Consider the following 72089-nt stretch of genomic DNA (forward strand, 5'->3'; position numbering starts at 1 on the left):
CTTGAATCGTCAGAGAGTTAAAGTTGTAGGACGAACTGCCACACAGAACGTAGTGAGGCGGGGAGTCCAGAGTCACAGTCCATAGGTGCTCAAGTGGGGCAGAAATGAGTGGAGCTGTATACACTGGCAGTTTTGATAAAGTGCTGGAGGCTACATCTGAGCCAGCTCGACCATTAAGACTGGGACCCAGTCTGAAGGGGACTCCCACACGTTCCTATGTTTTTATCTCAAGAGTCCCATCAGGTTCTCATGACGAAGAGCCAGGAAAGATGCCCTCTGACTGGTGGAGGAAAAGAGTAGCCTCTGTAAAACAGGTCCTGAGCATCCTCTGTCACAAAGGAGAACTCCTCAATGGAACAGACTTCCCCAGAGCATCATCTCAATTGGGGAAGGGCATGTCTGCTGCTCTGACTGCCTGCACACTTCTCATGTGAGGGGGGCAAGGTAAGAAACATCTGTGAAGGTCAAAGCCCAGAGATCCACAGAAATACTGGGATTTCATAAAAAGATGAAAGAATGCTTCTCTCCCTCAACACCGTATCACCACACCAACAGAACTCCACTATCATCAGAGTGACCTGCTGTCACAGTGTCTTTGATTCCTAGCATTTCCTTTTGATTCTTTTCTTAGAAAGGAAAAAAACTGCAAGATGCAGACTATGAAGTAGTTCTTAAGGAGTCCCAGAGTCAACAGGGGAGAAAGAAACAAGGACACATGAGGCACCTGAGTGGTTCAGATGGTTCCTAAGGGTTGACTCTTGATTTTGGCTCAGGTCATGATCTCAGGGTTGTGATATCCAGCCCCGTTCCTGGGGAGTCTGCTTGAGATTCTCTATCTCCCCCCACCCCTTGCACTCTCTCTCTCTCTCTCTAATAAACAAATACATTATAAAAACAAAACAAAGACACTAAAGGAATCTGAAGGCATTAGCATCTATAGTTAGAGTAAACTTGAAACACAGCCCAATTTCTGGTGAAATTCACATAAAAACATACTATAAAGCCTTAAAACTTAGGTCTTATTACATGAGACATCATGTCTGGCCATCAACAGAAAAATTTCCAGATGTGCTGAAAGGCAAAAAGCAAAAGGCCAAACAGAAAAAGAAGAAAGCCCAAAAGACAACCCAAGGACCAGAACAAGACTCAGATATGACACAAGGTTTCGAATGATCTGATGGAATTTAGAATGACTATGATTGCTATGGCAAGAGCTGTAATGGGAAAGGTAGACAATGTGCAACAGCAGATGGGAACTGTAAGTGAAAAGATGGGAACTCTAAGAAATAATTAAAATCAAATGCTAGAATTCAAAGCTCTATTATGGAAATGCAGAATGCTTTGGATGAGTGTTTTAGTAGACTGGGTATAGCAAAGAAAAGACTCAGTGAGTTTGATTTTTCAATAGAAACTTCCCAAACTAAAATACAAAAAGAAAAAAGAATGAATGAAATGGAACAGAACATCCAACATGTGTGGAATAATTTCAAAAAGCGTAATTTGCACAAAAAGTAGAATACCAGAAAGAGAATAAAAAGAGTGACCGAGGAGAAATATTTGAAATAATTATAGCTGAGAATTTTCAAAAATTAATGAGACATAAAACCACAGATCTAGGAAGCTCAGAGAATACCACTTAGCTAACTACCAAAAAATCTATACATAGGCATTTCACATTCAAACTGCAGAAAACCAAAAACAAAGAGAAAGTCTTGAAACAAGTTTGAATGAAAAAAATATATACAAGAACAAAGATAAGAATTACAGTAGACATCTCATCAGAAAACATACAAAGCAAGAAGAGAGTAAAGTGAAATATTTAAAGCATAAAGAGGAGGGGTGCTTGGGTGGTTCAGTTGGTTAAGTATCTCCCTTGGGCTCAGGTCATGATCCCAGAGTCCTGAGATTGAGCTCCACATCAGGCTCCCTGCTTGGTGGGGAGTCTGCTTCCCCCTCTTCCTCCGCCTCTCCTGCCAGCTTTTGTTATCTCTCTTGTGCATATGAGTGCGTGCGTTTTTTCCTCTCTCTCAAATAAACAAATAAAATCTTAAGGAAAAAAAAAAGCAGAGAGGAAAAAACTGACCGAACTAGAATTCTAAATCCCACAAAATTATCCTTCAAAAATGAAAGGGAAATAAAGACTTTCTCAAACAAAAATTGAGGGGATCCATTGCCAGAAAGCATGTCCTACAAGAAATGTTTAAGTTCTTCAAGGAGAAGGAAGCTGATATAGATGTAGAAACTCACATCTGCATGAAGAACGGAAGACTGTTGGAAAAGAAATAAGTGAAAATAGAATAAAATCTTTTATGAAAAGGAGGAATTGGGATACTCTGTTACAAAGTTTCTGCACTATGTATGATAGAATGCTATCTGAAGACTGACTTAGATTAGTTAAAAATGTATATTGCAGGGGCGCCTGGGTGGCTCAGTCATTAAGTGTCTGCCTTCAGCTCAGGTCATGATCCCAGGGTCCTGGGATCGAGCCCTGCATGGGGCTACCTCTTCAGCGGAAAGCCTGCTTCTCCCTCTCCCACTCCCCCTGCTTCTGTACCCTCTCTTGCTGTGTCTCTCTCTGTCAAATAAACAAATAAAAATCTTTAAAAAATTTATATTGCAAACTCTAGAGCCACTACTAAAAATTAGAAGCATAGCTGGTATGCAAAGAAAGGAGGTAAAATGGAATCATATTAAATACTTAATTAAAGGCAAAGGAGGCAGAAAAGGAGAGGGAAAAGAAAGAATAAAGGCAAAAAATAGAAAACAGTTACAAACCTGGTAGATATTAATGTATCAATATTAATTATATTAATATATTTTGTATATATTAATATATTATATATTATATATTATATATAATAATATATCAATATATCAATAATTATTTTAAATGTGAATGATCTAAATATATGAATAAAGAGACAAAGATTGTCAAAATCCATTACAAATCAAAACTCAATTATATGTTGTCTATAAGAAACCCACTTTAAGTGGAAAGACTCAGATTAAAAGTAAAGGGATAGAGAGAGCTATATTATGCTACTATTAATTTTTAAACAGACAGAATAGCTATATAAATTTCAGATAAAATAGACTCTTCAGAGTAAGGAAAAATTTCAGGGATAAAGAAGGGCATTACCTAAAAATAATGGTCCTCTCCAAGAAGACGAACTAATCTTTAACATTTATGTACTTCGCCACAGTGTCAAAATACAAAAATGAATAGAACTTCAAGGAGGAATAGATAAATTCACTATTATAGTTGGAGACTTCAACACTCCCCTGTGAGTAATTGATGGTTCAAGCAGGCAGAAAATCAGTAAGGATGGAGTTTATTCGAATAGCATCAATCAACTGGATCTAATTGACAGTTATAGAATTCTTCATCCAAAACAGCAAAATACACATTCTTTTCATGCTTTCATGAGACATATACCAAGACAGCCCATGAGACACACTTGAATAAATTAAAAAAAAAAAAAAAAAAGACATCAGGGGCTCCTGAATCGCTCAGTTGGTTAAGCATCCAACTTTTGATTTCAGCTCAGGTTATGATTTAATGATCCTGGGATCAAGCCCTGTGGAAGGCTCTGTCCTCAATGAAGGATTTTCTCTCTCCCTCAGTCTCTGCCTTTCTTCTCCCTTTCTCTCTCCAAAATAAAAAATAAATCTTAAAAAAAAATAGAAATCATACAAAGAATGTTCTCAGATCATGATAGCTTTAACAATGAAAATACAGAAAGGGAAATTAGAGAATCAATTCCATTTACTATAGCACCAAGAACCATAAGATACCTGGGAATAAACCTAACCAAAGAGGTAAAGGAACTGTACTCGAGGAACTACAGAACACTCATGAAAGAAACTGAAGAAGACACAAAAAGATGGAAGACCATTCCATGCTCTTTTGGATCGGAAGAATAAACATTGTTAAAATGTCTATACTGCCTAGAGCAATCTATACTTTTAATGCCATTCCGATCAAAATTCCACAGGTATTTTTCAAAGAGCTGGAGCAAATAATCCAAAGATTTGTATGGAATCAGAAGAGACCCCGAATCACTAAGGAAATGTTGAAAAACAAAAATAAAACTGGGGGCATCACGTTACCTGATAGCATTAAACTAAAGACAGACACCAGAAAGAGCTAGAAAATCACGAAAATCACGTGTTTGAAAATCATGAAACACATTCCTAAATAACTCAGAGGTCAAAGATGAAATCTCGAGAGGTACTAAAAATGTTTTGCACTAAATGAAAATGGTAATACAAGTTAATGAGATTTTTGGGATGTAGTGAAAGCAAAGCTTTGAGGGAAATTTATAGTATTAGTGTATATGTTAGAAGAGAAGAAAGATCTAATGTCAATAATCTAAGTTCCCACTTTAGGAAACTAGAAAAAGAAGAGCAATTTAATATGAAAGCAAGCAGGAAAAAATAAAATAAAAATAAAGAGCTGTAACCATTGAAATTGAGAACAGGAAATCAATAGCGGAAATGAATGAAACCATTTGAATGAAATGAATGATAAGCTGGAATTTAGTAAATAATATTGTATCACTACTTTTCAATATTTGTGACAAATTATACCATACTACTGTGAGATGTTAATAAGGGGAAACTAAGGATAGAACTTTTATATCTCTCTGAATTCTCTGTATTATTTTTTCAGTTTTTCTGTAAGTCCAAAATGATCATAATAACGAAGTATATTTAAAAAAAATTAATTATGTAGCTTGAGAAGGTGACTCCATTACTAAGCAAATTGGCAGAGCCTACCTTTAAAAAAAAAAAAAGAAAGAAAAGAAAAGACTGTGAGAACACTAACACCCATATATTTGGGACGGCTCAGGTCAGACCTTACCAGGACTCAAGCAAGGCATATTTTGGGTTTCTTGAGTATGAAATTGTGTAAGATCTCTAAGCAGTAACCTGCCATCCATTTCCTAATAGGGTAGGATATAAATAAGTTTATAGCTTTTAAAAGATCATGTGGAAAAGGGATACAAAAGCAAGGACGAAGAGAAAAGACAGAAAGGTTATCTCTGGAAATAGCATTTAAAAAGTGAAAGTTCAGCATGACCTGAGACTTGCAAAAACTGCTTAGGTTAACAAGAGTGAGCTTTTTTTTTTTTTTTAAGTAGTTTTGAAAGAAAGGGGAAAAGGATCATGGATCACATAAAATAAGCTTTAGAAAAGATGAGGTATTATATTGCTGTATCTCCTAGTTTGGGCTTCTAGGAACAGGGACATACCAATTAAAGGGTTTTAACAAGAAAAAAGGTGTATTTTATTTTCATATCTAATTTGGAGACAGATGGACCAGGGGTTGGTTTCCTCATCTATAAAATTGATACCAACAGTATCTGATTCATGATGGGTTGTTGTGGTGATTATTTTTTAAAAAGATGTTATTTCTTTATTTAGGACAAAGAGAGGAAGAGAATGAGCACAAGTCAGGGGCGGGGGCAGGGGAGGGCATAGGAAGACGGACAAACAGACTCCCTCTGAGCAAGGAGCTCAGTGCGGGGCTCGATCCCAGGACCGTGGGATCACAACCTGAGCCAAAGACAGATGCTTAACTGACTGAACCACCCAGGTGCCCCTGTTGTGGTGATTATTAACCTCACCATTTTAACTACCACTCGGACTTTGAGGGAGGAATGTGTTGGGCATAAATGTGAGAGACAAATGCAAATCTCACTGTGGGGGACTGTGTTTATACCCCTGTATTTTGTCCCGGGATACTGGTAAGGGTTGAGAGCAAGATAGTTTGGGAGGTGATTTTGGAAGGTACCGAAAGTGTCCCCTGGGTCAAGGCAGAGGGCAGACCAGGACTAATTTTCCTGTGTCATCCTCATCTTCCTTATGATTTGGGGTTTATCTTTGAGATGGAGGCGGCCAGTTGTATGCCATGTCTTGGTTGTCTTGGTGTGTCTTGGTTGCCACGTGCTATGGATTTTTATCGTTGCCAATGTTTGCACGAATGTTGAACACAATTTAGCAGTGATTATAGTAGGAGTTCCTCTCCTGGTGCCATTTTCAATGTGACGTTCAGTTTTTAAAGCTCTCACAAGGATGCCTTGCTATAGTTACAAAAAGGCTCCTCATACTCTAACATGTGTCGACCTGCTAAGTTTCTTAATCTTCTAACAAATGTTGGGATAAGTGTCCCGCCCCTGATACCAAATCCAAAGACATGTGAAGAGAGAACTAATAATCCTTAGGAGTTTTAGTAGGTTACAGCTAGGGGGTCTGGAGAAGTGAGGAAGAAGGAAAGAGTTCAGGACACATCATTTCATGATGGGTATCCACCATTTAAAGCTGAGTTACCTCAGATAGGACTGCTTTTCTTAGACAGGAACTAACAACCCATGTAACTTTAGACATCTCGTTTGCATTGCATGCCACTTGCTTTGCAGCATATTTTCATATTCTTAATCCTCATATTTTCTTATTCTAATAGTGTCCCTGTCCTTGTTTCTGGATACATCATTGGTTCAAGAGTGTTGACATCACTCAACGTGTTCAGGCCAGAGATTATTCTCTCTTTACAGGTGGGGAGATGCCTGGAAGGAAGCTCACAAGTCCCCAAGGTTGCAAAGTGAATCGGTGGCCAAGGAGGGACAAGTCCAAATCCACCTGGCTCCAGAGTCAGTGGTTTCTTTCTACCAACATACGTCCTTCCCAAAGTGCTCCTTTAGTTGGGCTTTCAGTATGAGATGCTTATGGGCTTTACCATTCCTCTTAATGGTGAGCAACTTTATAGAATTCTTTGTACAGTTAGCAATTCTAGAGCTAAAAACAGATGTTAAAAGAACTATATAAAGGCTGCCCTAAGAGGGGTCACCTGGGTGGCTCAGTTGGTTAAGTGTCTGTCTTGGGCTCAGGCCCTGATTAGCGTGTTGGGATCGAGCCCCACAACCAGCTCCTTGGAGTCTGCTTCTCTCCCTCTCTCTCTCCCCCTCTCTTCCTTCCTGCAGCTCTTGCTCACTTAAAAAAAAAAAAATCTTTAAAAAAAGAAAAAGGCTGTCCTAAGAGAATGGAGTTTAGGATTTTCATTTACAGAGCTCTCTCAGCCAATATACGTGTTGCGTGTGTAAATGTTTGTGTGTATATTCAGAATCACATGCATACACACAACAGCCACAAAACTCCCTTTGAAAAAAGTACCAATGTTGTTTCTAATGGGCAACATATAGAAATATAGAGCTAATTGCTTATAAAAGAAATAAGAACTCTTAAACATATTATGGGAAAATAAGAGAGGGCACCTCTTGATCCTTGGAACCAATGGCCATGTAATATTCATCACTTCATGTCTCCTGTTATTTGCATAGTAACTTGTTCAATATAGTTACATTAAATACACACCATCACCATCACTGATATGCTAATAAGCTAGGAATCAAGATGAATTCCAGCCTGAGAATTCCTCAAATATAAGGCTTTGAGTTATGCACAAGCCATTTCTATTGTAGTCATGCTTTAAAATTTAGACTCTAGGGATGCCTGGGTGGCTCTGTGGGTTAAGGATCTGCCTTTGGCTCAGGTCACAATCCCAGTGCCCTGGGCTCCAGTCCCCCATCAGGCTCCCTATACAGTGAGGAGCTTGTTTCTCCCTTTCCCGCTGCAACTCCCCCTGCTTGTGCTCTCTCGCTCTCTTCATCTCTGTGTCAAATAAATAAATAAATAAATAAAATCTTTTTAAAAATAAAATAAAATTTAGACTCTTAACATCGCATTAATTTAATGTAAGAAATGCATCCTTCAAGAAGAGCTTCCGTTCTGGCATGAATTTTGTGGAAGAAAATGTCAGGGGCATCATACCCAGAGAGAATTAAAAACAGCATGAAACTAAAACTAAAAATATGTTTTTAGAAAAAAGAATATTCCCTGTGGCATAGATTTTTTTTCCTCCCATAGCCAATTGCTATTCAGAAATTAGGTACTCTTCCATTCTCCTAGCAACCCCCAAGGAATAAGATCATCTTTCCATCAGGGAACAGAACTAGGAAAGATAAAGTCACTCTTTGTGTTCTGGTATTCTATTTTTCTACCTGCCATTCCTAGTTTGGCAACATTTTTTGCCCTTTGAGGTTTTAATTTTCTTCACTGATTACTGCAATTCTCAAAAAAGTGAAAAGACGATGAGTCTGGGCATAAATTCGGGAAAAGTCCCAGTTTTCAAAAAGAAAAGAAATCACAAGACACAATAAATGCTTAGTGGGCTATTCCCATATAGTCTTTAAAAATACCACTTATTGGCGGTGGAAGGCAGCTTTGTTACAAGCTCTTATTAATCAGCGCACATAGTTACTATGCTTTGCAACACTTTTGAGAAGCTGCAATAAAATATTCTAACCATTAAAACCGTATTTTCCCTTTTATACCCTTTGAGCCTGAATTAATACAGAATCTCCATTCTAGCGAGCATTAACTTCAGTCTTTCGGACATTCCTTCTGTTCCAAGAAGACGGAACAATAAAAAGACATAGTTATATTCAAAACAAAATGAAGATCAACGTAGAGTGGGAACCAGCAAGAAGTGAGTGTGTTGAAGACCAGAACCATGCTTCTGGAACTTCATGCTTCTGGAACAGTCCATGGAGAGAACTGGGAGGCTGGCTCGGTGGAGTAATTTGCTCCACCAAAGACTGAGGCCAGAGTTAGCTTACTACGGCAGCAAAGCCAGGTGTGGATCCGCTGCCTCTGAAATGGAATTCAGAATTTCTGCCATGGACGTTGATTGGCAGTAGGGTTTCTGTGACACTGCGGAGCTAAAGAGGGAGGTCATAAACCCATGAGCGGGAGCCGTGGGAAGCCGGACCCCTAGCGGCTCAGTGACTGAACTGCAACAGCTCCCGTGGTACTTCCCGCAAGGGATTGTTCTGCACCAAGGTCCCAGGGAGTGGGTGTGAGCAACCGCCCAACGACCGGCCAGCGTGGGTTGAACACACCAGAAGAGTGAAAACAAAAGCAGAAACGACATCCAAAGAGACCCACAAACCAAATATTCACAATGCATATAGAATTATAATGCCAAGAAAGACAACTGGCAAAATCACGAAGTAACACGATTCAGAAGAATTAAAAATGGGAATATCTCAAAAGACTTTAAAACAAATATTTTAAGGTACTTACAGAGAACATAAATGGAAACATCTTTCTCAAAAAAGTAAATGGGAGCGAAAATATTATGAAACAAAATAGGCATAGACGAACCAAGAATGGATGGATATGAAATATAATGAATTATAAATATTAGGAAAAAAATGTGGTCATAAATATACCTTAAGAAATGAAATAAACTATGGCACCTAATGGAAAAGAAAAATTAGTTAATGGAACTATTCACCTGGAAATAGTGATTACATTGAACAGCCTCCCTGTGCTCTTGTTGGAAGGTATAGAGGAAGAAAATGAGAGGATGGTAGACAAATTATATTTAAAAAGATTAGTAAAGGCTTTTCCAGAATTGAATCCAAACATAAGCTTTTAATGAAAAGGGTAGTTAGTCAAAGTACCAAGGAAGATAGATAAAAATAAATCCAAACGAGACATATTATAGCAAAACTCTCTTAGAAAATTTAAAAGTTATCAGGCAGAAAGAAGATTTCCACATTTTAATGACTGTAGAAGTATTATCAGCCAAGAGAGATGCATAGAGTTGTATCTCAAACGTCCCAAAGGCAAAAAATTATCCACCTAGACTTTTATACTCAGAATACTAAGACTAGAATTTGCCATGCATGTTTTTCAATTAAAAAGAAAAAAATGTATATGGAATATACTTCAGTAAGGAGAAAACTGAACCCAGAGAAAAGGAATTGGGATACAAGAAATAACTGAAATAAGGAAATAGATATAATATTTTAGTGAGAATAGTACTGACTATAAAATAAACCTACACCTCTAAACAACAAGAAAATCAAAAGTTAGGGGGCACCTGGATGGCTCAGTTGGTTAAGTGTCTGCCTTCTGCTCAGGTCAGGGTCCTGGAATCAAGTCTTGCATCAGGTTCCATGCTTGGTGGGGAAACTGCTCCCTCTGCTTGTGCGCTCTCTCTCTCTCTGACAAATGAATAAATAAAATCTTAAAAAAAAATCAAAGTCATAAAAGAAGAGATAGGAAAACCAAGAAAAAGGAAGATGAGCAGGAAAAGAAAATGCAAAGAAAGAAAATAAGGAAGTAGAAATGATTCCAGCTCTATCAGTAACAGTTTTAAAGGTAAACAGATTAAACTCACCTTTTTAAAATGACTGAAATTATAATTGCACCAAAAAATAATAAAATGCATAGGAATGAACTTAACCAAGGAGGTGAAAACTATAAAACTCTGATGAAAGAAATTAAAGATAACAGAAACAAATGGGAAGATACTTCATGCTCCAGGACTGAGAGAACAAATATTGTTAAAATATCCATACCACCCAGAACAATCTACAGCCTTAATGTAATCCTTATCAAAACACCAACAACATTTTTCACAGAACTTGAACAACCCTAAATGTATATGGAACCACAAAGAACCCAAATAGCCAATGAAATCTTGAAAAAGAGAAAAAAACTGGAGGTACCATAATTCCAGATTTCAAGATATACTACAAAGCTGTAGCAAGTACAGTACTGGCACAAAAATAGACAACTAGATCAATGGAACAGACTAGAAAGCCCAGAAATGGACCCACAATTATATGGCCAATGAATCTTAAACAAAGGAGACATGAATATACAATGGGAAAAAGACAGTCTCTTCAACAAATGGTGTTGGGAAACCAGGATAGTTACATGCAAAAGAATAAAACTGGACCACCTTCTTGTAACATACACAAAAATAAAGTCAAAATGGATTAAAGACCGAAATGTGAGACTTGACGAAAGTAAACTATTAAGCCTACATCAAAATAAAAATCTTCTGCCAGTGAAGGAAGCAATAAACAAAACTAAAAGGCAGTCTATGGAATGGGATAAGATATTTGTAAGTGACAGATCCAATAAAAAGTTAGTATCCAAAACACATAAAGATCTGATACAAGTCCACACCAAAAAAGCAATTAATCTAATTAAAAAGAGCAGAAGACGTGAACAGACATTTCACCAAAGAAGCCGTACAGATGGCCACAGCCTCATGAAAAGATGCTAAACCTCACTCCTCCTCAGGAAATACAGATTAAAACCACAATGAGATATCACCTCACACCTGTCAGAATGGCAAAAATCAAAAACACAAGAAAGAAGTTTGGGCAAGGATGTGGAAAAAAAGGAACCCTCATGAGCTGTTGGTGGGAATGCAAATTGGTGCAGGCGCTATGGAAAACAGGATGGAGTTTCTTCAAAAAATTAAAAATAGAATTACCATATGATCCAGTAATTTCCCTACTGGGTATTTACCCAAAGAATATGAAAATACTAATTTGAAAAGATGTACATATACCCCTATGTCAATTGCAGTAGTTACAGTAGCCGAATTATGGAATTAGCCCAGTGTCCATCAATAGATGAATGGATAAAAATGTCATATGAAAGACCATTAAACCATAAAAAAGAAGGAAATCTTGCCATTTGCAACCACACGGATGGGGCTAGAGAGTATAATGTGAAGAAAAATAAGTCAGTCAGAGAAAGACAAATACCATATGATTTCCCTCGTATGTTGAATGTAAGAGATAAAACAGGGGTGCATGGGTGGCTCAGTGGGTTAAGCCTTTGCCTTTGGTTCAGGTCGTGATCTCAGGGTCCTGGGATCGAGGTCCGCATCAGGGTCTCTGCTCGGCGGGGAGCCTGCTTCCCCCTCTCCCTTTGCCTGTCTCTCTGCCTACTTGTGATCTCTCTCTCTCTGTCAAATAAATAAATAAAATCTTTTTTAAAAAAAGAGAGAGAAAACAAACAAATAATAGAAAAAGAAAAGAGACAAGCCAACAAATAAACTCTTAGCTGTAGAGAACAAACTTATGGTTATCAGAGGGGAGATGAGTAGGGGAATGGGTGAAATAGACCAAGAGTGCACTTATCATGACGAGCACTGAGTAATATATAGAATTCTTGAACCACTATATTGTACACCTGAAACTAATATAGCACTGCATGTTAACTATACCGGAATTAAAATTTAAAAAATAATAAAATGACTGAAATTATCAAATTGGATAAGGAAACAAAATCTAGTTGTATTTTCCTTGCAAGAAGCATACTTTAGACACTTAAAATAAAGGGATGTATAGTTCTTCAAGATGTGAACATCAAGGCGAGCTGAAGTGTTCACAAAACTACCTGTACATTTTTTTGTGTTGTTGCAAATTTCTTGAATATGTAATTATTTCAAAATAAAGAATTATATTTAAAAAGAAGGATTGAGGAAAGATATACCAAAAAGAAGAGTAGTGTCACAGAGAACCAGAAGAAAAGGGTGAAGGGTGCCTGACTGGCTAAATTGGTAGAGCATGTGATTCTTGATCTCAGGATTGTAAGTTTGAGCCCCACACTGGGCATAGAAATTACTTTAAAAAAGGGGGGGGGTGATGTAGTAATATCATTACAATACAAATCAAATATAACACAAAAAATTAATAGTGATAAAAAGGATCAATACCTAACACTTAAAGAAAAAAATCACTGAGAAAATATAATATTTGTCAGCTTGACTATACCTTTAACAAAACCTATAATTGTATAAAAGAAAGTGATAGAAGTACCACAGAGGTAGACAAAACCACAACCATAGTGGTAGACTTTAATATATCTCAATCAGAATCCAATAATTACATCAAAAATTAGTAAGGATCAGGAAATTCACTAAATAGACTAGCTTTATCTAATAGACATTTAGAACTCTGCTTCTAACAAATAGACATTATATGTTGTTAGAGTACATTCACAAAAATTATACAGCACATTTCAAAAATTAACCACACTCCGGATCACTAAGAAATTTCAGCAATTGTCAAAGAGTCAGTATGGTACAGACCATGTGCTTTCACCAAAATCCAATTAAATGAGAAGTCAAGAATAAAATCACTTTTAAAAATACCATATGGCCTCAATCCTAAAAACTTACTGTAAAAGAATTCATGAAAGAGGATTATAAAATACTTAAACCTGAATAGTAAAGTGTGGTCTATCAAAACTTGTGGAATTCAAATATCCACATTTAGAGGTAACTTTATAACCTTAAATACCTTCTTTTTCTTTTAAAAGCAAGAAATATTAAAAAGAAATGAATTCAGATGTTATCTCAAGAGCTAGATATACAAATAAGGTAAGTATAGGGACAGAAGTAAAGGCAGGAATAGAAATGAATGAGATATAAAACAAGAAATAATAAAGTCAAAAAAATAGAGCTGTATCAATTTACAAGAAAAAAAATATAAGGAATTTAGAAATCATGAGTAAGCATTCTCAGCAATTTTATACCAATAAATTTTGGAAAATTATTCATCATTTGCAATTATCTAGAAAATATCCATTAAAATTAGCTCAAAAATTAGAAAAATTCAACATTAATAAAGCATCTCAAATTCACTGATATTATCAAAGTTTCCACAGATAGGTGTTAAAGTGGTGTCAAATATGAGTCTCAAAATCAAGGGTCACAATGACCAATGCTGTGATTGTAGGTAGTTATTTGAAACTCAGACATGTCATGCCTGGATAATCCTGTGTAGTTTGTTCCCCAGGAGAGAGGTAGAGCTATTTCACTTAAAGATGGTTAATTATTTTCTAATTTATCCTGGGGAATCCAGTTTGTTATAAATAATATTGGAACAGCACTTTTCATAAATAGTATTTGCAGCATTGATTATCTTTTTAGGGAGAGGCAATCAGCTGCAGAATTTCTGGGCCAAAAGTTTAACATTCTTCATCCCCAGTGGACTTAATGATGGAGAAAAGACACCCGACACACTGGCTGCCCGCACTGCCTTGGGGTACATGGAGTGGGTTGGCTCTCAGGACTGATCCCACCACACTGTACCTCCTTGTTCACTCGGCTACTGCCTGGAGAACAAACTTCTTCAACCAAGCTTTATGTCTAGGGAGACCACATAATTTATTGTCTAAACCTGGACATATACTAAATTACATGTCAGGATGCAAGGTAAAACCTAGGACCATCTTGGGAAAACTAGGGAAGTATTGTCACCCTAAACATGACCCACACTCTCCAAAGCATCTGCCCCATAAATCTAACTTGATTCTTTATCCCCTCATCCTCACCCATATCCGCCCATAGTTTTCACTGGGCTTCCAAGGTCTGCAATCAGGTGTCCCTCATACATTTATTCCCTTTGACAAATGTTTCTTTCACCTCCCAAATTCACCTGAAATCTGGTTCTCCCTGAGACTACTCTTCTTCCTTCAAATTGCTCAGATAGTGGCTATTTTTGCTTTTGTGTATAACCTTGCACCTGATTCAGCGTTTTCCTCTTTGCTTCTCATTGCCATTTCCAAACTGTATCCACCTTTCTTGGAGGTGGGGTGAAGGGTGTTGGGATTTCACTCATACCTTTGAGGCTGAGGCTACCTGACTCGAACACTTCCCCGCTCCTTATCATATGGTGACATCTCTGTCACTCCTCATCATGTCTTGGGCATCAACTCCTGGCTGCTAACCTTTGTATTTGCAGCAGTTCCTGTCACAATAACCCGCATCTTCAACCATCAACATGACTGTTCTATATTTTATGATATCATGTAGTTATTGTCAGTTGTTCTAAATGTGATAAAGTAGTATGGATATGTTTGTTTGGTTTTTTGTTTGTTTGTTTAGAGAATCCTTGTTTTTTACAGAGGCATTCTAATATATTTATAAATAGAAAGCTGTGGTATATATGGGTTTACTTCGAATGATTAAAAAAAATGACCATGAATTTCAATCAACCTAGAAACAAGACCCAGTCTAGCACTTCTCAAACTGAAATTTAAGTATAAATCATCTGGAGGTCTCATTAAGAGTTGATGCCCAAGGGCACCTGGATGGCTCAGTTGTTAAGTGGCTGCCTTCGGCTCGGGTCCTGATCCCAGGGTTCTGGGATCAAGCCCTGTATCAGGCTCCTTGCTCAGCCGGAAGCCTGCTTCTCCCTCTCCCACTCCCCCTGCTTGTGTTCCCTCTCTCACTGTGTCTCTCTCTGCCAAATAAATAAATAAAATCTTTTAAAAAAAGATTTTATTTATTTGTTTGACAGAAAGAGAGATCACAAGTAGGCATTGAGAGAGAGAGAAGGGAACAAGCTGCCTGTCGAGCAGAGAGCCCGATGCGGAACTCAATCCCAGGACCCCGGGATCACGACCTGAGCCGAAGGCAGAGGCTTTAACCCACTGAGCCATCCAGGCGCCCTAAATAAATAAAAAAATTCTTTAAAAAAAATGCGTTGATGCCCAAGAAAGGTGAAAGAAAAATGCACATTAAACTACAATCAAATCTTTACCCAGGAGAAAAACAATCAAAAAAAAAAAAAAAAAAAAAAAAGAAAGAAAGAAAGAAAATAACAAGTGTTGATGAAGCTGTGGAGAAATTGAAACTTTTGCACATGGCTGGTGGGATTGTACTATGGGGCAGCCACTGTAAAGAACACTAAGGAGGCTCCTCAAAAAATTAAAAATATTTTTTACCATAGATCAGGCAATTCCATTTCTGGGTATATAGCCAAAAGAATTGAAATCAAGATCCTTATATTTGTATGTCCATGTTCTTATCAGTATTATTTATAATAGCCAAAAAAGTAGAAGTAACCCATGTGTTCATCAACAGATGAATAGATAAACAAAATGTGGTTTATACATACAATAGAATATTATTTAGCCTTAAAAATGAGGAGCATATGGATGAAACTTGAGGACTTTAAGCTAGGTGAAATAAGCCAGTCAAAAAAAGACAAATACTCCATGATTCCATTTATATGAGGTACCTAGAGTAGTCAAATTCATAGAGACAGAAAGTAGCATTGTGGGTGTATGGGTGGCTCTGTTGGTTAAGCAGCTGCCTTTGGCTCAGGTCATGGTCCCAGAGTCTTGGGCATTGGGCTCCCAGCTTCATGGGGAGTCTGCTTCTCCCTCTGACTTTCTCCCCTCTCACGCTCGCTCGCTCTCTCTCAAATAAATAAATAAAATCTTTAAAAAAAAAAAAAAAAAAGAAAGCAGAATGGTGGTTTCCAGGGGCTGGTGGGTGGGGAAGAAGGGCATGGGGGTTGTTTAATGGATTAAAAAGTTTCAGTTTTGCACAGGGAAAAGAGTTCTGGAGATTAGTTGCTCAACAGTATGAATGTACTAATGTGACTGAGCTGTATGCTTAAAAATAGTTAATGATATAAGTTGTATGTGTATTTTACCACAATTAAAAGTAAGGGATAAAAAATGAAAATATAGGGACGCCTGGGTGGCTCAGTTGGTTAAGCAGCTGCCTTCGGCTCAGGTCATGATCCTAGCGTCCTGGGATCGAGTCCCACATCGGGCTCCTTGCTCAGCGGGAGCCTGCTTCTCCCTCTGCCTCTGCCTGCCATTCTGTCTGCCTGTGCTTGCTCTCTCTCCCTCTCCCTCTCTGACAAATAAATAAAAAATAAATAAAATAAAATAAAATAAAAAGAAAATATAGTATGGTGTAACCACTGTAGAAAACAATTTGACACTGGAGTGCCTGGGTGGCTCAGTGGGTTGGGCCTCTGCCTTCGGCTCAGGTCATGATCTCAGGTTCCTGGGATCAAGCCTCACATTGGGTTCTCTGCTCAGTGGGGAGCCTGCTTCCCCCTCTCTCTCTGCCTGCCTCTCTGCCTACTTGTGATCTCTCTCTGTCAAATAAATAAATAAAATCTTTAAAAAAAAAAAAGAAAATAATCTGGCACTTTTCTATAAAGTAGAACATATGCTTTACATAAGACCCAGAAATTCCACTCCTACAGTTTTACACAAAAGAAATGAAAAGATGTCCTCAAAATTACTTGTACATGAATGGTCAAAGCAACTCCATTATAGCCCCAAACTGGAAAAGGCCCAGGTATCCACCAAGTAAATGGATCAACAGATTCTGATATTCTCACAATGGAATGCTTTTTAGCAATGTAAAGGGACAAACTATTGATACACAAAAATGATGAATTTTTAAAACATTGTGTTGAGTGAAAGAAGCTAGAGCAAAAGAGTACTTATTCTGTTCCCTTTATATGAATTTCTAGACCAGGCAAAACTAATCTAATGGTGGAAGCAGATCAGGCCACAAGAGGGGACCGGAAATAGTCTGCAGAAGGACATGAGGAGACTGCTTAGGGTGATGGAAATGTTTTATACCTTCATTGTGTTGGTGGCCATATCTGCAGTGAGTATGGGAGAATGCAAGTGATACTCTTTCTTTATCAAGTAAGTGAAAGCCAGTTTCCCATATTCTAATAAAGGCCATGAGAGACATTTTCTTATTCTAAATTCTTGGTTTTCTGTAAGAAATTTGTGGGGTGCCTGGGTGGCTCAGTGGGTTAAGCCTCTGCCTTCGGCTCAGGTCATGATCTCAGGGTCCTGGGATCGAGCCCCACATTGGGCTCTCTGCTTGGTGGGGAGCCTGCTTCCCTCTCTCTCTGCCTGTCTCTCTGCCTACTAGTGATCTTTGTCTGTCAAATGAATAAATAAAAATCTTTAAAAAAATAATAATAATATCGATTTGTTTCCTGACCTCTTCAGTCAGATGACTTGAAGAACTCACACTGACTCAATTCGCAAATGCTCAACTTCAGAGTTCATGCGTGGTCTTCTTGGGTGTTGTTTACTGATGCTGACTCTGCATCATGTTGTGATGGTCCAACATGATCCTTGTCTTTTTTGCTTTTTTTCCCTTGACTTCCCAACAGCCTCTCTCCTTGGATCCCTGCCTCTGTCTTCCACCCAACTTCTGAGTCTGGATCAACATAGCTCACCACCAAACCCAAGTCGGTTGAAAATTCCCATTGCTTGGTTTGAAGGTCATCTTTCTGCATCTCAGAACAAAGGTCAATTCATCCCTTCTGGCTCCCCACCATGATGCATGGGGTAGTTATGCCTGACATCCTCTCTCTCCCCCTTCCCATGACTCATCTTTCTACCAGGGACTTTGCTGGAAAAATGAGGCACCAAATGTGACTTCCACAGTCACATATGTTTAATCCTTTACTTCTTTGTGCTTTTATGGTCGCAGCTTTGCCAGCCACCTAGCGCTGAGAAGAGACCCCTTTGTGTTCACTCCTGGTGCCATAGTTGCCTGTGGGGGGCCACTCCACATCTAGTCTACTCGTCATCATGAAGGCTTTCATCCCTTTGTAAAAATATATCTTATTCCATACAAAAGTGCTTCAGAACTCTTACACAAGACACTTCTCCACTTACCATTTGTACCCATTATAACAACTGTACCCATTTGCCTGTCCCCTCAACTGTATGGGAAAAGGAGTTCACTGCACCCAATACCACTCTATCCGTTTAGGTTACTATCACAGAATACCATAGACATAGTGGCTTATAAACAACAGAAATTTATTTCTCCAGTTCTGGATGCTGGAAGTTCAAGGTCAGAAATTTTATTTCTCACAGTTCTAGAGTCAGGGAGTTCAAGAGCAGTGTAGTCCTCTGGGGAGAGCCCTCTCCTGGGTTTCAGACTGCTGACTTGTCATCGAATGAGAGAGTGCGCTGGGGATCCCTTTTATAAGGGTACTAATCCCTTTGTGAGAAATCCACTGTCATGGCCTGTCTACCTCTCAAAAGCCCCATCTTCTAACACCATCACATTGGGGGCAAAGATTTCAACATATGATTTTTGGGTGGACACAAATATTCAGTCCATTGTAAACACTCAGAAAGGAAGGAGAGCCTAGTGGTCAGTAGCATGGGTAGGTGGGGGTGCCTGGGTGGCTCAGTGGGTCAGGCAGCGGGCTCTTGATTTTGGCTCATGTCATGACCTCAGGGTCATGAGCCCCATGATGGGAATCCTCGCTCAGCAGGGAGTCTACTTGAGGATACTCTCTCTCCCTTTGTGCTCCCCCTGGCCCCCACTCCCGTATGCACGCATGCACTCTCTTGATCTAAATCAATCAATCAATCAGTCAATCTTTAAAAAAAAAAAAAAAGAGGGTGGCTTGGGAGCCAGACTGTTGAATTTAAAGCCACACGAACTTCGTTACTTAATTTCTGTGTTTGGTTTCCTTGTCTATAAAACAGGAATAATAATAGTCCCTACTAATGTTGAGTTGTTGCAAGGATTAGGTGACTGGCAGATGTAAAACAAAGAATAGTGCTATTATAGTAGTGTTCAGTATGGGCTCCATACATATGAAATCTGAGCCTGTCAAGAGCTAAAAACAGCTTCTATTGTGAATGTCTTTGTGGATTAATAATGTTGAATAGTCATATGTTCTGGGCCATTTTTTCCTTTTGGGAAATGCTTATTCAAGTCCCTTGCCAGATTGTAATGGTCCATTAATATTTTCTCATTGATATTACAGCTTTCAATGAGCTAAGTTTATTAACTGTTTCTATTGTGTTTTATTATTTGAAAACATCTTTTTAGTCTATTATTTATTTTTAATTTGTTTCTAGCATCTTGTGTTATTTTTTTCTTTTATGCCTAGAAAGTTCTTCCCCATTATTATATCAGTTAATGTTTCTATTTTCTGTATTTCTTCTTTCCTCCAGCCCCCAATCTGAAATCTATTTTGACAACTAGTAATAAAGTGTTTTGAGCTCTTTGCAGGAGAGTACCTGTCTTAGGAGTGCTCCTTACTCAGTTTGGGGGCTGTTGAATAAATAACAGTAATGTTTCTAAAAAGGATAAGTTGAACTACACCTGTAAGTCAAAGGGTTTGTCATCCAAACTCCTTAAAGAGAGAGGATACTACCAGAGAAATACAATTGTCTGAAAAAGATGTACATTTGAAGAGCCACATACAGTGAATGTTTAAAAAGAAGCCTATTTCTTGCCATTGAATACAGTTGTGTTTTTTTTTAAGATTTTATTTATTTATTTGACAGAGATTACAAGTAGGCAGAGAGGCAGGCAGAGAGAGAAGGGACAAGCAGGCTCCACGCTGAGCAGAGAGCCTGATGCGGGGCTCGATCCCAGGACCCTGAGATCATGACCTGAACTGAAGGCAGAGGCTTAACCTACTGAGCCACCTTGGCACCCCCACTGAATAGAGTTTTATGTAGGTTTCTTTCAGGAAATCAACCTCCAGGAATTGTTGCTATTGATACTTTTGCTTCTCTTGCAGTTTGCACAGCTAAGTTGAGTGGAGCAGCTACGCAGTCTCTAATCTCTCTTTCAAGCAGAAGCTTCCTCATTGCCTCTTTCCCTATTGCAGACCAGAGCCTGGAGATGGCCATGTGGCACACCATTTCCTTTAGAATCTTGATGAATGTTGTCTCTAGGCTATTATGAAGATCCAGAATGTTCTCCTGAGCAGGACTCAGACCTGTAGTCCCCTGCTTTGAACCCTCAGCTGCTGTCAGTGGAGTAAAAGCCATTATCCACAAAGTCTGGAAGGAATTCACCTCTACTCAGGATCATTTGACTTGGAGAAGATAGACAGGAGTTCACCAAGATGGTGTTACCTGAAAATCACTTCTGTCCTAGAAATCTGCTTTCTGAAAGCTCTAAAAATTGCAAAAACCAATGAATTTTGTTTTTGTTGTGCTCTACTTTCCTTTAATTGGCTAAAGAGTATTTTTGGCTCAACATGAGCCTAGATATTTGCAACTGTTTAGTGCTGTTTCATCTCGATGTTTCCAGGATTCTTTTGGCCTTTGATAGGAAATCCTGGTTTGTTTGTTTGTTTGTTTAAACGTTCTTTTTTTAATTTGAGAGAGAGAGAGAGAGAGAGAGAGAGAGAGAAGACGAGTGGGGGAGGGGCAGAGGGAAAAGCAGACTCCCCGCTGAGCATGCGGCTGGACACCATGCTCGATCCCAGGACCCTGAGATGACGACCTGAGCCACCTGAGCTGAAGGCAGACGCTTAGCCGACTGAGCCACCCAGATGCTCCTTGGGAACCCTACTCGTAAGCTGCTTTATCCGGACAGGTGTTCATTTTGCCCAAGACTTCTTAGTTTAGGTGAATCTCAGGCAGGAACTCTGGTCTCTTCAAAGATTAATTTTAGAGTAGAATAAGAATGAGAAGCGCTATCTTGCCAGAGCCTTTTTGTCATACAAGAATTCTTTTGGGTTAATATGCACTGTTCGGTGACCTTGAGAGTCATTGGGTGCAGAGTTAGATTACTCAGAGGTTACCGTGGTTTTCAAATTAATGATCAGTGTGTTAAAGCAACACTTTCAAAGGTCTTGTTCTTAGTAATCTTAAAATTAAAAATCTTATTTTTCTACTTATGATTCCAGCAAATTATAACAATCATCCTTCAAGGGGTGTCGGGGGTAGGACAGTGTTCCTCCCACATTCATGTCCACCGAGAACCTCAGAATATGACCTTACTGGAAATAGGATCTTTGCAGATGAGATTTAGGTAAAGATAAAGATGAGATCACACGGACTTAAGAAAGGCCTTAAATATAATGGCAGTGTCCACCTGGGACCAAAAAGGATACACAGAGAAGAAGGCCAGAGAAAGGTAGAGGTAGAGATTACAGTTATGCAGCCACAAACCAAGGAAAACCCAGGGCCACCAGAAGAGCCATGCAAAGAGGGATTCTGTCCTAGAAAGTTCAGAGGGAATGTAGCCCTGCTGACACCTTTATTTCAGGCTCCCACCCTGGGAGATAATACATTTCTGTTGTTTTAAGCCACCTAGCTCATGGTGATATGTTACAGCATCACCACGGGAGGTTTTGGAAGTTTGATCTTTGATTTGATTTATAAATGTAAACTCCTTTAAGCAATTTAAACTCAGTTTAAATAATTAATTACCTTTTAAAAACATCAGTGATCTGACAAATAGTCTTTCCAAGGAATCTAAATTCTTTTAACTCTGATAAATAAAATGTATTAATATAGGATATCTGAATCGTCTTATAATTTCAATGTCATAATCTCAGTAAAAATTTTCTCATTCTTGGGGGACCTGGGTGACTCACTCAGTTAAGCATCTGCCTTCAGATCAGGCCATCATCTCAGGGTCCTGGGATTGAGCCCCTTGATGGAGTCCCTGATCAATGGGGTGCCTGCTTCTCTTTCTCCCTCTGCCTGCTGCTCTCCCTGCTGTGCTCTTTCTCTCTGTCAAGTAAATAAATAAAATATTTTTAAAAATATATTTTTTCTTATTCTTTTCCACTAAAATAATGAGTTCAGATCAATGAGAATGTACATGTTTTAAATTGGAAATGCAAGATTGAACAGTTCCTCTGATAAGCCATATTCTCTTAAGTATGACAAGTTGGAAGTGCCAAGTGCTTTAGGCATTTTTCTTTAGCACAATACCAAAAAAAAAAAAAAGAAGAAGAAGAAGAAGGAGATTTATCCTGTGGCATTGATTCTCTTAAACAATTCTGGACTTAATTCTAAAATTTTCCAGAAAACAACTGGTTGAGGAAACATAACAAGGAGAAATATTGGCCAGGATGCTGATGGGATTTTTTTTTTTTTTCAATCCCAACTGCTAAGCCAAGACTTTCAGTCACTATATCACCATGGTTTCCATATTTAGAGAAGGTGGTTGTCATTTTCTTTGTGTATTAGTCAGGGTTCTCCAAAGAAATGGAATATATATATATGTGTGTGTGTATATATATATATGGCGTTGACTCACATGATAATGGAGGCTGAGAAGTCTCCTGATTTGCCATCTGCAAGCTGAAGACCAAGGAAAGTCAGTGCTGTAATTCGGTTAGAATCTGAAGGTCTGAATACGAGGGGAACGGATCGTGTAAGTCTCAGCCCAAGCGCGGAGAAGATCCGTGCCTCGGCTCAAACAGTAAGACAGAAAAGGGGTAAATTCTCCCTTCCTCTGCATTTTGTCTATTCAGGCCCTGGATGGATTGGCTGATGCCCACCCACACTGGGGAGGGCCATCTGCTTTATGGAGTCCACCCATTCAAATGTTAATCTCGTCTGGAAAAACCTCACAGACCCAGAAAGAATGTTTAACCAAATATCTGGGCACTCCCGCTTCTGTCAAGTTGAGACATAAAATTAACCATCTAATCTAAATTTGGCTGATATCATGACCTCTTTTTTTCATCTACCAATAAAAAACTGCAACCTAGGGGGGGAGGGGTGTGGAGAGGGTGGTTCGATGATGGACATTGGGGAGTGATATGGGAGTGCTGTGACCTGTGCAAGCCTGACGATTCACAAATCTGTACCTCTGGGGCAAATAATATATTATATGTTAATAAAAATAATTAAAAAAAAAAACAACCTGTAACCTAATACCCAGGATACTACTTCACTTGACTGGATTTTGCTGTGTGTGTGTGTGTGTGTGTGTGTGTGTGTGTGTGCGTGTGTGTGTGCGTGTGTGTGCCTGCGCTTCTGCAAGCGTGCTTAACGTATTTAGTATCTTCACAGATGGGTTTAAACACTTTGAATTTGAAAGCATTCTGCATCCTCTTCCTCATTTCCTTATCTTGTAAGCTCACAACTCTCACTAGATACTAAAATGGCACCAACTGGGGTACGGAATCTTGCCTCACAGCCCTGTGGGCTCATGAGATCTCAATCCACATGAAGAACATCCCAGGTATTTGCGATGACTGGCCTTAGAAAATGCTCAGAAGCAACAAACGTTGGAGGGTGCTACAGAACTGGTCTAGAGTGAAGGACGAGTCAGTGGTATTAACCTAAAAGATGTCAGTGATAAGAAGAGGGGATAAAACCCAAGAAAATCCAGTTTGAGAACGCCGTTGTGATCTGATGGGGATGGGAACAGAACTCACGCTACATCTGAAGGCCAATAATGATATGGAATCCACACAAACCTGACGTTTAGGTTTTAAGAAATCCGCTCTGAGATGACAAGCCAGACCCATGATAATAAAACTAGCTTTTCTCAAAATAGAGTCAGTCGGGTCATGAGGCGAATTTGATGCAGCGAATGTACAATTGCATCGTCATGTGCCCAGATGCTTCCTCTCTGCCTCCTCCCCCATCTTTGGGAACAGAGGGAGGGACATCGTTTTCTGGCTTATTCACTCACCTGGCAACTCACCGATTCACACTCTTCTCACACCTCCACCCTGCTCACTCCTGCTCACACAGTTTCCCCCAGTGTGGAGCCAGGACTGCTCTTTTTTGGCTCTGACATCCTCACTGAAGGGGGCTGCCCAGTCCCCACATGGCAGTCACCTTACTCAAGGCCCTGATGAAGACATGCCTTTCCTCCCAGAAAGTTCCTTGTGTTTTCTTTTCAGTTATCACTCTTTCTGTGTCCGTGATGGAATGAGTCTGCCTCTCTGCCCAGTTCGGGGCTCCATTTTGTCCTCCGAGCTCCCCTGCAGAGTGGTGTACGGCACACACCTCCTTCTCCTTAGTAGTGTTCTACAGCGGATCCGATATCTTCCTGGAACTGGTACGGAGAACTGTGACCCTGTTGTCCGGTCTCCTTGGGTCTTCTGTTTCTTATCTAAGCAACTGTGCCCCAAATGTCATTGTCACATTGTCAAGTCTGTGTACGCCAGTCAGTTTGTCTCAGCCAGAACCACCTAAACTCTGGCGATGTGGCTTTAGGAAGATATGTTTATAAAATATGTGATTATCCCAGGATGCTTGGGTGGCTCAGTGGGTTAAGCCTCTGCCTTCAGCTCAGGTCATGATCTCAGGGTCCTGGGACTGATGCCCACATCGGGCTCTCTGCTCAGTAGGGAGCCTGCTTCCCCCCTTCTCTCTATCTGCCTGCTTCTCTGCCTACTTGTGATCTCTCTCTGTCAAATGAATAAATAAAAATCTTTAAAAATAAATAAATAAAAATAAATATGTGATTATCTGATGAACACTAAAGTTAGTGGATGAAAAGTTTAAAGAGAAACTGGGTACCTGCATAGTCCTAAAGTGTCTTCCTCCAAATATTTATTGATTATAATGAAAAGAATAGTAACTTCATGATAGAGACACCTGGCAGATACCAACCTAAGCGATCAAGGTAACATCACCAGCAATAAGATATATTGGTATGCTGTACCATCTAATATGATGCAATGAGAAAGGTGTGTCACCAACTGTGGTATTTCCCCAAAATGCATGACCTCAATCTCATCATGAGAACATATCAGATCAACTCAAATGGAGGGATATTCTATTAGTAATTGACAAGTACTCATCAAGGTCATGAGATGCCTGGGTGGCTCAGTTGGCTAAGAGGCTGCCTTGGGCTCAGGTCATGATCTCAGTGTCCTGGGATCGAGTCCCACATCGGGCTCCTTGCTCAGCAGGGACCCTGCTTCTCCCTCTGCCTGCTGCTTCCCCTGCTTGTGCTTGCTCTCTCTCTCTCTCTCTCTCTCTGACAAATAAATAAAATCTTAAAAAAAAAAATGTCAAGGTCGTGAAAAGCAAGGGAAGACCAAGGAATTGTCACAGATTGAAGGAGACATAATGGTTAAGTACAAGTGGAATCCTGGAATGGATCCCCCAGCAGCAAAAGAGCATGGTAGAAAAACTGATGAAATCCAAATGGGAACTGTAGTTTGGTTAATAGTCTTGTGCCAAAGTTAACTTCCTGGTTTTGATCCATGTCCCACTGTTACTGATGGGAGAGTCTGCGTTGTATGAATGGGAGGTCAGGGTCCCTGGATTCCCCAGGACAAGATTTACAGGAGGATCCTCACTCAAATAAAGACAGCCAGGAAAGTAGCAAGTACCCAGCAGTTCGTTAAAATGGAAGCACACTGTCAAGCTGGGAGAGTGAGCAGATTCTCAGGCTGGAAACTGGCCCTAGGTTGTTTCGGGATTGGTTATCAGTTGGTTATCAGATTGGCATCTCTCTGGGCTGGGAGGACCTTCGACTTACGACTCGGGATCTGGTGGTCTCTAAAGGAAGCTCCTTTGGCTCATTTGGGAAACTCCTCCTCAGGAAGGGGAGTTTTCGACCTTATGAAGTTTGAACTGAAAAATGTCAAGGCAGCCTTTCTCCACGGGGGTGGAGCTCTATAACCACAGTGCAAACGCATTTAATGAGTCTAGGGGTTATCCTGGGGCACAGGTGAGCTAGGAGAGCACCTGCTTTGCACCTGTGGCTCTTGATCTGGTAGGTCTAAGGTCTTGGAAGCCACAAGGTCAAGATGTTGTGCCCCCCCGGGGCTTCTAACATAGTATAACCTATGGATCACCAGCCTTGACTCCAGCTCACTCCTCTATCATTCCCCTTCATGGACTTGGGACTCTGCCTTGGGGCATTTCTTCCAAGGCTCCTGCCTAGTTTCTACATTACACCATCATTATGAGAGCTGTTAACAATAGAGAAAAGTGAGGTAGAGGGTATATGGAAAGTCTCTGTACCATTTGTTTGCCAGTTCTGCTACAGTTCTATAATGAAATCTGTGATTGCAATAGCAAATTAGAAATTAAAAGTAATATAGTCTTGCTGCTGTGTTTGAATGTAAGTAGAAATGTATCACGATTGATTTTATTGAATAGCACAGCAGTTCTCAATAGTGTCCCTCAGAACCACCCCGAGGTCTTGTTTAAACATAGATGACTGGGGCTTCACCGAAGGTTCCGATTCAGTAGATCTTGGCGGGGTGGGGCTGGGGGGGAGATTTGACAAATGCGCACTTAAAAAAATATTTTATTTATTTATTTTAGAGAGAAAGAGGGAGCTCAATTGCACAAGCTGGGGGAGGGACAGAGGGAGAAGCAGACTCCCCATTGAACAGGAAGCCAGACGTGAGGCTCGATCCCAGGACCCTGAGACCACAACCTGAGCCGAAGGCAGAGGCTTAACCCACTGAGCCACCCAGGTGCCCCCAAATGTGCATTTCTAATGAGATTTCTGGTGCTGCTGCTGCTGCTCAGGAAACCACAATTTGGGAATCACCGAAATAGGAATAACTATCTGTATCAAGTGAATAAATATGGGTGTGGCAAAGTCTCAGAATAAGCCATTCCTTCAGACCCTTCCCAAGCAGATGACACACTGCCTGGATGAGGCCATGGGGGTAGCACCTGTATCCACGGTCTCCGCCACAGATAGCCCGGAAGGCAACACAGATAAGCCCTGCAGGGCTTGACCAGCGGGAGCTGCCTGGGACAACAGAGACGCCCTGACAAAGGCTTAATTTCTTTAACAGAGAGCATCACATGAATTTAAGAACTGGAGACAGATATGCATTATTCTAGAACTCAGCTAAAAAAAAAAAAAAGCAGCGTGTATGTTTTATTAAGCAAAATGACTTTCTGTGCTCTGAAGTGATGCAGACAAACTTCTTTTTTTTTTTTTTTAAAGCATTTCTATTTTGATGACAGAGGACATGCTAACTCTGGATTTATACCTCTAGTACAAATCTAGTATAAATTTATACCTCTAGTATAAAAATTATACCTCTAGTATCTCCTCTAGTGGAGATATGGCTCGCATTTTGAACCTTGACAAGAGCAGTTAGCAGTAAGCCAAGGCCTTGGACATTTTATTTTTAAAATTTTTTTTAAGATTTTATTTATTTGAGAGAGAAAGAAAGAGAGGGGGAGAGTGCATGTGCACGGACAAGCTGGGGGGAGGAGCAGAGGGAGAGGCAGAAGCAGACTCTCCTCTGAGTAGGCGGCCCGATGAGATCGATGAGATCGAGACCCAAAGGCAGCAGCTTAACTGACTGAACCACCCATGCGCCCCAGCCTTTGACATTTTAAAATAGCAAATAAACATTCCATTTTTCCTTTCAACTTAAAAAGACAAATCCCGTTACAGAAAACTAGAAAGATACAGAAAGTGTAATACATTCTTTACTCTGTTGCAATCTTGACTTCTTTTTATTTTTTGTGACTTTCTAGGGTTTGGTGCTCCCATACATATTTTAGCTATAAATACAGCTCATGCAGTTTCAAATTATATTCTTCCCCCAAATTATGTTTCTATATAGTCTTTATGTTATCTTTTTTATGGTAATATTTCTATAGAGTCTTCTATTATCCTTTCTTTTTTGCTTCAGCTTTTTTTTTCATTTTATTTTATTTCTTTTTAGTGTTTGAAAATTCATTGTTTATGCACCACACCTAGTACTCCATGCAATATGTGCCCTCCATAATACCCACCACCAGGCTCACCCAACTCCCCACCCCCCACCCCTTTTTAACTAATAATAAATTTCACATAATTGTGTCCTATTTTAATTAGTCATTTCCCTACTTAGAACTTTTCTCTTGCTTTCATCTTTTGAAATCACAAAACACAGCAAAGTGATATTAGTTGTAATCTAACACTGCACATTTCTTTGGAGAGGTAGAATCGGCCATTGCAAATTAACAACACTCAAGTGGGTCCAGTAAGCTTGGTCGATGAGAGCATGGAGCTGAAGATAGAAAGGTGTCAGCTCTAACAAGGAAAGAACGGTCTCTCCCCATGGCAAGACTAGAACTCTTGGTTCACTCAACATGTTACCAGTGCACGTCATTAGGTCCCCCAGGTGGAGGTGTAACCATCCATCATTGCTACAGCAGAAAACTCAAATGTATTGGTTGGCATCTCTGCCAATATGAAATTCATTTTCCTACAGAGGACATTTTTTACAGTAATATCTGAAATGGGCTCATTCGACATCAATCTTGTAGGAGATGTTTTCCCCCAAAACAGAAAGGCCAAGACTTCTGACATTTCATTACAGGGTGATGGTAGAAAGAGATACAGACTGGAGTTTCGACATTCTAAGTCTGGGAGACAATTCCCCTGTTGTTAACTGACTGCTCCTTTTTGAGGACTAAAGCCACAGCATAATAACAACACATCTTTTTGGACCTGCCCATCAACGCAGAACTGTTTAAAGAATCATCTATAATCTCAGGGTCCACTCCTTGAAGTGAATCACTGGTATCATTTTCCTTCAGAGACCCTAGATTGGTTTGAATATTAGAGACCTTAGATTGGTTACATAGTGACTAGCGAGATTATGTGATTACCATTGTAAACTTTCTCCCCTTAAGTTTTGTCATCTTTAAAATGGAGATAATAGCACCTACTTGATAGAATTAATTAAATTAGTTAAGATAAGAAAATGCTTAGAACCAGCCAAGAACTGACAAACACCATATAAGTGTTAGCTCTGACTGCTTCTTTAGGGCTGTTAGCAGGAGGCATATCTTTTTGTGCACCAATATATCTCCAGCACCAAACCACAGTGCCTGGCAAATAGTGGTGCTCAATAAATGTTTGAGAGTAACTTAATAGCAACTGAGTGAATACATGGAGTGACTGACACCAAGGCTCTCCTCTTGCCTTCCTGCCTTGTTTATTTCTGGTTTCCCCAAGACTCTGTAATTTTAGAATTAGGAGCAGCTGGCTGCTTGTGTTCATAACCCAAACACAAAAAGAGCTCAGCACATTCTAGAGGGAGACAGCAATGTCTTGTAACAACCAAAGCTTAGACGATGGAAGTTTATTTCCGCATTAGTCGTTTTCATCTATGAAAAGTGCTTAGAACATTATTTTTGGAGTGTTAGACATTGAAAAGATTGACTGTGAATCCATAATTTTCCCAGTTATGCGCTTCAAAATTTCCTTTACTCTTGCAACCGAAGAATAAAAATAAAACCAGAAATATATCTATATGTGTATAAGAAGCTTCCACATTTGGGAAGTCTCCAGCCAAGAATTCAATTAATTTGCAACCGTAACTTCTGATTCTGTTCTCAGTGTTCCCTTTCTGGTTCTCCTCAGTTGCGAGCATACTTGCAAGTTCCGGAAGGAGAGGTTGGTCCTGTTGAGCTTGTGTCCTGATCAACTGTCCTAGTTCTGCTGGCTGGGATGCAGGCACTAGGTTCCAAAAACCCAGCACATACAACGTGGTGGTGTATATTTTTCCAGAGTAGCAATAGTAGGCTTTGGGTTCCACAGCCAGCCCAAGGAATCCCATTAACCTCACTATCCATGAAGGATAATTCAATTAGAATAGGTAATCCAGCCACCATTTGTAAGGATCTTTATCTGGGACAGTTTTAGACTCTCCATTTAGGGAGCCAGAAACGCATCTTTCTTAAAAGTGAAATTAGGGACTGCACTTATCTCCATCCTCCACTGGCTGTATTTGAAAGTAATGATGCTTCTAGCCTCCTCCTTAGCAGGAAGTGGCTCCTCTTGGGACTGACACTGAGACATTGGGGGGGCGGTGGGGGCAGGAGCAGGGAAAAAGGAATCTTGATGGCAGAAACCATCTGCAGGGTAATCTCTGAACTTATCTGGCTTTTTTGAGGTTCCTGGGGCTTAACCTATACCATGCTGCAAACTCTGCTGTTATGATCCTTATTCCTAGTTAGATCATGAGCTTCTTACTATGCAATGAGTTCCTATAAGATTGATCCTTTTTTATTTTTAAAGATTTTATTTACTTATTTAACAGAGATCACAAGTAAGCAAAGAAGCAGGCGGTGGGGGGGGAAGCAGGCTCCCTGCTGAGCAGAGAGCCCGATCCCAGGACCCTGGGATCATGACCTGAGCCCGAAGGCAGAGGCTTTAACCCACTGAGCCACCCAGGTGCCCCCTAGAAGATTGATCCTTGATAAAGCCTTTCCCATGACAGTCTAACTGATGTGGGAAAGAAAGGCAGAAGAAAATTTATTAAATTTCCTTACTATCTATAGTCCATTGACAAGGCTTGAAACAGGAGGAATGACATTCCTTTCAGGGACTCAGCAGTTGCCTCGATGTTAACCCCTCACTAAGGGCAAAAGGCAATCTTCACTTGCCCTCCAGGACCATGTAAGTCTACTTTAACATATAAAAATTCCTTTGGTAATTTCCTTTATCTCTACTCTTCAAGATATGTGTTGGCAAACCTTCCCCAAGCATGTGACCCACTGATCTACATCTGCAGGGTTTCATGACTGAGGGTTTACTAAATAGTAATAAATGACATTTCACAACAGTAGCTAACCCCCCCAGGTATTCTGGAAACTTAGGCTTCGCTACCTAAGCCTCTCCCAACTTGAAGGTATACAATGGGCCACTCCTCATGACCGCAGTGCAGCTTTTTCTGCCCATGGGTGCTATCCCCATGCTTTAATAAAACCACCTTTTTGCACCAAAGACATCTCAAGAATGGTTTCTTGGCCATCGGCTTTGAACCCTAATATCTTTCCTACATCAGTTCATCCAGGCTAACACAGTGAAACATGGCCAGCATATCTTCCTCTAAGATTTATTGCTTGTCTTTCCTTACAGGATCTGGATGGAAATGGATGCTCTATTTTTATTTAACTGTTTGAAATGACATTCACAACATGCGTCAAAAAAATCTAAGTTCTTGGTTGAGTGACAGGAGAGGTAGGGGTGAAACTACCAAATTACACAGTTCTCCTTGAAACAGAAAAGCAATGGTTAGAAACTGGAGAAAGTTCATTTCAACAATTACACAGCCTCCAGTATGTGACAGACAATGTAGCTATAATGTAGGAAAAATGTTAGGATTCGAGGCCCCAGTGTCTTGGGGAGTAGTGATAAAGGAAGTTTCCAAAGGAATTTTTATATGTTAAAGTAGACTTACAGGGTCCTGGAGGGCAGTTGAAGATTGCCTTTTGCCCTTAGGGAAGTGTTGAAGGCAACTGCTGAGTCCCCAAGAGGAGTGTCATTCTGCCTGTTTCAAGTCTTGTCAAGGAGCTGTAGATAGTAAGGAAATTTAATAATTTTTCTTCTGCCTTTCTTTCCCACATCCTGAACCTTGGTGCCATAAGGGGAGGCACAGCCAAATTGACTGAGAGATTCCCCAGCCTGTGGTTGATTGTACCATAGACCAACCAGTCAGGTGATCCCGACTGGTGTAAATCTGTGGGGTTTCCAGTACCTTAATATCAGGCTATGTACTTTCTCCCATGTTTATCTGACATTCTTTCGTGTCTTTTCAGTTCCTACCCCAACTCTCATCTCTTTTTTGGAGCTATCATGACAGTAACTCAGTTTCTTGAGAACAAAACCCTTTGACCAAGACAATGGCACTAGGTGTTTAAGGACCAGAGAAACCTATCTTCTGTTTTTCAGAGGAAAACCCCACAAGCCTTTATAGGACTGAGGAGGAGAACAAGGTTCTGAGGTCTGTAGGTACATTTATGAAATAAGATATAGTGGGGAGTGCTGGGGGAAAAGTCCCGATTGGTATAAATACTTCAACCATGATGATGTAAAACTACTAACGGTTTAACAATCAATTTACAAAATTCCTGTAAATTTAACAACAGATTCTTGCAAGTCATTAAACACTTGCTCTAGAGAACCACAGATGGAGTAGGGGTTGGGAGAAAAAGAACCTCGAGGGTTTGTTTCCCTTCACTCTCTTGTTTTGATCTGAGAGGTGAGTGGGATCTCAGTTGGAGGAGACTGAGTTACCTGAAAAGCAGGGAGAAGGAGAGAGAACAGCGGGTAACTACCGATGGAGAGAAGCAGCGTCCTGTCAGTTGAGAAATGAGTGGAGTGTTCATTCACAAGTAAAGGTTAGTGGTGTAGGGAGCAGATAGGGAGATGGCTTTCATTTTATTCTTGGTGGGAGTCCCTTGAGAAGTAAATATGGTGCCCCAGTGGCCCTCTACTTAAATATATCTGAAGCGGGAGAGCCCTAAATTCTTGTCTCAAGGAGTAGATGAATCTCGTGGACAAAGGAGAGTGAGTAAAATGATAGAAATGTACTAAATGACTATAATAGAAGTTTATTAAGTGAAGATGACAGAAAAAACTCTCAATAATGAGAAGAGACCTGACAGGATTGCCAAGGAGGGCCTTTAGGGTTGGTCTTTTGTAGAAAGCTTACCAGGGAACTTAAACCCTTTTAACATTTCTATTGATGTCACCATTGAGCAAGGACTAGTGATAACACCTTCAATGGCTTACTTCTTTTGGGGGGGTCTGGTTATTCCTTGCTGGTCACAGGTGATTATCATAAAAAAAGACACCCACCCTACTGGCCTAGGGCAGGTGGTCCCAAAAGTTCCCTTACCTCTGGTTTCCCCACACCTCCACAGTTTGGGGATTTCTGTGAGCCTGATCACCTAGCACCCTATCTCTCCCTACCTAGCCCCGCCTGTCCCTTACACATACCTATCCCCCTCCCTCCGTACATTTTACCTTCTAGAGGCTTCATTGGATTGATAATTTCTACTTGAAATGTGTAAGGAAGCTAGCAGTTAGAATAATTCTAGAGATGCACTGTGTTCTGCAGTTCAGGATGTGCCACCCCAAAAAATGCTGCTTTGCTATATTGATTACTTTGAGCTGAAAGTACTTGAAAAACAGCAAATGCAGGGAGAGGCTTTCTCCAAACACTCTTTAGCTCCTTAAAGACAGGTCCTCCAAAAAGAACTGAATTGTCAGGAATCTTCTTTCTGGGAATTCCATTAACAGGGAAGATTGATTTCTATCACAGGAAAAGACTAGAAGTAGGGACCACACCCACATAAACTTTGTCACAAACTATCTTATCTTCCATCTAGTCCATCTCAGAGCCACTTAATCTTTCCTGAAAATCATTTTCTCTCCTTTCAGTGGCCTACCCACCTCCTGGTAAGACAAGTATAAGTATAAGCTCTCACAAATCATCTTTCTTTGGAATCTTCACTCCCCCCCCCATGATGCCTTCATACACATAATAATGACAGTTAATAAATTTGTAAACTTTATCTCCTATTAACATATTTTTAGTTAATTTCATAGACCCAACTATTGGATTTAGGAGTGTGGAGGGAAAGTTTTTCCTCTCCTACAGTTCTATAGCAATGATTTTCCTTCACTCATGCTTTGTGGGAGTAGAATTCCCTGGATGTGTATAACAAGGGAGTCCTATGGGTAAACGATATAGAAGAATTAAACCTATTGGTTATATACATCTTGATGTCACTCATTTCACTAATTTTCTCATCTTGATGATATTAACCTATGCGGAATAAAGGGTTTTTAAAAGATTTTATTTATTTATTTGAAAGAGAGTGTGACACCATGAGTGGGGGGAGGGGCGGGGGAGAGAGAGAGAGAGGGGATCTCAAACTGACCCCCTGCTGAGTGCAGAGCTTGACTGGGGTGGGGGGTCTGTCTCAGACCATTGAGATCATGACCTGAGCTGAAATCAAGAGTTCAGTGCGTAACTGACTGAGCCACCCAGGTGTCTCTGGAATGAAGTTTTGACCAACAGACTAGGTAGCTTGTTTTTAGAGGGATATGAAGAACACCAGCATACATCAATTATCTTTGTCTTAACTCCCATTTTTAAAAAAAAGCATTTTAAATGAACTTTTAATTTTAGAAGACGTTTAGATTTACAGAAAATTATGAAGGTTGTACAGAGAATTCCCATTTATCTTATACCCATATTCTACTGTTCCCTTGTCAGAGTTGGTGAACCAATGTTAATATAGTATTATTAATTAAAGTCCATACTTTCTTTAGATTTTTTTTAGTTTTTCCCTAATGTCTTTTCTGTTCCAAGATCCTAGCCAGAAAATCACACTCAGTCATCATGTCTCCTGAAACTTCTCAAATTTTCCTGGTTTTTGATGACCTTGACAGCTTTGAGGAGTTATCAGGATTTTGTAGAATGTCCTTCAGTTGAGATTTATCTGCTGTTTTTGTCACAAATTAGACTGGAATTATGGACTTCTGAGGTAAAGACCACAGAGGTGAAGTGCCATTTTCATCATATCATATCCAGGTACATATTATCAACAGAATTTATCACTAGGGATGTCAACTCTGATCACCTGGCAAAGGAAGTATTTGTCAGGTTTCTCCACTGTAAAGTTACCCTTTATTTTGACCTGCATTTTGTGTTCTATGGAGCTCTGAATGCAAGAGATTCCATATGTTTACTGAAATGCTCAACGGTTTAACCTACATATCAAAACTACTTCACTCTGAATATGGCTCTTAAGCCTGGCCAACCATAAAAGTCACATTGATGCTTTAAAAATGTAGTTTGCTGGCTCCCAAACTTTGCAGATTCTGATTCATTTGGGTAGTAGATTCTGATTCATTTGGATATACTTCTAACAAGCCCCGGCTATTCTAATCCAGTGCTCTCCAGACTATATACATTTTGAGAAAACAGACCTAAACTATAAAGGGAAAATAGGAGAAATTCTGGATACACCCAGAAGTTGCCATTTCCACTTGCATGATGTTAGAATAGAGGAAGATTTCTTTCTGAGTTGTCCTTGTTGGCATTATTTTTAGGGCATAACAAGTAGTTAGTATCTAACCCAATGCTTTCCCCCCTGTGAAAGCACTCTCATACCTCTCACTGGATAGGCAGGGCCACTTTCCAATGTGCTGTGATAGCATTTTGTTAAAACCAACATTGCGTGTTAATGTAACTATTTGTGGGCTTACATGACAAAAACAAATGAAGAACTATGTCCTATATTCCAGTGCAAAGGAAAGTATTATTATTTTTAAAACCCTCAATTGACTAGCCACATTTTTATTCTGTAGGGATAGCAGAATTCATGGAAAATGTTATGCTTTTGTTTAGAAAAACTACTTAGTGAGCCTTTTGGTCATAAAACCAGTCTGGAATTGAAGGGGAATGACAAAGGGCACTCAACTGCTCTTTGTGGCCAACTAAAATGGAGAGAATGACTTCACATGGCAACTGCTATGTAGGTTTCCTTTGACCAAGCTCCAGAAGGAGTTGGTTTCAGATCCCTAGAACTTGGAGAAGACAGGGAGAAGTGGGCCGAAGTGACATCATGGAAATGGTGACAGGAAAGAGTGAGCAAGAGACCCCTGGGGCAGGGAATGGGGGATCAACTTTAGAAGCAGTGCTGTCTGATTCTGTCTGTTGCAGAACTGATGAAAGATATCTGAGCATATGAAAATTTTTAAGAGTTTTTTTTTGTTTTTAGCAAAAATAGATTCAAATCGGGTAGCATCCAATCTAGCAGATAGAAAAGATCTCCAAAAAGATCTCATTTTGTACAGCTCCAAAGCTATATAAAATGAGGGACTTTTATAGGCAGAAGGGAGTAAGAACAAGGAAGTTATGCTAAGCAAAAACACCTACATTGGTTATTTTGAGGTTACTTTCCTTTAGAGCATGACAGGAATCTATCAGGTAGATTCCTGTTTGGTTGGTTTAAGATTCCATTTCCGGGAGAGCTGAAACTGAAATTAAGTCAGGTCTTATTTGGTGATGTGAGCCTTAGCATAAGTGACTCCATTTTGGCCCTATTGTCTTTTTTTTTTTTTTTTTTTTTTTTTTTTAGAAACCCTAATCTACAGACACTATAGCCCTTGTCAGTGGGTCACGTTTTGGGGCTGAGGAGCAAGGCAGATTAGAGAGACCTAAAGCAGGATCAGGATGTAGATTTAGAAGGCCAGACTGATAGAAGGGCATGTAGGAACAGGATTGCGATCTGAGACTCCTCAGAATCATGAGTACGTGTGCTGGAATCCCTTCACTTACATGCACAGGTACATAGTATTTGACCTGAGCCTATTTCATAACTGGAAGACTTAGTGACCTTCGGTTATATTAGTAAGAGAGTCCCTAAACATTCTCAAGTCTCCCTGCAGATTTGAAAGAGGAATCTTGAAGGAAACGTTGATAACACATGGTTATCTCCTTACCATTTTTTTTTTTTTATGATTATGTTTTCTTAGTTTTCTGGCATTCTTGTCGTCAGCCCAGGGCTGACTTTTCAAATAAACCCTTGCTTAGGAAGCAGATATCATTTTATCATTTATAACTTTGTCCAACTTTAACTAGTCTAAATACAAAATGGATAGAAGTTTTCTCCCCCCACTACTGCTGACAGCAAAATTCTCTTGCACAAACATATTTTCTTACATAGACAAAAGATATTGAGCAAGCCATGGTGTTTTAAGTACACTATAGTTGAGGGGAATGCATAGAATGGCTGCTGTCTTGTAAGTAAGAAACTAGGAAAAAATTGTAAGACAAATGAAACCAACCTACAAGCTAATAGAAATAAGGTATAAACACGAAAATTAAAAAAAAAAAAAAAAGGAAAGAAAAAAACACTTATTTCCCAAAACTTACTGTTATCTGTTATTTAAAATGAGTGAAGAAGGGTGCCTGGGTGGCTCAGTTGGTTCAGCAACTGCCTTTGGCTCAGGTCATGATCCTGGAGTCCTGGGATTGAGTCCTGCATCGGGCTCCCTGCTCAGTAGGGAGTCTGCTTCTCCCTCTGACCCTTCCCCTTCTCATGCTCTCTCTCTCTCTCTCTCTCTCATTCTCGCAAATAAATAAATAAAATCTCAAAAAAAAAATGAGTGAAGGGCAGGAGACAGAAGTTTGTTTTCAATCCTCTAAGAAATGTTAATGAGGCTTCTCTTGTGTGTGTTGATATATTTCACAGGGGAAAGGACTAATGGACAAGAAAGAACGTCCCAGTAGAATAACTTCTCATAAGCTGGTTGTTCTAGTACTTCTATCTTCTGATAGCTGACAATGGACACTGGTGAGAATTTCACAAGGGTAAAAAGTTTTGTGGCTAGCAATATTTTTTTAAAAAAATCAATGTTTTTATTTTTGTTTTAATGATTACTTCTCCAGGTTGCCTACTAGTTTTCTGTTGCTGCCAAAATAAATGACTAAGAATTTGTAATTTAAGTAATTAAGAATTACTTAAGTGTCTCAAAATGACACAAATTTATTATTCTACAGTTCTGGAGGTTAGAAGTGTGACATGGTCACACTGGGCTAAAATCAAGGTGTGAGCAAGGCTGCCTGTCTTCCTTTCTGGAGGCTGTCAGGGAAAATCCGTTCCCTTGCATTTTTCCAGATTCAAGATGCCACATTCGTGTTTTGGCCCAATCCTCTTTCCCCCCATCTCCAAAGTCATCAGTTTGCATTATTTGATACCCTTCTCTGTAGGTCCCTCTTTCTGTCCCTCTGATCCCAATGGGGAATCGGAATGGGGAAGGAATAATGGACAACAAGGAACATCACAGCAGAATAACTATAATAGTTATTCTAATACCATTTAGCAATAAAAGAAAATAGTATAATAGTATTGAATTTATATACTATAAATAGTATTTATAATAATAAGCTATAATATTGCTTATAATAGAATAATGATGTCAATCCCATGGACATCTTTGGGGGCATTATTCTGCCTGCTGCAGGCTGGCTATAATCATGTTCCAGCTCATCCATTTTCTCACCAGAGTCACTGAAGACATTTTTTTAATGGGAAGTTGTGGAGAAGCTTGTAGCAAATTAGAATTTCATGATTCCTTGCATTTAATGAAAAAAAAGTTAGGATTAAGTAAAGGACTAAGTTAAATTGCAGTCCTGCTCCCAGTGGTTATTCAAATCAGCTCATTTGATAGCCTCGGGGTGTTATTGATGTTGAATTATTTGATTCCTCCCTTGAATCTCTTCCTTGAATTAATCATTTTTATAATGTACCTTACCTACTTCAGCTTGAAATACATACAATGGTCACAGTTTCTTTCTTATGAAAAGGATTTGTTATTGTTGTTTCTTAACCCATTGCTAGAAAATACTTTTTTGAACAATCAGACCGTGGAAGATGTGCTTGTGGTAAGATCTTCCCAGATTTAGAAAACCATGACAACCAGCATCCTCAGGAGAGGGAAGTGTTGGCTTAGAGGCTGGAAATTAGGGACTTGCCTTAGAAAAAGAAAGGGTCATTCAATAATCTAGAGTAATGTTATCGAATAGAAATATAATATGAACACATATGTAATTAAAATAATCTGGCAGCCACGTTAAACAGAATAAAAAGAAACAGGTAAAAAACCAATTTTTATAATATAGGCAAAATATCACTGCAACATGTAATCAACATAACATATTACTGATAAGATATTTTAAATACTTTTTTTTTTGTATTACAAATTCGGGATCCGGGGTGTACTTCACACTTCACACTTACAGTGTCCCTGAATTCACACCTTTCCGTTATTCACAGCTCCAGGTGGCTGTTGGAGTCTACTGCATTGGACAGAGCCAAGGCAGAGTTTTTTAAATTTTTTTTACTTAAGGACATCTTTTAGTTACCTTGTTCAGTCATTCATAGCATTTATTTACGCTTGGTCAAAGAGATTCAAAAGTGTGACCCCTTGGAGCCTATGGTGGTCACCACTGTCCATCTCCACATGGGTACCATGCCCTCCTCCCTTGCCACCATTCGTTAGAGAAGCGAGAAAACTAGCACTCACTTTGGGTTTTCTTTGCAGCGAAGTGTGGTCATTTGACACTGTTCTGGTTGATGAAAGACTGGAGGGATTATGATTAAGGGTCTCTGGGGGCAGATGTCACTGTTCATGCTAGGAGCTCGGAATGTGATGCCTGGAACTGTAGCAGCCCAGAATTTCCAAGATGCAAACTCTGACACCTTAAATAACTGAACCTATACTCACAGCCATGTATGGTCACCATTGTTTCTATTGAAAAATATCCTTATATATTTAAGCTGCTCTTAGTCAATTTCTATTGACTTTCCTTTTTTTTTCATCCCTAGTGATACAAACTGTGTTTTGGATTCTGCTTTGCACAGATTACACTTTTCCTTTGCCCCTGGCTTCCTGCTAGTCCTCAAAATGGGGCGGGGGGCAGTAGAGAGATATTGGAAAGTAGGAGGAAGCAGAAAAGATTCTCCTTTTCCTTTTTTGCTCCAATCAGGATCATCCCCAAATACTTGGGGTGATTTCGACCTCCTGACTGGACCTTGATGTATAAGCTCCCTGCATGTGTGCAGGCAGAATCAGAGTTTGAAAACATGTCAAGTCATATTGACAGTGGTTTCTGGTGTCAGTAAAAATACAATCCTAAATTCCTGCTCTAGCCCACAAGGTCCTGCATCATATGCTCTGTGCTACTTCTCTGGCCTTTCTGGCCACCTCCTCTGGTTCACTGTGTCCCAGCCACCCAGAGCTCCTTAGTCCTCCAAGTCAAACCTACTTGACACGCTCTGCCCTCTCCCAGGTACCCCACCACCACCCTCCGCCCCCCCATTCCTCACTTGATTCAGCTCTCTGCTCAGACCCCACCTCCACAGTGAGGACGTCCCTCAGCACCCATGTGAAGAACACTTCTCTGTCCTATCTGCTCACCCTCCGCTTTCCCCCCAGCACTTCCTCCCCCTGATGTTTTCATCTCAGTAGTTTATTAATTGTTCGTCTCTTCAACTAGAATAAAGCATCAGAGTAGGGGCTTTGGCTCTTCCGTTTGTTGCCTTATCCCTGTTACCTGGAATAGCTCCTCGGATTAGAATCGAAGGAAAAGGATCAGGCGGGGGAGTAGAGGGAGATGATACCGGTTTGGAGGACAATGATTTCTGAGCTGCCTGTTGGGTATTTCCGTGGGCACGCCAAGTGACAGCCAGGGACATATGAGTCTGGGGCTAATTCGTTGAATTAGGCTTGATTAAAGCCATAGGTTTTAAACGAGAACATCCAGGAAGATTTGACAGAAGGAAAGAGAGTCAGGATAAAGTCGTATGAAACGCAAATATCAAAGACAGATATAAGACAGGCTTTGTAAGGAAATTACACATAAACATCAGAACAGGGGAAGTGGTGCCTCAGAAGCCGAGGGAGGAGATACTGTCCGGGGAAAGTGATGAAATGCTTCAGGAAGGTCAAAAGAGATCCCAAAACCATAAAAGATTTTGTTAGTGCTGGGGACAGCTTTTGTGACATGACTGGATAAGAGTTTTTGGAAGACCAGATTGCCATGGGCTGAGGAATAGACAAGAGATGGGGGAGTATAGTTTTCTCTTTTAAGAAGAATTTCTTTGAAAGGAGAAGTGAGATTTTCTAAGTAAAGGAGAGATTGGGCCAAAAGAAAATAGCTTTTTTTTTTTTTTTTTTTTTAAGATGAGAAATTTTTGGACACACAACACAGCACCGGAAATGAGCGACTGTCCCTGGGGGTGGAGGTCAGGGCCATCTCAGAAGGTCTCTGCTCTCTCCACTGGGACCATTTCCAGGCTCAATACTGAGAAAATCTGGGTCCACAGGGGTGTCTCTGCTGAGTCTTTGGCATCAGTAATGACAGGAGAAAGCCTTTTGAGGAAGCGTTCTTTGAGACATTTGTTCAAAGAGCGTTCGGCCCCTCCTGCGGTTCTCCGAGGCAGGGCCCCTTTGCTGCTGAGTGGAGCTCGTCCCCCTCTCCAGTTTTACAGGTCTGGCATCTAAGAAATTTGCAAAGACTCATATATATCTCTTTTCTTATCTTCTCCACAAGCTTCTGGCCACAAATTCACATATTCTGGAACAGACAGCTGGCTCTAAGACCCAGAGTCCCCCAAGATAAATACGTAGGCTGAGTTCTAAACAGTTACCAGTGGAGGGTGATGGAATTTAAAGGAGTGAACTTTGTTTTTATTTTTTTAAATTTTATTTATTTATTTAAAGATTTTATTTACTTATTTGACAGAGAGAGACACAGTGAGAGAGGGAACACAAGCAGGGGGAGTGAGAGAGAGAGAAGCAGGCTACCTGTGGAGCAGGGAGCCCGATGCCTGGCTCGATTCCAGGACAGCAGAATCATGACCTGATCCTAAGGCAGATGCTTAACGACTGAGCCACCCAGGCACATCTGAACTTTGTTTTTAGATGTTGCATACTCTTTTTTTTTTTTTTTTTTTAGGAATTTATTTATTCATTTGACAGAGAGAGAAATCACAAGTAGGCAGAGAGGCAGGCAGAGGGAAAGGGGGAAGCAGGCTCCCCAATGAGCAGGGAGCCTGATGTGGGGCTCGATCCCAGGACCCTGACATCATGACCTGAGCTGAAGGCAGAGGCTTAACCCACTGAGCCACCCAGGCGCCTTAGATGTTGCATACTCTTCAAGTTGAGCCTTCGTAACCATCGTAACCATTTTTTGTGACTATCGATGATATGCATTGATACATAGTACACCGTGAGTACGTAATCATTTCCCCAATCTGTGGTGGTGAGAAAAGTCTCTATTCTATGTCTTGTACACTGGTGATTTGAGGTAGGAGGGCTTGTGAGTGTGGTAAAGATCAGCCCGAGCGGCTGGCCTCCCCTTTTCTCTTTGGGCTCTAGCAACCGCACCCTGTGTGTATTGGCATAAGAACAGAGTGTGAGCCATGATTTTACTCCTTTGTCAGCAATTACGTAAGACAGCTCTACTTTTCCTGAAATGAATCACAATAATAATTCCTTCTGAGGACCTTGCTGGGAATGAAAGCCAACTTAAAGCGAAAAGCAGATCTAATTTTGAAGCAATCCGCAGTGGATGCATTAGTTTCCTAGGGTGGCTGTAACACATCACGACAAACTGTGTGGCTTAAGACGACAGACACGTATTCTCTTACGGTTGTGGAGGCCAGAAGTCCAAAATCAAGGTGTCGGCAATGTTGGTTCTTCAGGAGGCCCTGAAGGAGAATCTGTTGTATGCCTTTCTCCTGGTTTCTGGTGGTGGCCAGTAATCCTTGTCACTCCTTGGCTTGCAACTGGATCCTTCCTCTGTCGGCTTCCATCATCTTCAGGCTGTTCTCTTCATGGGTCTCTGTGTCCCTGTGTCCTCACGGGGGCTTCTTACAAGTCACTGGACATAGCCCCCCCCCCCCAATCCAGGATGACCTCATCTTCACTTGATTTCCATCCACTTGTACCAAAGTTCAGGACTTCGACGTATCTTTTTCTTATTTTTTTTAAAGACTTCAACATATCTTCTTTGGGGACTTAATTCAACCAAAAACAGAAGGCTCTTGAGAAATAAATATTTAGATATGCCTAATGGAAGAGTCAGTACTCAGCATGCAAGGAATGAACTTCCTCTTCCTCTTCCTTCCATAATTTGAGTAACAAATTATAACTTTTGGGTAGTCAAGCTTTGATCAAAGCTGGGATCCCCTCTGGGGAAATGAAAAATCCCGCAGATTTTTTAGTATCGTGAAAGGTTCGGCAGTGGAAAACAAATTAACCCCCTCAGTCGAGTACCAAGAGCACTTTTCCTCTTTTCAAATTGGGCAAGTCTCGCAAGGAAACTGGAAAGCCCAGTGGGAACCACGCTTAGAATTCCACAAACCACTTAAAATTAGTTAAAACTGTAGTCATTTTCAATACACTGTACTTTGGGAGAGTTTCATCTCCTTAATCAGAATAGTCAACTCTCAGAATGCCCTTTTGTGTGGATTGAGGATCGAAAGGCATTCTCCCGATGGTCCCACAGCGTACTTGGATCTTACCAAAATTTGTCTAGCTTGAGATAATTTGGCAGACCCAGGCCTCTTGTATTTGAGTGACTTATGAAGAATAGTGTTCTGAGTATTAAGGTCTTTCAAAATAAACCAAATATCTCTTGCCTTACACTCAGAATGATTTTTCTCTGAGTTAGGCATTACACAAGGTTTCCTTGGGCTTCGTTTTGCTTTATAATTTTTAAAGTTCTTGTATTATTGTGCATCTTTGCTATTATTTTCCTTGAGCTCAAAGATGTCACAGCAGACAGAACTCTTTCCTACACTGACTTTCTGTCACTAGGGACCTGCCTGGTTTGGAGCTTGCTAAGGACTAATAATTTTCATTGTACCAGCTGTCACAAATAATTCAGTCTGCTCAATTCCGATACATTGGCAGAATGGGTGAGCAGTTCCTTGAAAGGAGAATTTTCAACATCGACCTTTACCCCCTTATATCAGTGTTTAGAAATTCCAATTAAATTTCGAGGAGCAGATTAAACTGGTAAGTAATGGAATTAGTGCTTTCTACCTTCCTGTTTCATGCTGGCCTGCATGTAGATAGAAGTTAGGACCCAGTCCCTATATCCTGACAGCCTGGGGTGTGCAGAGCAATGCATGGGAGACTGTGGACCTGACTGAGAATCTAGGCTCTAAGTATCCCTGCTCTCAATTCCCAAGAATAAACCAGTTGCAGGAAAGGCAGAATGTTGAGTGTGTTAGTTTCCTTTTGCTGTTGTAACAAAGTATCACAAATGCACTGAATGAAAACAACACAAATATATCATGTTATAGTTCTAGAGCTGAGAAGTCTGATGTGGGTCTCAGAGTATTGGTGTGGTTGATTCTTTCTGGAGGCTCTTTTTTTTTTTAAGATTTTATTTATTTATTTGACACACAGAGAGAGATCACAAGTAGGCAGAGAGGCAGGCAGACAGAGAGGGGGAAGCAGGCTCCCTGCTGAGCAGAGGACCCGACGAGGTGCTCAATCCCAGGACCCTGAGATCATGACCTGAACCAGAGGCAGAGGCTTAACCCACTGAGCCACCCAGGCTCCCCTTTCTGGAGGCTCTTGAGGAGAATCTGTTTTCTTGCTCTTTCCAGCTTCTGTGTGCATTCCTGCTCTTGACTCCTTCCAGCTGCAAAGCCTGCAATGGCTGGTCATGTCTTTCATGTCTCATTCCTCCAACACAACTTCTGCCTTTTTCTTCTACTTTTAATGACACTTGGGACTACACTGGGCCCACCCAGGAAATCCAGGATAATTTTATTTTAATCCAGCTCTAGGGCAACTTAATTCCCCTCACCACTCAACCTGACATATCCACAGATTCTGGGGATTAAGACATGGATGTCTGGGGGGCGGTGGGGGGGGACCATTCTTCAGCCTCGCCTGGGGGGCAAATAGTTACCAAAGGTCAGTTACATGTCTCCTTCTGATCAAAAAGGTAGGAGGTTTTGTCTGAAACTGTTCTGTTTGGTAAATACACTTTACTAAGCCATCCTGGCACTGGGTGGAGTGAGAGACAATTCAAATCTCAAACCTCAAACCTCAAACTATGCCCAGATTTTGCTTTATTTTCTCCACCATTCCTCTCCACCCAAATGGAAGGGTGGAACTGTAGTACTCTTTTCCTTTAGCTGGTCAATATTTGATTTCAAATAGTGAATCTCAAGATTTTAGGAAGGGCATCAAGCAGCAATCTGATTAATTCTTTGAAATAGTTTTGACCCACGCAGACAGAAGTGGACAATGGAAGAAAAGTTCTTCCGAATGCGTTGCAGGAGAAACATCTTCTATATATGTAGTACTCTTTTATGTATGAAATACCTCTTTTCCTCCGTAGCAATGCCTGCCCAGCGCACACCTGGCTTATCATTGACAGAGCCATGGCCACATTCCCACCTCATAGCAGACCCCCAGGCTGTGGTAAACACCTGTTCAGTGGAGCCCATTTGATTTTCTCATCTGGGAACTTGGAATTGAGACTCAAAAACTCTGTCTATCCAACACAAAAAGTGAGCCTTGATGTAAACTTGGACTTTAGTTAAGAAGAACATATTAGTGAGGCGCTTGGGTGGCTCAGTCAGTTAAGCATCTACCTTCAGCTCAGGTCATGATCCCAGAGTCCTGGATTTGAGCCCCACATTGGGCTGTCTTCTCAGTGGGCAGCCCGCTTCTCCCTCTGCCTGCTGCTCCCCTTCTTCAGGCTCTCTCTTTCTCTGTCAAATAAATAAAGTCTTTTTTTTTTTTTAAAGAATAACTTAAAAAAAAAAAGAACATATTAATATGGGTTCATCAATTGTAGCAAATGTATCACACCAATGCAAGGTGTTAATAAGATGGGAAACTTGGTGTGGGAGGAAAAGAGGTATATGGGAACCCTCTGTACTTACTGCTTAATATCTCTGTAAACCTAACAACACTGCTCTAAAAAAAATAAAATCCATGCATTAAAAAAAAAACAAACAACCCCCCCAAAACAAACAAACAAAAAAACACACTAGCCAACTTCTCTAAGATTCCAGTTAACTTTGGGGCTATGTAACCTAAATGATAGCATGAAGCATGAAATGAAGCATGAAGAGTGTAAGCTACGGAAACACATTATTTGTGGGTAGGAACAGATTCCAGTTTCAGAGGCATAAACAATGTAGAGGTCCTCTTGAGGAACACATACACACGTACACACATGTACACAGACACATGCGCGCACACACACACATGCACACAAAGTACAGTGTGAATAGAATACGTATTTGGAAGAGGCTCTGCAAGTGAGAGATCCCGAAGCTTAAGCTTCATGAGCTTGATGATAAGTCTACCATGGCCTGTGTATGCTGGGGCCAAGAATGCAGGTCTTCAGTGGGAGGATGGAACGGCTGGAACAGAGAGGCAGAGGTAAGCCAAGCCCAGAGATGGAGAGAAAACATTTGAGTTCCTCACTGTCCAGTTCTGTGTTTCATTCTTTTGTGAAGCCCAGCTTTGTTGCGTGTGAGTATGACCAGCAACTTGCCTTCATTAGTTAAAGTTGGTTTGTTGGAACCAAGCAACCGGCAGACACCGTATCCCCTTGTGGGAGGAGCAGCAGAAGGGGTTCCATCTTGTAAGTGGCACAAGGCAGAAAGCACCATCAGGACTTGCCCAAAACACCCAGCAGAGCATGGAGGTCTCGGACAGAGTCTGTTACTCTGATTCGGACCACGGGTTTCTTCACCCTCTCCTGAGAAGTGTTCGCACCTCCTGAGAGAGTCAGTGCCTTGGGATTTCATTACTTATTCCCTGCCCATGTTACTCGTTCAGAGATCCCTTGAAATTCAATTCTGCCACCCCCGGAGACTGAGAACTAATGAACTGAGAAGGAGCAGGGGGGATGTGTCATCAGAAGATGACATTTTTGACAGTGTGTCCAGAGGCCGCTGCTCATTACAGTTGCTTATTGAGACCCTCTCTTGCCTTCCATTGGAGTGATGTGCAATGAGGGTATTTTTGAGTGAAACTTTCCCTCTGAGAAGTTTCCTTCACACTTTGATGTGACAAAGGAAGTGAAAAGCCTTAGTGTGAGTAGTATTCAATTGTAGGTTCCTTAAGCCCTGGAATTAGGATACAATTGGACGATGTGGCTTAAGATATGTTAGCGTACGTCAGAGACTCGTTAGAAAGGAAGCATGCAGTGAGTGTTGGCCAATTATTCTGGTGTTACCCTGGGTGCCATGTTGTTTTATGTTGCAGTGCTATCGCGCTAGTGACTGCTGCTGTGTATTGGCTGTTCCAATCCATGAAGGTCGTTTCATCCCTCTTCAGTGTATGTGTCTTGGCAGCTGCTAACTATAGACTATGAACAGAATTACACAAGTTACATGGTCATTTTCTGTGTTCTCAGTGTACTGTACATGATAGTAAACAGTAAGGAATAAAATGCCCCCCCCCTTTTAAAGATTTTTATTATTTGACAGGGAGAGAGCATAAGTAGGCAGAGAGGCAGGCAGTGGAGGCTTGTGGGGGGGGGAAGCAGGCTCCCCGCTGAGCAGAGAGCCCGATGCGGGGCTCCATCCCAGAACCCTGAGACCATGACCTGAGCCGAAGGTAGAGGCTTAACTCACTGAGCCACCCAGGCCTCTCCCCCTCTTTTTAAAAAGCTATTATAATGCTTTCAGGTCAGGGCTGAGAACCTTCTATACACTACCACAAAAGTCCAAAAGTCCTGAGAAAATGAGGAGTCTGGGTAGCTCAGTCAGTTAAGCATCTGCCTCAGCTCAGGTCATGATCTCAGGGTCCTGGAACAGAGACCATCATCGGGCTCTCTGCTCTGCGTGGAGTCTGCTTCTCTCTCTTCCTCTGCCTGCTGCTCCCCATGCTTCTGATCTTTCTGTCTCTTTCTCAAATAAATAAATAAAATACTAAAAAACAAAAGTCCTGAAAAGAGCCCTGCAAAGGAGGAATGATTTCTTTCCACACTGAGGCAAGGGGAGATTAAAGCGACTGTATGCAGTTGGGAAATTGCCAACCTAGAACTTGAACCCAGGTCTTTCTGACTGCAGGGACCCAGTGACTACTCAACCTTCCATCACGGTATGAACCAAATGCCTTTCTTTGGGGTCCTTGAGCATCTAGACCATGTTTTTCATCTTTGTATTTTTAATATCTATCTCAGTGCCTAACTGCTCAGTAAATGCTTCTTAAGGGGTGTCTGGGTGGCTTCGTTGGTTAAGTGACTGACTCTTGGTTTTGGCTCAGGTCATGATCTCAGGGTTGTGAGATTAAGCCCCGGTGTCAGGCTCTGTGCTCAGCATGGAGTCTCCTTGACATTTTCTTTTTTTTCTGCCTCTGCACGCCTCCCCTCCCACTCAAATAAACAGATACACTAAAAAAAAAAAAAAAAAAAAAAAAAAAAGGAATAAATACTTCTTAAATGAACTGAACAAATGAATTTTAACTCTAGCTTTGACGAGTTGCTCAGAGTGACATAGAATGCATCCCTCTGGGCATTTTGGCGTCCATTCATCTGCTGGAGATGCTTCTGGAAAGTTAATGGATCTCAGCACAGGGCCACAAGTAGCTTTTTGGACTGGCTCCTCCTTGTCAAGGGCCCATCTGTAGAGTCAGTATTTGACCTATTGAGGGGGCAGACTCACGTGACGACATCACCGCCTTTTGTTGAGGGACAGGCATTATGGCCTTGTCAAGAGTGAGTAACTTGCTTTTCAGCCTCCCTGCTTTGGCACAGAGGGATTAGGGTTTGTGGGTGAGTGATCCAGCACTCGGTTAATCCACTGTTCTACATGGCATCAATGTGTTTGAATTTTTGAAATAATGTTTGAGGATTCCTCTCTGCTTCTCCCCCATTTAGCACCTTCTACACGTTGATGACTCCATCTCCTGCTCTCGCTCTTCAATTTCTCCACCACACTCCGCTTCTGCCACCCGATAAATCTTTGGGGGAAGTACGCCTCTCAAGCTTTCTCTGTCAAATATTCTCTGGTAATGAGGATGGTGCTGCATTTCCAGGTCGTTGCTATGGAGAAAGTGTGTCTTCTCCTTGCTCTATTCCATTGGAGCATTTCCTAGGCTCAACTCTGAGGGTGACACTAAATTTATACCCCCTTTCGGGTCTGTCATCTCTCAGTTATATAAGCAAGCTTCAGTATTTTTTTTTTTTTTTTTTTGGTATTCCCCCCTCCTTTAATCAGTTTTCATGTTCCCTTGTTGCTGTCTGGTGTAACAGGTGGCCTCATACCATAAGCAGTTGAGGTAGAAGACCGAATTTCTCTCTTGCATCCATATCACATGTGTTCTGCTGCTTTTTATGCAGGAAGATAACACTCAAATTTTAGATTTGTTCACATAAGTAACACAGAAATGACTAATGTGTGAAGTTCACTAGCTTCTTCCATACTCTTCACACCTAAAGGTTGTCCTCTGCTTCTAACTAGGCCTTTTTTTTTTTTTTTAACAGCATTAACTCCTTGGGCATTGATGGCTTCTAGAGCTTGACTTCTCCTTCACCCCCCACCTAGAGTCCTCTCTTCAGTGGAAATGGTATAGAAACCAATTTGGAAACACAAATAACTGAGGTGGGGAAAACAGTCTCAGAGCATTCAACAGTCCCTCAGTGACACCCAGACAACCTCTTGGGCTTGCAGAATTTAGTTGGAAACCCACTCTGTGACTCGCTACAAAGATGGAAAGACACAGCCCCTTCTTTTGGGAGCTTACAGTTGAGTGGGGAAAATGTTATGTGCTTAATACACAACTAGCTGTCACATAACACAATAGTTGCTCTACTGGTAGTAATGTAGATTATGGGGAAGCAGCACAATATGGCAAATGAGACAGGGAGCATTGGAGACAAGGTCACAATCCTGGTTCTTCAACTCTCTCTGTGATCTTGGGCAAATGAATGAATCTCTCTACATCTCAGTTTCTGATCTGCAAAATGAAAATAGTATTATCTACTTATTTTTTCTAGGGTTCTTGAAAGAATTTGGGATAGAATAAGGTATAAGGTCTGTAAAGTAACTTAGTCACTGCCTTGTTGGAAATGAGAGTATTGATGAAGAGAGTCCTCAGGAAAATGATAACTAATGTTGAGTGATTTCTAGGTAGTAGGCACAGTGCTACACAGACCTGGTTTTATGTGAGTCATCTCAGCATTTTCATTAAACTTGTTTGTGAGATATCTTACAGATAAAGAGACTCAAAAACTCAATGCCTTACTCATTCATATGTATACTCATTCATTCAACAAATTTTTATTGAGTTCTTCTTAGATGCCAGGCACTGGTTTAGTTTTGGAGAACACCACAGCGATCTCTGCCCTCAGAGGAAGCAGACCATAACCACATATTCTTTGGATGGTGGGCCAAACAGAAGTAAATCTCTGAGGTGATGGTCAGGTTTTTTTATCTGGATGGCTCTCCTGGATATCAAGGTCTGGCTTGGCTCAAGGAAACACCCCTTCTCTATCCTCTGAGTGCTGAGATGATTATGTTTTTCTGAAATCTATGACAATGGCACGTATACCATATTGATCAAGACTTGTAATTTGAGGGCTCCTGGGTGGCTCTGTGGGTTGAAGCCTCTGCCTTCAGCTCAGGTCAAGATCTCAGGGTCCTGGGATTGAGTCCAGTGTGGGGCTCTCTGCTCAGCGGGGAGCCTGCTTCCCCCGCTCCCCTGCCTGCCTCTCTGCGTACTTGTGATCTCTGTCAAATAAATAAATAAAATCTTTAAAAAAAAAAGAGAGAATTGTAATTTGAGGGCCCCCCCTTCACATCTGCACAGAGGACTTGCTTGGAGATTCTGTGCTTGTTTAGGTTTCCTAGATTCAGTCCATCCATCTAAACTATTGTCAAGTGTTTCCTTCTCTGGGAAACTGCCTTACCTCCTTCAGGTCTACCCTGCACCCCATATTTCTATTATAGCAATTAACCTCTGATACTGCAATTATTTGTTTATGTAACTCTCTCCTCCATTGTTCTCTGTCTTCTTTGAGGGCAAGGACCCATATCTTTTATTTATTCATCTCCAGAATCCAGTGCACATAGCACTGAGTTGCAGTAAGTTAGCAATGAAGAAACAACCAACAGAACATTTATAGATCTATGTGTATAGATACTGATGCCCCTGCTAGGGGGAAAATTAGCTGAATCTTCCCATATGTTTCATTTCTCAACATTTGTTCGGTCACCTGCTGTCTAGATGCTGTAGGCGGGCAGCTGAAACTCCTGGCTCTCTGTGGCTGGAGATGGTGGCGGTCAAATTGGTATTACTAAGTGGATCTTTGTTTGCACTTATCTATTTATATAACCTGATTATCATATGCTATTAAGAAATGTGCTCACAATATTATCATCTCAAAATTCTTGCTCTGGAGTGTAAGCATCTTTACTTCAATATAGAGGATGAGAGGCAGTGAAACCTGCCTTAAACTAATTGGTCAATCAGTCTCAGTTCTTCAAGAGATTGATTTTTCAGGGATCTACCTATTTAAAAAGACATTTTGAGAGAGGAGGAGAGAGGGGTTGGTGAAGGACAGAGGGAGAGAGAGAATTTCAAGCAGACTCCCCATCATGGGGCTTGATCTCACAACCCTGAGATCATGACCTGAGCCAAAATGAAGAGTCAGGGGCTTAACCAAATGAGCTGCCCAGGGACCCCTCAGTGCTGTACTTACATTCCTTTCTTCAGGTTAGCTTAGGATCCCTCCGATGAGGGACAGCACTGTGATTTAGATCACCCAGCTGAATGGCCCTAGGTAAGTGGATCAGGGATTAGTTACTTGCTCCCTGAGCAGTTTTGGAGAATACCAGACTGTTCACTGTCAGAATCTGTTCTTGGGCGAGGTGGACATAATGTAAAAAGTTAACAGTGGCCTATGCCTTAGTGATGTTATGCATGTTTCCTCCAAGACTCACTTTACATTTTCTTTTTTCTTCTTCTTCTTCTTCTTCTTTTTTCCATTTTACATTTTCTAAATGCATGCATGGATAATCTCTGTTTCAGACTGCAAAGGGCCCAGAAGGGGGTAAACTTCAGAGAGTTCGGAGCTCAGCATTTGGAGTAGCTCTTAATGGACCTAAAAATGCTATTTGGCTAAGAAAACAAGCTACCACAAGTCAGAGCCAGATGGAGATGTGGGAACTAAGGCAGAATAATAAATCTGGCACCTTTTCAAGCAAAACTTTTTTTTTTCATTTTTGTAATAAAGATATTATTTATTTATTTGAGAGAAAGAGAGGGATCATGAGCAGGGGAAGAGGGAGAAGCAGGCTCCCTGCTGAGCAGGGAGCCCCAAATGGGGCTGTTAATCCAGGGAACCTGGGATCATGACCTGAGCCAAAGGCGGACACTTAACTGACTGAGCCACCCAGGCGTCCCTCAAGCAAAAATTCTTTCAAAAATTTCCAACATGAGTAAAGAGAAGAGACCAAGAGCTGTATTGGAGGAAGAAAAGGAGAAGGGATACAGGGACCTACGCTTAGTTTCTTTATTACTCCAGATTTGTGAAGCCCGTACTGCTAAGCACACAGTCGGGTGAACACATCCACTGTCCTTAGAGGGAAGCTCCTGGGTCTTGTCTCATCTCTCAGCACATGGACAGCAGCTCCTCAAACCATACTTCCCCATCACATGGAACATGCTCGAAGCTGGGAACTGATAATACCCTTTATCTCAGTTCCTGTCTGGTAAAGTTTCCAATTCCCCAGTTACATGTTAACGTCCCTTGTAGATTGAGATCCTGGGAGAGGCTTCATGGCCCACTTCTCCATCTTTCTCTGGATAAGAATCTCATTTGTGGGGGTGCCTGGGTGGCTCAGTCAGTTAAGTGACTGCCTTTGGCTCAAGTCATGAACCCTGGGGTCCTGGGATCGAGCCCCATGTCTGGCTTCCTGCTCAGTGGGGAGCCTGCTTCTTCCTCTCTCCCCTGCTGGTGCTCTATCCCTCATTATCTCTCACTCTCTCTCTCTCTCAAATAAATAAATCTAAAAAAAAAAAAAAAAGAATCTCATTTGTGTGACAGATTTTATCCTTTAATTCTCCAAACCTGTGTTTTTCACATTAAGCTTCTATAAGAGTAGTTGGTGCTTATCCTGAATCCACTGCTCTATTCTGTTTTCAGTTAGCATGCGCCCCATCTCTGAAACACAGCAGACAGAACTCTTCCCCTGCTGGCCCCATCTGTATTCGACTGGGCTGTAAGCCTCACATCTTTATCATGCAGTGTAGTGTCTGGGGCTTTGCCCACACTGCTCGGGGAATCCCTGGTCCAGCCATGAGGACATGTGACATCACTCTACCTGGATATATACTTGTCACCTCCTCAGATAGCCGGGGAGCCTTTGCTACCCCTCCTATGGGGTTAGTTTCCCCTGCAGCTGAGCAGGACCCTCATAGCCAGTGAGTTATCTGCTTCTCGAACAGGGAAGCTTCCTGCTGAGGCCTGCTGGAATAGCTCCCACAGCCACCCCAGAACAAAACCACTCAACTCCCACTAGGCCCAAGTTCTCACCACTCTACTTGAGACTCCAGGGACTAACTCCACCAAATCCCACATCTCAGTTACACTCCGCCCAGTTATCCATGACACTCCCCAGATCTCCCCCTAGTCTGCTTTGTTCATTGTGCCATCCCCTTGCCACTAGATACAACTCCTGCAACCTCTTTATGAGGTCCTTGGAAATGCCATCCCAGTGGGCATGTTCTCAATCTCTTCCCACATCCATATTCTTTCCTTTCTCACCTCCCTCACCTCATTCTCATCTACTTCATACCCTTCGTTTCCTCTCCTCAGCATAGACTGTGGCTTCTGAGGAAATTACATTATCCCCACCCCTCCCAAGTACAAGATATTTATTTATTCCCATCCCATACCTCAGGCCAAGAGCTGAGTCAGGGATCCTCTCACTTTCCAGTGCCCACCTCACACCAATACTCCTCTGCCCATTTATAGCACACCAGCCCCTTAGCGGCTACGGCATCTGGCTTTCCTACCACCCAACCTCGCTTAGCTCTCACTTTGGCTGTTTGTTGTTTTCTGCACTCAACACCATCACTTCTCTAGTCCCACTCTTGTAATCATTCTCGGTAATGTCAACTTTCCTCTTCTTCTTCTTCTTTTTTAAGATTTTACTTATTTATTCGACAGAGAGAGATCACAAGTAGGCAGAGAGGCAGGCAGAGAGAGGAGGAAGCAGGGTCCCCGCCGAGGAGAGAGCCCGATGTGGGGCTTGATCCCAGGATCCTGGGATCATGACCTGAGCCGAAGGCAGAGGCTTTAACCCTCTGAGCCACCCAGGGGCCCCCAACTTTCCTCTTCTAAAAACACTTTCATCTATCGTTTCTTAGCCACATGGCTAAGAATGGTCACCATCTGGACCTTGGCTTCAACAGAAACATTACTGTGAGCATTACGAGTTTGAACATCCTATTCTCCGACTACAACTCCCCACCTTTACAGCTCACTTGTTTAAAATATCTCATAAACATTATTCTTTTCTCTCATTAGGACGTAAAAGTTAGCTTTTGCTACATAACCAACTATCTTAAAATTTAGTAGATTAAAACAAGAACCCATTTATTCAGCTCAAGATTCTCTATATTGACAACTTGGGCTGGACTCCGCTGAGAAGTTCTTCAGTCCTCAGCCAGGCTCAGCTGATCTCTTGGCCATGCTTTCTCAAACATCTGTGGCCAGCAGTTGGGGTGCCTAGTGCTGGCGGGTTGGGGATGGTCTCAACTGGGATGGCTGGGACTACTGGGATGACTAAAGTCTCTCTCCTTGTGTTCTCTCCTCCAGAAACAGGCCCGCTTGGGTTTGGTCATGTGCAATTTGAAGAATTCCAAAAGCAAGAACAGAAGAAGCATTTAAGGCTCTTGAGGTTCAGGCTTGGGACTCATTTATACATCCCTTCTGCCATTCTCAGTAGATCAAAGCAAGTTATAACACTAGCACAGGTCTAAAGGGTGAGAAATAAATTCCACCTCTTGATAGAAGGAGATGCAAAGTATTGAGACCAATTTGCTGTATACTATAAGAAGCTTCGATTCACTGCCTCTGTTCTCTCTCTTTAATACTTTCTGGTTTCACTTTCCTCCTTACCCAATTTAGATGTTTTTATTCATCATTATAATCCTTCCTTTGAATCTACACCCAAATGACTTATCCCTCTCTCCATCCAGTACAGCTAATTTAGTAAATCAACAGCCCTAGAAAAACATCCCCCTTTTCCTTGACTGCACATATGCTGGTGAATATTACTGGGAAAAAAAATCATGTAGCTGGGCTAATTTGTGGAAGGAGTTTTGAGTTGTTTTAATATTCACTCTTCTTATTTTCTTAAATAATGTATGGCCCAGAGAGCCTTGACCTTTTGTTTTCTCTCTCTCCCTGTTCTTCTCTTCAGTAATTAAAAAAAAACAAAAACAACAACAACAAAAAAAAACGTGGGAAGCATGAAAGGGATCTGAACTCTTTTGTCCTGGACTGCTTCAACACTGCCACACGAGTTTCTCCAGAGGCTGTGTGTAATTATGTTTGACTGGTTGATAATAAATTTTACAGCTGTCTAGATAAGCTTTAAAAAAAAAAATCTCCAAAATTTGATTTGTGTGAGGCCTGCTTTAGATCCATGATTTTCCTTGGAGTTAACCCAATGATCAATGACCCTCATGGTGTAGGCAAGTTCACCACCATCAACAAGCAAATCATTCTTCTGTGTCCTGTGCCTTCAGTCTGATATTTCTTTCTACTAGAGAGCAAGAACATCTAGTCCCAAAGCCTATAGAAGTTGGAGGTTGCCTAGCAACATCATTTCCAGTACAAGTTTGTGGCTTTCTAAGTGGGGGAAGGGGGAGGGAGGGACTTCTTTTCACTCTCAGCTTCCTGTAAGCCTCTTGTATTCTCTTATTAAGTCAATCTCTGCCTGATTGAAAGCATATAAAATGACATCTGTAAAAACTCTTTTAGACAGTCAAGTGTGAACACAAGATGGGATTATTAGCTCTCATTAAAACCCGTTCTAATCCCTGGCTCCTTACTGTACTATCTTTGCAGCCAGGGTATGAATCACTGGTCGCCAATTTCTGGCATATTCTTTTGCAGCAGACAGAACTGCAAATGTCAGCCCCAGCAAGTGAGTGAAGCGAACCCCCTTCAAATTCTTTTGTTCTTTCTTCTGGAGATGAGTGGCATCTGTTTTGTAGCCTGTTCTTGGCCCCCTGTTCCTCACTACGAAGTTGGTTTTCTGGAATCTGTATTTGTGGATGCCTCTCCATTTCCCAGTGAGTTTGATCTAGCCAGTTTGTTTGTGTTAGTTGTTACGACTCATTCTATCTGTCCGGCCACCTTAACTTTGTCTCCTTATGTTTTATGCTTTTGAAACCTTTGTGGCGGACACTTGCCAAGCCAACGCCGAGAGTTCCATATAGTCACTTGAAAACTGAAAAAAAAACAAAACAAAACATTTAACTGTTGAAAGATTCATCTTCACAGATCTCACAGGGATACATGTCTTGTGATCAGAGCTGCCTTTTCTCCAGGCTATCTTTTTAAGAATATTTATCTTGGAAGCTAGAGATAGTGTCTCCCTCCAGAACAAAGGGAAGGTTTGCTTAGCCAGGGAAGATAAAACAAATAGCTCTCTCTAGAGCAAAGGAGCAAGTTTGCTAAATGCTTACTGCAAAATAGATGGGTTCCTTTTGTTTGGGGTTCTTCTCCTTTAACACACTGCATTGCTTATATAGGCATTTTCTGTCTCTCTTCACCTTGCCCTGTGGGGACTGGGTGTCAGGACACCCGCACGAATGTGAATTCTGGCTATTGCTATTCCTCTAAATGATAGAATCCTTTGTTTCTGACTCAGAGTCTTGTGGCTTTTGCCGGCACCTATGATATTGTGGTAGGGTAACATGTTGGCTGGAAAGTCAGGTAAAATATCAGATACTGCACAGTACTAATCCAGTTCTTAATGGCTTGGTACTCACTAGCTCAGTAGATATGTGTTGAAACATATTTAAGATTAGATACATTTCTTTTAGGGAACGTGTTTTGGAGACCTGAGTTACCACATGAGTTTCTACCAAAGGAGGAGCAAGTCTGGAGTTCTTTTAGTGCAGTTGTGGTCATAACATTTTATTAAAGAAAGATAAAATTGAGGTCTTTGTTTTCAATAAAATTGAGTTAAAATTCCTTAGCTGGCATTGAGTAGCCAAGAAAATACGGACTTGGCTTACCTTTTACTTCCACATCTGCTCAAAGTTCCAGAAAACTCAAATGTCGAAAGTAACTATTCTACTATACTAGATGGTCCTTTTCTAGTATTTCTAGCAATGGATGGCATGTTCATGTATTTGGCATTCAAAAAAACCTCCTAGTTCATTAATCTTCCCTATTATTCATCATCTATATGTAATCATTAGTGTCATAAATATCTCTAGCCTCTTAACTATGTTCCCTATTCTCAACTTTTACTATCAAAACTCCACGCATTCTTCAAAGAATCATTGCAATAACTTCTTCTTCTTTTTTTTTAAGATTTTATTTATTTATTTGAGGGACAGAGATCACAAGTAGGCAGAGAGGCAGGCAGAGAGAGGGGGAAGCAGGATCCCCACCGAGCAGAGAGCCCGATGCGGGGCTTGATCCCAGGACCCTGAGACCATGACTGAGCCGAAGGCAGAATCTTAACCCACTGAGCCACTCAGGTGCCCCCATTGCAATAACTTCTTAATTGTTTTCTCCAATTCCTGGGTCTGTGTTTTAAATCCATCCTCCAACTGGACTCAAGTGATCTATCCCAAATACAAAACTGATGCTGTTTGGGGTGCCTGAGTGGCTCTGCTGGTTGAGTGTCACCTCTTGATCTCAGCTCAGGTCTTGATCTCGGGGTCATGAGTTCAAGCCCCACATTGGACTCGTGCTGGGTGTGGAACTTACTGAAACAAACAAACAAACAAACAAAAAAAAACACAAAAAAGTGGATGTGATTTAAAATGCTTTAGCAGGGGCGCCTGGCTGGCTCAGTGGGTTAAGCCGCTGCCTTCGGCTCAGGTCATGATCTCAGGGTCCTGGGATCGAGCCCCACACCGGGCCTCCTGCTCAGCGGGGGGCCTGTTTCCCCCCCTCTCTCTCTGCCTGCTTGTGATCCCTCCCTGTCAAAAAAATAAAAAAAATCTTAAAAAAAAAAAAAATGCTTTAGCAGGGGCACCTGGGTGGCTCAGTGGGTTAAAGCCTCTGCCTTCAGCTCAGGTTATGATCCCAGGGTCCTAGGATCGAGCCCCCACGTCGGGCTCTCTCCTCGGCGGGGAGCCTGCTTCCTCCTCTCTCTCTCTGCCTGCCTCTCTGCCTATAAATAAATAAAATCTTCGAAAAAAAAAATGCTTTAGCAGGGGTGTCTGGGTGTTTCAGTTGGTTAAGTGACTGCCTTCAGCTCAGGTTATGATCCTGGAGTCCTGGGATTGAGTCCTGCATCTGGCTCGCTGCTCAGCGGGGAGTCTGCTTCTCCCTCTGACCCTCCCCGCTCTCATGCTCTCTCTCATTCTCTTGCTCTCAAATAAATAAATAAAAAATCTTAAAAAAAGAAAATGTTTTCGCAGTCTCTCTTCGTTCAGAGAATGAACTCCATGAACCTCAGGATGGCCTCCATGACCTGGCTTTTACATATCTCTGGACTCATGTTTATTTTCTGTTCTGTGGGAGGCAGTATGGCTTGGGACCAAGACCAAGGGCTCTAGAATCTAAGCGTCTGTACTTGCGTTCTGTTTGTCTCATGGGTGCATTGAGTGCCCCTTTAATTAATGCTTGAGTAACTTTAATTAATATATTCTATAACTTAGAATATATTCCCATCTGTAAAGTGGAAATAAAAAAGCACTTAAAAAGTGAAATAATTGTTATAAAACCCTCAGTAAAGGGTCTGGCACATAATAGATGTTCTATAACGTTACTTACGATAACCCCGGATTGCTTGTTTCCATCACATACCATGTGAGTCTTCAACTCTTTGTCTTGGTCTGTTCTGCTCTCCTTTGCCTAGAATGTCCTCTCCCTCTTCATCCATGGCATAGCAGTTGAGAGCATGGGCACTGGGGTGAGACTGAAGTAGGTTTGGATTCAGGACACTTTGATGTATTAACTGTGTGGCGTTGTAAAGAGCTTAGTGGAATGCTTGAAAAATTACTATTATTATCCCACTTGTCCTTCCATATCTAACTGAGGAGAAATCACCTATTTGCCGGTTATTTATTTATTATTTTAAAGGGGGAGAGAGGGGCAGTGAAAGAGGGAGAGATTTTCCAGTGGACTGCTAAGCCCGGAGCCAGACGCAGGTCTCAACCCCACGACTCTAAAATCATGACCTGAACAGAAATCAAGAATTGGACCCTTAACTAACTGAGCCACCCAGGTACCCCCCCAAACTCACCCTTCTACAGTTGGTTTTGTGAGGCTGGGGTCAGGACTTCAAAACCAGCTTTTCTACTTTGCTGCCAGGCTCCTTGTTAGACTTGACCTATAGGGGGCTATAGAGGGAGATTGCTGTGTGAGAGGAAGAAAAAAGGGACTGTCCCTTCTATGTTTTCTGGGTGCTTCCTTCTGGCTGTCTGTCCCTGTGAGCCAGCCTCTTCACTTTGGCTGTAATTCCTTAGGATTCTCAGCTTACCTTTTTATACAAAATTCAAGGGATCACCAAAATACTTAGGAATCCAGATAAATTATTTCCTAATGCAATATTTTAAAAAATAAATATTAAATGCAAAAAAACCACGATGAAGAAAATATCAAAACTCTATAGACCAGTGCTATGGGGAGGTACATTATAGCCTGAGGCAAAAAGAAAACTGTTCCACTGGCTTTAATAGAAACAAGCTCATCAATAGTATTTTCAAAATTTACTTCTCTGTTTATTTCATTTTCAACTGTAATAATCATTACATTTGGCCATTTCTCCTGTCCAAGGGATGACCTTGAATAATTCTGAATCAGCTTAAGCTAATGTAAAATTATAGAAATGAGCTTTTGGTGTAATTAAATATTTAAATTTAAAAGAAGATTTTATTTATTTATTTGACAGACAGAGACAGCGAGAGAGGGAACACAAACAGGAGGAGTGGGAGAAGCAGAGAGAGGGAGAAGCAGACTTCCTGCTGAGCAGGGAGCCTGACGTGGGGCTCGATCCCAGGATGCTGGGATCATGACCAGAGCCGAAGGCAGACACTTAAGGACTGAGCCACCCAGGCACCCCTAAATATTTAACTTTAAAACAACATTATGAATTTTAATACATCTACTTTTGATTTTTCAATGTATTTTTCAACTACTTTAATGTTCTAGAAGAATTAGTTATTTAAAGAATACATAAAACAGGATACAGGGGTGCACAATTTTTCCTTTTGCCTCAGGTGTCAGTATGGCTCAGCACAGCACTGCCTTTCCACTTACTTACTTCAGAATTTTATATTCGTTAACTACTCTTTATATTAACTTCTCTCTGTTAAGTCGCTAATGTGATTTCTTGCACCTGAATGGACCTTGAATGATGTGACCTCCAAGTGTGAAATGCACTTCTTCCTGTTCTCTTTCCCATTCCTGAGCGCTTTTGCATAGTTGTATCGAGCTCGTTTCCTGTGTCACATGAAATACAGTCCTTCCTCCCCTATGCACATTCATGTCTTCTTGTGCAAATTCAATACATTCTTCAAGATCCATTTCAAAGGCCATGAAGTCTTTCTTCATTCCTCACAAAATGAGTGTTTTCTCCTTCTACCAGACCGTAGAGCCATCTGGACATTCACGCCATCGTATTCTGCCTTTTGTTGTTATTTCTGAACATTTCTTATTTCCCTCCCACTCCACATCTGGGTTTTCAATCTTTGAGGATCCAGGGATGATCTCCTTCTGGTCCTACTCATCCTTGAGCTTTGGGGCACCATGTATCGAGAGAATCTGAGGCACAGAGGGGTCACAAAGCCCTGGGTTTCTGCACAGAAGTGGAAGGCAAGACTATTAGATGTTTAAGTTCTTTTTCTTTACATTCTTAGTGCTCTAAAACTTTCTTCTTTTTTTTTTTTTTTTTTTTTTTTTTTTTTGGTCATTTCTGCCTTGGTGCTCAATTTTGATCCTTAAAAGGGGTGATTAGCTCCTCATCCTTTTTCACCCTCCTGAACGCAGGATGCCATTTAAAAGTCCAGAGCAATCTCTTCCCTGAGTTATAGAGTGATTTCCAGGAAGCAGAAGATCCCTATGGTACATCTATCCATGGGAGCCAAATTGTCCTGCTGTGAATGGCTTTGTGAACAAGACATTTTCCCCACTGCAGAGATGGGGTCCTGGCAGGATCCAGTAATGAAGGGGCCATGGTAATTGGGACCAGCAGGGATATTCTGCTTACTTCTGTAGCAGTAAAAACACCCTCCACAGAATTGAAACATTAAGAACTGTCCATCCCTAGCCTCCTACAGGCCCCAACTTTGTTCTTTTAGAAAAGTTGGAGCCCACTGAGACTGAGGTTATTTTGTCAAAAGTTTGTATATTATATAATATAAAGGCAGTATCTTCAAACTGGAAACCAACTCAGACTACAAAAAGAACTTTCCAAAAACAAATGTACAAGGTCAAGTTTCAGCGTCACAGAAGGGGTAATTTAGGCAAACTTGGCCAGCCACAACAGAAGATGGCATATTAAATTACGGCTGTGGAAAAGGAATTTGCATTCATAGACCTCAGGCAGCCCTGGAACGTCAAGTGTAGCTTGAGCTGAGAGCTTTCCCTGAGAAGCTTGCATCTTTATTAGACCTGCAGCTGACCCACTTTAAAGCTCTTTGTCCCCAAAAGGGTAGAAGGAAGGAACAGTTAACGCAGGTCATAGAGGAGGGTCTCACACATGGATGTATCATGTGCCTACTGATGTGCATTGCTTCCCCAGATCAGGGCATGACTGATTTAATTCTCAACCTACCAGCATTATTTATTGCAGAATGGATAAGAGACCCAAAGTATCACACTGGGTTTCTGGTCCTCCCCTTGGAAAGCTAAGTGGGATTTCTTATAGAGTCGAACACATTTAGTTTCTTTTCTTCATCACGGAGATGCTCTTTGCAGTACCCTAGTGTAAGGGCCTATTCAGCCAGAGCAGCCCCACCCTGGTTGAACTGCCATTTTGCTGTAAAGCTTGAATTGACCTTGCCCCACCCCTCAGGGGAACTTATTTAAAAGCAAGTCTGGGAAACCAGTCCCACGTAACAAAGTCCAAGTACAAGGGTGGGTCAGGCCAGGTGGAGGTATTCAATCAGTGGGGGCGCATACTGTCTCCTAGCTACCAAGCAGTATGGGCCCCCGCCCTTTGGGAGCCTTTTGGCGCCAATTCTGAACTAGATGATAGGCTGGTTCAAATGTCTACTAGGGTAAATTGTAATTCAACTGGTTGCCTAGCATCACTGTGGAGTTTCCTGTGTGTGTTACAATTTCATTGGCCACCTGTGTGTGGCCAGGCCCCACCACATGGCCTTTGCTCTATAAAAGTCTGGAAAGCAGGGAGGGGTCGTCCTCTCTGTAGGGGCGGCCCCGACCGGTCTGTTTGACGGTTGGTCTGATTACTGATGCTTGGTGCGAAATAACGCTTTGCTTGACCTTCGCTTTGTATCAGTCTCGCTCCTTTAATCACGGACCCATTATTGGGGTACCCAATTTTTGGGGGACCCAACACTAGTGTACGTAAAGGAGACCTGGTATATACCTAGAGACAACCAAAGAAGATAAATCCATATCTCCCTAGCTCAATTTCTCTCTTATTTTACTTTTCCATCCATCCATCCACCTGCCCATGTAACAGTTCCTGAGAGCATACAAGGTATTAGCTCTAGACCAGGAGCAGGTAGGTAAGATAGGCAGGAAATAATAATCCCTGCCCCCAAGGAACAGCCTCCTTCTTGGAACTTTCCGGCCTCAGGTCATGACCACACCCCCAGATGTTTGGAAGGCTCTCTTAAAGTGATAGCTCTCAAAAGAGAAGCTTTAGATGTCCTTCACGAACTCAGCCAAAGCTTCAAAAATTTAAACTGGAGAGTTTTCACACAAAAACTATAGGTGCTTTTTAAAATATCATAAACCTTATCTTTATCTTTTTTTTTTTTAAGATTTTATTTTATTTATTTGACAGAGAGAGAGATCACAAGTAGGCAGAGGCAGGCAGAGAGAGAGGCGGGAAGCAGGCTCCCTGCTGAGCAGAGAGCCCCGCACTGGACTCAGTCCCAGGACCCTGAGATCATGACCTGAGCTGAAGGCAGAGGCTTAACCCACTGAGCCACCTAGGTGCCCCAACCTTATCTTTATCTTTAAACCCAAAGCAAAATCAGCTGTTTCAACCAGGGGTAATTATGCCCTGCAGGGGACATCTTCCAATGTGTAGAGACATTTTTTATTGTCATGACTAAGGAGGGAGTGCTAGCTGCCCCCAGTGGGTAGAGGCTAGGGACACTGCTAAGCATGCTACAATGCACGGAACAGTACTTCCAAGGAAAACTTAACTGGTCCCAAATATCTGTAGCGCTGCTTGAGAAACCCTGTTTTCAATTTTTTATTTTTAAGAAAGGTTTATTAGAGAGTGAGCATGAGTGGGGGGGGAGGAGCAAAGAGAGAAAATCCCAAGCAGACTCCACACGCTGAACGCAGAGCCCCAAGCGGGGCTCCCTCTCACAACTCAGAGATCACGACTTGAGCCCAAAGCAAGAGTCCACACTTAACCAACTATGCCACCTAGGCACCCAAAAACCCTGTTTTTAACCAGTACAGCCATGATGATTTTTTTTCCTATTTTAAATCAAGATGGATAACTCTATTTTGAAAAACAATATTATCCTGCTGAGTTCATAATTTACATTTCACGTGAACAGTAAGTCACCATTAGAATTTACATTTACCTTGCCTAGAGAACTTGATCTTTTCAGCAGCCTTTCATGTATCCCATCCAATGCTGGGAAAAAGTGTTCTGGAACCCCAGCATTCTGCCTGACTCCAGCTTGCCAGCAGGCAACCCCTTTTGATCTTTAACTTCTTGTCTCTAATGGCCTCGACAGACGTTCTGTGCTTCTGCCCGTTCACCTCTCTGCTTCTTTCTCCAAAAAGTCCTGGAAGTTTACTTTCTCTACTTGAGAGAGAGAATCTGGAACCAAAAAGTAAGGCTTAGTCAAGGTCCCTCAGCAGGGTTGGCGCATGGGGCTCTCCTGAACTGGGTCATTATTCACTAGCCCCTTTGGCGGGAATGTAAGGCCATCACCTGTAGTCCACCCAAGTGTGTAAAGGTTAAGTACAGTCAGGCAGGTGATTTATACTTGCTTATTTCCTTTAAAACCACTGTGGAGGATGAAAAGAGCTTTCAGCTAGGATGACCAGGAAAGAACGCAAATATTTTTAAAACTCTATTGCATTTTTCTCCAAGTATGAAAATATTATTCGTTTAAAAAGTCTGTGCGCTCTGGGAAGCGTGGGTAAAGAATACAGTTTGGTGAAGTCATTAACTCCTCACAATTTGATCAAACAAAAGAGTCTGGCATTGCATCTATGAGGAATCCTAAGAGTTGAATGATCAATCCAAGTCAAAGAACCTGGGCTACAACAAAAGGGCCAAGATGTCTAATGAGGAATGTAATAGATCAGCTGTCAGTACGTTTCTAAAAAATGGTATGAAAGGACTTAGTTTTGTTTATAGAGATCATAAATTAAAGTGACAATTTTTATAAAAGTAATGGAATTCCCAGCTTAGTTGGCCCAGTCACTTGCTTTCCTTATTCAGGAGGGAAGAAGTTATAATCTACAGTATATATAGATCAAGTGGGGCACCTGGGTGGCTCAGTGGGTTAAAGCCTCTGCCTTTGGCTCAGGTCATGATTCTAGGGTCCTGGGTTTGAGCCCCGCATCAGGCTCTGTTCAGCAGGGAGGCTGCTTCCCTTTCTCTCTCTGCCTGCCTCTCTGCCTACTTGTGATCTCTGTCAAATAAATAAATAAATCTTTAAAAAAAAAAAAAAAGACGCATCCTCCCTCCTTCCTTTCTTCCTTACTTACCTTTCTTTCTTCTGAGTTTTCTTCTTTCCTTTCTTTTTGTGACCACCACTGTCCAGACACTACTTGGTGTCAAAGACATGTGGAGAGTAGTCCGCATTGCCTGACCCGTTCTGTTCAAAACCTGACCCAGGTAATAGGTGCTTTTTTGTTGGCGATCCCACAGAGACGTGGAGCCTGAGCTGGTTAACTATTTTTGCAGTGCCATTTTGTGTTGAGCACAACAAAATATTTGCTTGCAGTTACTGCGGTAAAAGGTGATGTGGAGATGAGTTTAAAATTCAGTAACTTAGTCTTTGGAGATCTTCACTTCATCTCCTCTCTCTACCTTCCCTTGGCATCTAGGACTGATTTATGGTCTCATCTGGAGAACCTGATTCAGAATTAAGTTACATAATCTATGGAAAGATCACCAGGTTTTTTGTTTTTTATTTTTTTTATATAACTTTAAAATGCAAATGAATTTTTAATGGTGAATAAATTTGATTTAGTGGTAAATATATTTCTCTTTCCTGGGTTATAATAATCTGAGTGCCTAATTTCATGACAAAACAACTCAGCAACCAAGGGTGTTTCTTAATTATCCTTTCATCTGAATGTTGCCTGCCCTAAATTTTTTATGCTAAAAAAAGGATATATTTAGTCACTTAAAGATATGCCTTCTAACCATGGCTCCCCTAAAAGCTAAATAACTTAATGATGCATTTTTTTTCTGCAGACAGCAATTCATAATCGCTTCCTGTTAAAAAGCATGACTTTGTGTATTAGAATAGAATTTAACCCAAGGCATGGACAATCAACAGGATATGCACACTGAATCAACAATATGACTCAAAGGAAACAAAGGCCAGAGGATTTCTGTCATATATCATATGTAAACATTATCATTCCGGAAGATAGCTTAGTGGTTCTTCAAAATAATCTGGAATTATGGGGTGCCTGGGTGGCTCAGTCGGTAGGTGTCCAACTCTTGCTTTCGGCTCAGGTTATGATCTGGGGGTTCTGGGATGGAGCCCTGTGTTAGGCCCCGAGCTCAGCAGGGGGTCTGCTCAAAGACTCTCTCCCTCTCCCCATCTTCCCCTGTCTTTCTCTCTAACATAAAGAGATAAATCTTAAAAAAAAAAAATTAAAGTAAAATAATCTGGAATTAGATAATATAGGCCAATTTTTATCTGTTTTTTGTTCAAATAAATCCATAAAACCAAAAGTTCAAAAACCAAAGCAGACAGATGCCTGGGTGGCTCAGTCATTAAGCATCTGCCTTTGGCTCAGGTCGTGATCTCAAGGTCCTGGGATGGAGCCCTGTGTCCAGGCTCCCTGCTGAGCTCCCTCTCCAACTGCCCCCTCCTTGTGTTCCCTCTCTTGCTCTGTCAGATAAATAAATAAAATCTTAAAAAAAAAACACACACAAAAAACAGAGCAGAAACTCTAAAGTCATGTGGCAGCAATAGTCACAGTTGACATTGAATTGGTATAGACAGACACTAAGTTATATGTGTATGTTCATAAATTTTTCTATTAATTAATCAATTACAGGGAGAAGACCCACAGTTCCAACACAGTCTCAGTGGTCCATAAATTAAAAAAAAAATTAAGAACCACGTCTCTGAACATCTGTGTGGTAGCTGACATTTACCATATTGACACTAGAATGTCAACTCCAAACGGGCACGCATCTTGTCTATTTCGTTAACTGTTCTATCCTCAGTACCTGGAACATGGTGAGTGTCCAATAAATATTTGTTACATGAAGAAACGAATCACATAAAAGCATTGTAAGATCTCAGTGTTCTATTAAATACCTAAACAAAGACCAAATTTTATTCAATAAAAATTAAATGTTGTTGATTTCTTCTTTTTTTTTAAGTGGTAATCCAAATCTGATTAAGGTTAATTATGCAGAATATTCAAGAGACTAAAACCCCCAATTTTGCAAATATTTGGCTGATAGTTTCTCCACTTTTCATTTCATCCGTTGGCTCATGTTGTCCCAGAAGATCTTGTCAATTGTTTGCAAGTCTGGACAAGACCAGTGGTTTTGTCTGCCCTTCCTCTTCCCGTTGCCTTCAGAGTGCCTCCTTGTGGCAAAACTTCTGAAATTTCATTCACTTATCCACTTAACTCATTGGTAGCCTAAGTATGTTTCAAGGGTTCAAGGACATTTTTGTTTTTTTTTCCCTAACTTCTGCACTCACCTCTTTTCTTATCCCTGGGGGACTTTTGGTGCCACAATTTTGGGCAATAAAACATGTACTTTTTTTTTTTTTTTAAAGATTTTATTTATTTATTTGACAGAGAGAGATCACAAGTAGGCAGAGAGGCAGGCAGAGAGAGAGGAAGGGAAGCAGGCTCCCTGCTGAGCAGCGAGCCCGATGCGGGACTCGATCCCAGGACCCTGAGATCATGACCTGAGCCGAAGGCAGCGGCCTAACCCACTGAGCCACCCAGGCGTCCCTTTTTTTTTTTTTTAAAGATTCATTTATCTTAGAGAGAGAGAACATGAGGGCAGGTAGAGGGAAGGGACAGAGAGAAAGAGGGAGAGAGAGTCTTAAGCGGACTCTGTGCTCAGCTTGGAGCCTGATTCGGGGCTTGGTCTCGTGACCTGGAGATCATGACCTTATCCAAAACCAAGAGTCAGACGCTTGACTGACTACCCCACCCAGGCATCCCAGCATGTACTTTTAATAATTTGAAGATTGAGAATGCCAAGGGACGTGGTATGTCTGTATAAGAATATTTTAAAATAAAATGCATTTGTTTTCTTAAAAAATACAGTTCTTGATTTTTTTAATTTTAAAAATCAAATAGTAAAAGATAAAATAATACCATTATAGAGATGATAAAAGATTAATAATACAGAAGATTAAAAAGTAAATGTTAAAATACTCCATGCAAATTGTTTAGCCTTATTGCCATGTTGTGGAGATGGTGAACACTAATGACAGTTCAAAATCAGTGTATTGAAGGGGGTGTAGGGAAGAAGTAAGCAAACCAGTCAGAAGCCAATTACAAGACCATGAAAAGTATCCGTTCCTTCCATACGGAGCCAAATTTATTTCCGCCCACAAGACTGCTAATAAACTATTTGGTCTTTCCCAGCCTCTGGGTTATTTGGTGAATTTCATGGTTTTCAATGAACTGGTTCTACCTTAGTTTATGTTTTGTGTCATTTCCATTTAAGGTGATTCAAACTGGTGCACCTTGAGGTTTTCATTGTCAGGAGCTATGGAGTCCCCAAGAAAGTACTTAACTTTCTGTAAATCATGGCAATGGCCACAAGGATTAACTTGATCATCATCCAAAAAAGAGACAAAGTCACATAGACTCGGGACTTTTGTACATCTCTGCTAACATCTTTTAATAGCCGGTACCATATAATACCATGTTTTAACCTTTTACTTTGAAATAATTTTAGACTTACAAAAAGCCTCAAAAATAGTACAGAGCACTCCATATACCCTTCACCCAGCTTCCACTAATGTTAACATCTTCCATACAATCACTGCAGAAATTATCTAAATCATGAATATAGTACTGTTTCAAGTTTAAAATAATGTGTCCTAGCTGATGGTGCCATTATTCTACCTGTCTTTCTCATCTCATTAGTCTTACTTCTCCACTCCAGGAAAGGTAAAACTAAATTCTGGAAAGAGATCCACTCCTAACAGGAAACACTGGGGAGTAGATTCATTCTCTAGCCCTGTGCTTTTTTAAGATGGATTCTTCTTTCTTAATAGTACGGGCTCTGCAAAGCCAGATGTCAGTGTTTTAGCCCAGGATTCAGAATAGTGGCTTGCTGCTTCTGCATTAAGAACTCTCAGAATATTCTTATGAGGGGCTTGTATCAATGACCCAAATCTCCACCTCATGCCCATGCATATTATCTAGTTAAATTAATACCATCCTTTTCAGTTCATACCGTTCTTTTAGAACAATAAACTAAATCTGTATCTTGGAGGTAATAATGCTCAGCCTAGACATTTATTTCAAGGTGATTCCAAATTCTAGCCTCTGGTTTTAGTGATTTTCATAATGCTTCCATATGGTGACTATTTCAAACTTAAGGCCCAGAGGAAATACAAATATTTCTTTATAACAATTTTTAAAAACCAAGAAGGTTCATTTGAAGGGTCATATTTCTAGCGTATGGGTTCTTGTTGGTGTGGCTCCCCAGCCTGGTTTGCTGTGTGTGTGCACATGTGCGCGTGTGCGCATCCTGGGAATGTGAGTGACATAAAGGAGATAATTGGTTTGCGGTCAGTGTCGTGCTTCTCTGCTCTTTCCCAAATCAATGGGAAACCCAAGATTGATTTTGTGTTTTCCATGACAATAGACAAACAAACCCCTCCTGGGATATTCTTCCTTGGAAAGTTCAAGAAAAATCCATTCGAAGTTTCATGTTGACCTGTCCTACTTATAGAAGTTTGTTGGCAGGAAGTGCCTTGGTTTCCTTTTCTTTTCTTCTCTCTCTCTCTCTCTCTCTTTTTTTTTTTTTTGGAAATATACTTGACACATGTTATTCTTGTCTCAGGTGTCCAACTTAGTGATCCAACAATTTCTTAGGTGCTTGATTGACGAGATGAAAGAAAAACCCAAACATGAAAAGCTCAAGGATCAATTTGCTATTCAGATTGGAAACGATTTATTTGCAAAAGTCATTTGTAGCATCTCTAAGATCTCTCTACTTTCCCTACCCTACCACTCCCTCCTCATTCAAAAAAAAAAAATAAATAAATAAAAAGGGAAAGAAACCCTTTGCAGTCTGTTGTCTGCATTGTTTAAAAACCCATTGGAGCCTCACGGTCAGTGAAATGGTTAGAAATCACTGGGTTGTGTCCGGAAGGGGCAACCTGTGCCTCTGGCCCATCTGAATTTAATCTAAAAGGGCTCCACACTGGTAGTTGAGAACAGATAATTACTGCATTAAGTTTTGGAATGTCTGCAACACTTGAGTTGCTTTCTGAAAGGAAAGACAGGATCTAACGAGGCCATTTGTGCCTGCCAAGCTTCAAGACAGGAAACCTTATACTGGTTGTGGGTAAGATCCAGGATTTTATCATGCGAAGATAGAGACTCAGCCCCTGGGAAGCCAGAGTAAATATTCTTCAAGTCTTTGGCTGGTCTACAAGCCCAGAACCTCCATCCTCCTAAAAACATTGCCACCTTTCACCAACATTTTTTTCTTTTATTAGTCATGTTATTTTCTTTCCCTTAAGTTAATCCACTTTTCCATAGGAAAATTAAATAGAGGTATGTGCAGTGAGCCATATATGTTTGCCAGACTTATCTGTAATTTTAGGAAATTTTAAGGAACAGTTTAGAGGATGGTATAGAGCAAAATAACAGGCAGGAGACACTGGATTGGGAAAAGTCTCTGTGGATGTTGTCAGAACGGGGAAGCCAGCACAGGCTACACACACTGAAACAGAAAATCACGTAGTTCTGTGTCTGAAACCACAGCAGCAGGATGCTTTATCATCCATTCCCATCCTCGAAATATTTTCATCTTTTCGCCTCTGGGCATTAAAATGCAACTAATCCACTATCCACAAAACCCATTAGCATAAACAGTAAAAAAAAAAAAAAAAGAATGCTCAGACAACACAGGGCTGGCTTTGCAATTAGTTTAGTAAAATGTAGGTACAATGAGAATGCCCGTGTCAAAGCCGTTTGTGTGATAACAGACTAAACCGTTTCTAGATGTTCATTCTAGGTTCCTTTCTATCTGCCTACTGTGCTTTTCCTTTCTTTAAATGAAACATCTGTGGTGATCCCTTTCTTTTCTTTTCTTTCTTTCTTTTTTCTTTTTCTCTTTTCCTCAAAGCTTTCTGATGTTAGGATTCTGCCTACTGTCTAGGACAGGAAAAAGAAAAACTTCCCTCCAGCTGTCCTTGGCGTGAGAACATTCTAATTGTTTCTCCTCCACAGAAGCACTTGCAGCCTTGAAAATGATCATCAGGCAGATGTGATGGGCTGCCTGGCGCTGGGGCTTTTCGGGCATCCCATCCGCCTAGGTAACGGCTGAGATGCACACCCGGCTGAAGGGCAAAACTGAGAATGTCAGCCCCTCTCAGCAGGGTGGGGACACCCAGGGGTCCTGCCCCCAGCCCCTAAAACCCACGGTGAAACTGCCGCTTTATTTTAGCTAAGATACCACAATTCTTCCTTAAACCTTCTTCTGGAAAGAAACAGGGAGAAATACCACCATGTTATGTATCTCCCTCATCACCTGATTGCTCCTGAGGTTTTGCCTGTTAGAGAACAAGATCATTAAAACCAGAGGATTTTTAAATTTTTTTTCTGGCAAATTTTCTGTCCTAACCTGGCCTCCTTGGCCCCTTTACCAGTCGTACACTCTTCTATTCACCACAGTGAAAACTGGACCCATAATGCATTCTCTTGACCCCACAAAATCATAGTGACATAGTGAATGCTATCGGTGATGGGGTGGGGGCTTTCAGAACAGGAAGATATTGTAGGATAATCTTCAAATCCCGTATCTGTGTGGCCTATTAGAGAGGTGACTTTCTATTTTACCTTATCAGCACCTTGAAGTTAGTCTTTTTCTGATATAATTTGAAAACAACACATAATATATTTATACAACTTGGCTGTGGCATTTAAGATGAATTCGATCTTGGCAGTCCAGCATTGTGGAAAGTGGCACACACCTTATCCCATGTGGGATACCCGGGAGGAATACCAAATGATACTTTTTGACACCCTCTCCCACATGGGCCTCCTGGCGATTACCCTAAGTGCTGTTGGGAAAATTCACTTGGGGGCGGGTGCACTCTGCACTATGCCACTGGGTGGGGGCAGGAAAGCAACAGCTGGGAAGGATGTTAGGGAGATAAGGTAGAAGTTTGCAGAGCCCAGACTTTAAGGGAGGGCATTACAAGCTCTAACATGGAATCTTAAGGGGAAAAAAAAATCCCAAAACAGGTCTCAGGGAGAGCTGGAGGTTAAGAACACGTTCTGTTCACGTCTGCCAGAGCTGTGGTAAGTCACCTCAGGGCTTGGTTTCCAACCTCAGTTGGAAAGCCCTCACAACACAGGGCTTGGTTTCCGCCTCAGTAAAATAAGGGACCTATCTAAGAAATCTTTAATGTACCTTCACCTTTACTATGTCTTTGATCTCAAACATTTGGGCAAAATTTTGGTAACTAAAATGAAAGGTAGCTTGGGGACCTGAGGACTACCTCATTCATTTTTAAAAAACAGTCATAAAATCAAGTGTAATACACTCCTATTCTCTTAGAGATAAAGATACAAAATCTTAGGACGCCTGGGTGGCTAAGTTGGTTAAGCGTCTGCCTTGGGGTC

The sequence above is a fragment of the Enhydra lutris genome, unplaced genomic scaffold (genome assembly GCF_002288905.1).
Source record: "Enhydra lutris kenyoni isolate GAN:26980312 unplaced genomic scaffold, ASM228890v2 scaffoldscaffold2, whole genome shotgun sequence".
Taxonomy (NCBI): Eukaryota; Metazoa; Chordata; class Mammalia; order Carnivora; family Mustelidae; genus Enhydra; species Enhydra lutris.